Source organism: Idiotropiscis lumnitzeri, chromosome 2 (genome assembly GCF_059441095.1).
Source record: "Idiotropiscis lumnitzeri isolate Australia: NSW breed Sydney's pygmy pipehorse chromosome 2, RoL_Ilum_1.0, whole genome shotgun sequence".
NCBI lineage: Eukaryota > Metazoa > Chordata > Actinopteri > Syngnathiformes > Syngnathidae > Idiotropiscis > Idiotropiscis lumnitzeri.
Window position 1 is genome coordinate 13,655,350 of NC_142392.1, and position 72,089 is coordinate 13,727,438.

General features: G+C 43.0%; 1 protein-coding gene across 1 annotated transcript; it reads right to left on the minus strand.

Moving 5' to 3' along the window:
* Positions 1-24,421: 24,421 nt before the first annotated feature.
* Positions 24,422-43,273, minus strand: LOC148341748 (uncharacterized). The gene is made up of 6 exons (XM_088287942.1): positions 43,129-43,273; positions 40,187-40,393; positions 39,063-39,426; positions 28,170-28,440; positions 27,449-27,764; positions 24,422-24,507 (listed from the first exon to the last, which is right to left on the minus strand). Exons 1-6 carry the CDS (start codon positions 43,250-43,252, stop codon positions 24,422-24,424), a joined length of 1,368 nt encoding a protein of 455 aa, XP_088144068.1. The 5' UTR covers positions 43,253-43,273.
* Positions 43,274-72,089: the final 28,816 nt, after the last annotated feature.

Here is a 72,089-nt window from a genome sequence, read left to right on the forward strand (position 1 = left end):
AGACTAGAAATACTCTTTTGGGGAAGACCAGAGAGCAGGGCATTACAGTAATCTAGGCGGCAGGAAATAAAAGCATGCATCAGTACCTCCGTGTTAGCCTGAGAGAGAAACGGGCGGACTCTGGCTATATTCTTCAGGTGATAAAAACCAATCTTGGTTACATTTTAAATATGAGGAATAAAACTGAGCTCAGAGTCAAAAAAGACGCCCAGGTTCTTCACAAATTGTGATGAGTTTTTCTCTCTGACCTTCAGGACCAATAACTAAAACCTCTGTTTTGTCCTGATTGAGCTGTAGGAAATTCTCTGCCATCCATGACTTAATATCTAAAATGCAATTTAAAAGGGTATCGAGAGGCTTTGTGTCATCCGGAGACACAGCAATATACAGCCATGTGTCATCAGCGTAGCTGTGGAAGCTGATGCGTGTCGCCTCATGACATCCCCAAGAGGAAGCATGTACAGATTAAAAAGTATTGGGCCTAAAATTGAACCTTGGGGAACCCCACATTCAATTTCATGGGTTTTGGCGGAACAGGTATCCATACTTGCAAAGAAACGTCTGTCTGTGAGATAGGAATAAAACCAGTTAAAAGCAGTACCAGAGATGCCCAATAGGTTTTTAAGTCTATTTAATAAAATGTGATTTACTGTGTCAAACGCGGCACTTAAATCCAGTAGCACCAAAACTATGAGTTTTTTTGCATCTGCAAAACACCTGAAATCATTTAGAATCCTTAAAAGAGCTGTCTCTGTACTGTGGTTCATTCTAAAACCAGATTGAAATTTCTCTAAAACATTATTTGTATTTAAAAAAATAATATAACTGTAGAAAAACATTTTTTTCTAAAATCTTACTTCAAAACGGTAAGTTGGATACAGGGGTGTAATTATTTAAAACACTGGGCTCTGAATTGCTCTACTTCAGAAGGGGCTTCACCACCGCAGTTTTAAACGCAGTGGGGAAGACACCCGTCTGAAGAGAGCAATTGACTATATTTAAAATCTGTTCCTCAAAAAAATCCATAAAAAGCTTTTAAAAGTGATGTGGGAATTGGATCTAAAAGACAGGTTGTTTGATTTACCTGGGAGAAAACTCGACCAAGTGTCCTTGCATCAACCAGGGCAAAACTTTCCAGTGTTTCCTCTGGTAAAAATGACTGTCCAGCGTTAATAGAAGTTACATTTTAATGAGCTAAAAGACTGGATCTTATGCCATCGATTTTACTTCTGAAGTGTTTTGCAAAATTCCTCACAGAAAGCGTCTGTCGCTGTCTGTGAGGACTTTTTAAGATCAGATCTGGTTAAAAGATCGAAGGTGGAGAAGAGATACCTAGGGTTGTTTTTCCTAATTGTAATGAGATTTGAGAAGTAAGACATTCTTGCCAGTTTGACTGTTTTATTGTAGGATTTGAGTTGTTGACATAATATTTGGTCATGAACTGTAAGGTTGCTCTTTCTCCACCTCCATTCTGCACTCCTGCATTTTCTTTTTGATTTCTTCGTTAAATCATTTCTCCACGGGGGTATCGTCTTGATTTTTATGTTTTTTGTTAAAAGTGGAGCAACTGAGTCTAATGTTGATTTTAAAACCCTGTTAAAATTATCAACAATAAAATCACAAGGTGCAGGTAAAATGTCAGCAGGAGTGCTCTTTAAAATCTCAATAAAATTTGCAGCCACCTCAGAAGTTAGGTAGCGTTTTCTCACTATTCTCACCGGGGCTGCTTCTTGATTAAAACTGGCGATGTTAAAATATACACAGTAAATGTCTGACACAGCCAGGTCAACAACAGAGGACACACCAACGGACAGGCCGTATGTTATGACCAGGTCCAGGGTGTGTCCTCTATTGTGAGTTGGCTGTGCGACATGCTGTTTAAATTCAAAATAGTTAAAAAGGTTTAAAAATTCTCTGGACAGTGAGTCCGAGATATTGTCAACATGCACATTAAAATCGCCAGTTATTAAAATTCTGTTATAAGTGGAATGTAAAATCGATAAGAACTCTGAAAACTCACCCATAAAAGAAGTAGAGTGATGAGGAGGTAGATAAAGTGTGACACAGAGAATAGAAGGACTGCTAAAAACAAAGGCGTGGTGTTCAAAAGATAAATACCTGTTAAAAATAGTTTACTTTGAAATAAGAGTTTAAGTTTTTATAATTGACACAGTCCCGCCTCCTCTTTTACAGTCTCTGGTCGAAAATAAAAAATTAAAATTTGGTGGTGTTGGAATTTATCTTTAAATCAATGTTAGAATTTAATTTTAAACCAATGTAAACTCAAATTAATAATCTGACTCCAATTTGTGACTTTACCCAACTCTCACTCATCCAACAATATGCGCGCTCGTTCTGCAATAGAAAGGTATCAGGAAGCCGGCATTTTCACACACGAGTGGATTTATTCCTAACACACAAATCTACAACTTGAGCGTGTGTCCCTCTCAATACAGCTCTCTTTGTCTTCGCTGTTCAGCATTAATTTAAAGACACAATATGCAAATGACACAGAGACAAAGGCATCCTGGTATGATTCGATTGGCTATGTGTACGCTGCAGTTAACTTTAGCTTGCTTCTCTTGGTCTTTCTTCAAGTGGTGGCCCCTCCTGCTTGTGGCTGAAGGGTCCAGTTTCTTGTGCATCCCTTCCCCCTCGAGGTATCTGTCTGCGCCAGGCACCGACCTAAAACCTCCCAAACCTCACATTCTTTCACTTTCTTTTTCCAACTTCACCAGCCACACACTCAGCATTCCACAGAATAACAGTGACACAAGATGCAGGACATCGAATAAAACTAGCCAGGTTTAAACTCTTCCACTCCTTTATTCCCTCTCATGACCTCAGACAACTGAGGTCATCACTCGAACCCCTTATTTTATTGTTAAACACGAGCTAAAAATCAAACAACGAAAAATTAGTAACAACTATAAATCCATAGAAGGTGAGGTAAAGCTCAATAGAAAATTAGTAAAAATTAAAAATCAATAGAAAATTAGTAAAAATTAAAAATCAATAGAAAATTAGTAAAACTTAAAAATCAATAGAAAATGTCATTCTAGTAGAAAATCCGTAGAAAATTTCATTTCCTCCTCATGGCCTCAGGTCGCTGAGGCCACCTACACATACTCACATCCCGGACTCCCGTAGGGCCACAGCTGTCCCCCCCCCCCTCCTGGGGGTCCTTCTGAGGGATCATCATGTACTGGCCACCAGGAGGGAGTGGCCCCAACGTGCGTTCAATTGTCTTAACAGTTAATGATCTGATACATGGAATACAACAACATCCACATAACACCATAATAGCGGCAAACACAGCGATAGAAATCAGTACTTATGCAATCAAGCTTTTATATTTGCCAAAGATGTTTAACCAGTCAGAGTACCAACTGGTGTCCACACCTGAGTGCTCCTTCATTTTGTCACTTAACGTGCGCAGACCCTCCAATGCCTTGGTAAGGCGACCGTCAGGAGATGTATTGTTGGGAATCAGAGTACAACACTGATCCCCAAAAATACTACACACCCCTCCTCTTTCGGCTAACAACATATCTAAGCTTATTCTGTTCTGGAATGCCATAAGAGACGTGGCAGCCAATTGCTCATGCACTGCCTGGAGTGCTGAGGTGGTAAAATTCGCCAATCGTTGGACATTATAGTGGACATAATTAATCCGGTCCACATTTTTGTTTACTGTAACGAACAGGAAAAGGCTCTCCCATCCTGCCGCAATTTGATCCACCAATTTATACTCGTCAGGGATCCCTCTTGGAACTCCAATTGCATCTATATACGTGGGATCTCCTGCATTCAACCATTCTTGCATGTCCCTTCTCTTCCTGTTAAGGAAGGGGATTCTTCGTCATTGTCCAACACCTTCCCACTCCATTTTGGCCAGATCTAAGGCTGTCACACTAACTGGCATGATCAGCGTTACCAGGGCGCACTTACCTGAGGCATTGGTGGGAAGCCTATCGTACAGCACTTTCTCTCCACACCACAGCCAAACATCATCACGAGCGAGAGGGATTCCTACTGGCAAAGACACATTTTCATTACACCATGACTCCTGGATATTTCCAATCCCAGGACCCGTCCCATTTAACTTTTAGGCAGGTGAACTTTTGTTTTGCAACTTGGGTGTCAAAAATAGGCTCTTTCTTTTTTATTCCCACATCATTCCATGGGTGTGTCCAATTAAAATTGTCACCCAAGTGTTCACCTGTGTCGGTTGTTTACATTTCAGATTTAGCAGTAGTTGTTGTGTCTGTGTCAGCGTCTTACCATCATCTCGCTCTGCTCCATACCATACCATTCCATTACATGCTCCTTTCGCTCCATCACTTCTGTCATCCCGCATCCTATGTTCAAACGCCAACATCGTCCACACAAAGCACACGCCAGCAGGTAAAATAGTCAATAAGTTAAACATTTGCATCGTCATCGTCTTTGTTCAGACTCGAAAGTGTCTGACTTTGATCCAATTCATGCCATCTACACATTCCCTCTCTTGACCTGCCCGTCCGGGCGGTCAACCTCTAAGCTCAACCATGGCGGGCACAAATACTGGGGCCGGGCGCAACTGTGAGCTATGGTACCACTTTTGTCCTGTAGTTCCCAATTGGATGGCGTGTCAGGATCTAGCCAGAACTCTAAACTGTCCTTATCAGCGAGAATGAGTCCACCTCCGGGAAAGCACCCGGAGGTTGCTGTACGGAGCGATGTCCGACTCCAGTGATGCTGAGTTCACTGAGTTCAAATATCTAACTGTGTTCCGAGATTACAAATTAAGCCTCGAGCTAACGCTCCAATTTTGACTGTTAATTGACAAATTTTAAAGCAACACAAATGAAATAGTAACCATTTATGCTTAAAATAAAAAATCCCAAAACTATAATAACGCAGATACCGAATTAAACCTCTATTTTTTCTTTTTTTTTTTTTTTTTTTTTATGGGAAGAAAAGGTGCTCTACAAGACATAGACAGCTCCAAGACCGCTGCAGTCTTCACCTCCTATTGTCTCATGATTGGTTCAATCCACCTACAGGCTGTGCCCACACTGATTCTGTCAACTGGGGGAGGGGGTAGAGACAGTAAAAACATCGCGGAGCTGTGGAGCCGAGCCCCAAATCAGTCGGGCCCTGGGTCCACAACACCTCTAGCAGAGACACACACAGAACTACCACTTCTGAGCGACCCTTCTCTGGAAATTTCGACATTTAGAAATGTTCCCAAAACCAAAGAATTTGTAGTCGGTGCTGAAATATGATCTCCCGATTGTGACGCGGAGTATTCAACAACGATGGGGTCTAGATCTTTAGTATGATGACGCGCATCAATATACAATGTGATTTGTGGCTCGGCGAAAGTAAACAATTCATACCATTTCCGCTGTCCAGGGACAAGGCACGCGTGCGAGGCAACACCGGTAGACATAACAAATATATAATTCTAACGCAAGATGCACTCATGACTAAATTTGGATGAGTGCATTTTTGATAAACCAAATCATGTTTGCGATCACATGTACAATGTGATATGTCAATTGGTGAATTGAAAGGGTGGCGGTTGCTAAACCACTCAGACCAGAGCAAGAACAGGGCATACCCACCGCGGGAGGATGGGAACCAGGTTTCAGAGCTGCCCTCAAATGTTTCAGTTCAGTTTAGCCACTGGGAAGGAAAAGAGCACGACATATGCTCCCTCCGACGGATGTGCAGAGTCAAGTTCAGTCCCATCCGGGAATGCCACTCGAATTCCAGTGTCCGTTCAGTCAATGGCAGTGACTCAGGCACTCTTGAGAGTCCACATGGCTCAGTGGGGGTTGCGGAAGGAGCTCATAGCTCGCCCCAATATCCAGCACCATCGAAAACTTGTCCATCCACCGTCCCCGGAATGCTAGGACCTGCTAGTCCTCGAACGCTGACGCTCTGCGGCCCCCTGTCATGGAATGGGGTACGAGCGGGTTTGTGTCAAGTGCGTTGGGAGTGGGTAACGGTGGCGCCCCCTGCGCTGGTGGAGCTCTTTGTGACAGATATGGCACCGGAGGATGGCACATTCCAGAAAGTGGCTCGGCATGGACAGCTCATCACCCAGTGACCCCACACCCCGCAGCAAGTGCACACCCCACTCACAACCCCCGTCTGTAACCACCCGTACCTCTGTTACTGCAATCCCAACCTCGTTGACTGGCCTGCTATGGACAGCAGCCAGTCTGCTGTGGCGCTGCGTCACCCGAACCTTGCCCAGAAGCAGCAGAAGTGGAAGGAGCAGCTGCCTCCTTTTTTCTTATCTCTCTTGGCCTTCTAAACCTGCAAGTACAATAATTTTAGTCACGCTCCTTAATCCAATCCCATATTTTCCTTTTCTGATGTCGTGCAAAATTCTGTACAAAATGTGTTCTACTTAGCCCGAGTAGCATTTCTCATTGATGGACTATTTCGCCTGATTTCTGCCACTGGGAGGGGCACGCCCTTGTGGACGGCCAACTGGAACAGCTGTGTAATGTCGACATTATTGGATGGGTCACTGCCGGAAGTCTCACTCCATTCATGTCTCGCCCTGGCCACATAGACCAGGCCTGTCTCCCCCTTCCACACCTGAAAGACACAGCAACATCGACCCCAACGGGCCAGAAATATCTGATGCACGGCACGGCCAATCTCACCTGAGGTGTCCCCATTTAGCTGGTGACCATCATGCTGGTCAGCAGATCTGGCCTCGGCCTCAAGTGAGGATAGTTCCTCTGAAATAAATTTTGTCCCGCCTGTAACTCTGTATAAACCTCTTAGTCTGGTGTCTCCTTTGTAGGAGATCTCAACCAACGTGACCTCTTTACAACGTGTGACCTCTTTACAACATGTCGAATAAACCAATGTTGACCTTTCTGCTATCTTTACAGCTGTGAGAGCTGTTACTAACGCCTCCTTCCCCCTTGGGTAATTACGAATGTCTTATCTTCAAACTTCTTACAAGCACCCAGTATCCTGGCTTTACTAGATTACTGCCCCTGCTGGGAGACGGAAAGAGCTTTGTCACTCTAAATTTGCGCCTGTCTTTTGTTTTCTTAACACTTTTCACATATGGTCAGCTAAAGTTGCTTCAACATCTATTTCCCATTTGCTCTTAAATTTGAGGTATTCTATAAGTTCTTCCAAACAGTGTTTTACAATGTCTTAGTCCTAAATACAATGAACTACGATACAATGGAAAATATCAGAATAACATTCAGGGTCATTTGTGTCTGAAATATCTCCTCTACAACAACTTACCCTTGCGTTAAGTGAGTAATTTTCCATAAAAACAGTGCCACTAATTCGACATTAACTTCAAATATCACTGCTGTGGTGCTGTATTATATGAAAAAGTCTGAACACTCCAAGAAAAGTTTGCCCTATCCTTGACTGGGCGTGTGTTATCTAGTCGCGCATCCAATGTGAATAATCATCAAACCTGTGGGGCACATGAACAGGCTAAAGCAACAACTATATTTTAATCTGTACCGTGGACCCTAAATTAGAATATCTCATTTCTCCCTCCTTGTTGAGGAGAACCTCTGGGATGGTAGTGGTGAGGCGCTATTTGAAGCATTCTCTAGCCTTCTGGTCACACTGGTCACATGTCACCTCAAACCTGTGGAGATAACTGGAGGTGTGGCAATTGCCAGTGAGAAGAGACAAATTATCTTCCTTCCAAAACTTTCAGTTTTGCATAAATTTTGTGTAATAACGTCAATCAATCATTCACTTGATGCTTGAATTTAATTACTCCAATCTTTCTCCAAAAACAATTTGAAAATCAATACTCGGGAGTGCAATAGGGATTCAGGTTGATCAGGCCTGTCCACCCATCGCATCCTAAGTACTGTAAGGGCTTGCCGGTGACCTCAAACAATTTTCTGTCCTGAGGCCCGTCCCTTAAACATTCACTCAAACCACATATGCATACAAACACTTTTCTTTCACACTTTCATTCACCAAACAATACTTTCCAATTCCACACAGAGACCCCTCCCTTGGCGCGTCCGCCTTGATTTCACTGAGATTTGTGCTGGCAGATCCATAATTTTGCCTTAATTTAGCCCGCGTATGCCAAAATTTACAACTGTGGGTCTCTGGATTTTCCCATTCACTCCCCGTGAAGTTGTTTCTCCTCTCAAGGACGTAGCTGACGAAACTGCACCTGTGACATCAAACAGCTCATAGATGCGAATGTTAGCAGTCTGGTATTTATGGAATGATGTCATATCCTCTAAAATTGTCATGTCAGCGTTCGCGTCGTACAGTCAAAAAAAAAAAACATCTGTCTTCCACCTTTGTCACATTTAATACACATCAGTTAATAAATCATCTACAAAACTATTTAGTCCAACTTTATATTTGGTAAACCAATCTCCAATGGCTAGATATTCCCCATTTCCAAAGATTTTCTTTCAACATGTTCATAGAATACTTCACTTAAAACTTATCCCAAAACCATAATCCCTTTGCTTAAAAATTTAAATTTTAATAAGATTGTCGCCGCCCTGCTGTTCCTCAGGCATCCCCTGCATGTTTCAGTGTTTAACTTGTGTTCTAATTCCCTGCTAATTTGTATTTATTGTTAGGTTGAATACATATATTTTATCCCGTACCTTACTACACTAGCACTGTAAAAAAAACTGCTCCACACCTCAATGAGAGGCAGATGCCTGAAGATTAGATCAACGTCTGCAACATCGAGGGGGGGTGCCGAGACACACCTCTGAAACAAAAAGACTGTGACCTTCTTTCGAGAGCACCAAAAGGCATATCTTCCTTTTCAATCAGTTAACGACTGCCATTGATGCCTGTTTTTCCTCTTGTGTCTGAAATGTTTACATGTTCCTGCTGGTGCTTCCCCCCCCGGGGCCAGCACGGGCGTCTCCACACTCCCCTGCTGTTCTCCTTGCACCCTCTCTCTCATTATTCACAGCCTGTTCGATCAATTGTATGGTCGCTGGTGTCATCTGTGAATCGTTATCTTTTGCATCTCAAACCATTCTGCTCCCCCCCCATTAATGGCGCCGTCGGATCGGGCGGCGGCTCAAACACATACTGTTGCGAGTCTGGCAACTGTGGATGAATGCCTCTCAGACATTCCGTCTTTTCTTCCGCTTTTTCAATCACTTCATCCTCTTTCTCTGACTTCCTCCCCCTACTTGGGAACGAGCATCTAACTTCAAAGAGCTGTTAACTCTTGGTTAGAGCACACTCATGATTTTACGATTACACCTATACTCATTGCCTTCTGTAAAATCTTTCTCACTCTTATTTTTTTTCCTTTAATTTTCCAAATTCACTGTAGCCTTACCAAAGCCACTCAACCAATCAAGGTATCAAATCACAAACTACAAAGTCAGGAACCACCTATGCTCTTGCAAAGGTTTCTCATGCTCTCAAAGCTTCCTTCAATTAAGATTTCATAACACCAATCTTTTTCTTTTTCTTCATGTCATTTCCATCTGTGCATTTCATTCCAGTTACTAATTACAGTTACCTTAATAGAAAGACCATCAACTAAAGTATGAAACATAAAATATTTATTTCTTCAATTCCTCCTTACAGCAGACCCTAATTCTTATCCTTTTCATTTGTTCAAGTCACACCTTCTTCAATACTGCCTGTTTAATCATCCTCCTTTCAATGGAACATTAATTGTTCCTTTCTCTTTTCTTATTGAACTTCCAATCTCTACACTGATACAATTTCTTCTCTTTTCTCTAGCTTTCTTTCTTTCTCTTTTCTTATTTCATCCCTACTTCATGTTTTTCTTCTCTTTTTTATGTTTCATTTTTATGAATTTATCCTTAATCTCCGTGCCACACCCGAGACCACTATCACACTTACTCTCCTTCGCCATCTTGAAATCCACTCGTGTGTGTCCCAACCACTTCTTACGCAGAACAATTTTAGCCTTCACATTCACACAGCTTCCACACAGACACGTAAATCCCAGATTTTAAACCGTGTCCCGATACGTAAATCCCAGATTTTATACCGTATCTTAACCACGAATAGTTCCAAACTATTCTAGTAGGTAAATCCCAGATTTCAGACCCTACTAACGTCCACACTGAAACACTTTTTATTATTTTTTTTTAACTATACTACTTTACTTTTGCGCCATTAATTATGCTAGAAGGTAAATCCCAGATTTTACACCCTAATAGCGTCCAACACTTTTACGCTTACTACGTTCCGCTCCTCCTTCCTCTTATAATTTAGCGTTGCCAATGTGCAGAATTTGAAAGGGTTCTGCTTACCTTGTTTCACTGTGGGCCCAAGAGGAAAGATGGTCGGATGTGTGGCTCTTTTATACTTTATCCTTTCTCAGGTCGTCACCTGGTGTGGACGTGCGAGACCCAGTCTCATGTGGTTTTTCTCGAAGTTCCAAACTTCTTTTACCTCTCATGCATCACGTCGGGGTCACCATAATTGTTGGAATTTATCTTTAAATCAATGTTAGAATTTAATTTTAAACCAATGTAAACTCAAATTAATAATCTGACTCCAATTTGTGACTTTACCCAACTCTCATTCATCCAACAATATGCGCGCTCGTTCTGCAATAGAAAGGTATCAGGAAGCCGGCATTTTCACACACGAGTGGATTTATTCCTAACACACAAATCTACAACTTGAGTTTGGGTCCCTCTCAATACAGCTCTCTCTGTCTTCGCTGTTCAGCATTAATTTATAGACACAATATGCAAATGACACAGAGACAAAGGCATCCTGGCATGATCCTATTGGCTATGTGTATGCTGCAGTTAACTTTAGCTTGCTTCTCTTGGTCTTTCTTCAAGTGGTGGCCCCTCCTGCTTGTGGCTGAAGGGTCCAGTTTCTTGTGCATCCCTTCCCCCTCGAGGTATCTGTCTGCGCCAGGCACCGACCTAAAACCTCCCAAACCTCACATTCTTTCACTTTCTTTTTCCAACTTCACCAGCCACACACTCAGCATTCCACAGAATAACAGTGACACAAGATGCAGGACATCGAATAAAACTAGCCAGGTTTAAACTCTTCCACTCCTTTATTGGGCAAGCCTCGGTGAGAGCAACTGGAGCATCTGTACCGAGCCATGTCTCAGATAAAAGAATACCTTCAAGGTTGTTGTCTAAAATCAGGTCGTTTATGATAAAAGTTTTGTTTAAAAGGGGGCGCACGTTCAGCACAGCCAGGTTAATGTTTGTGCTGGACGTGCGCTCATGGTCACATGGATTTGAAATGTTAACATATAAAAGATTGTCGCCCTGTCGCTCGTTGTCCCGGAGGTGATTTCTTTCCGCTACTTAAATGCCCTGCGCTATGCTATCTTGCGCCGCAGCAAAACGGACTTTGTCTGAACTATATGTAAGTCCATACACAGCAGCAGCAACAAGCTACGTGATGGAAAATAAACGACTCCACTAACAAGTACCGTGCTAAACGAGGAGGTGAGCAAGGAGGTGCTAAGCGCGCTAATTGCTAAAATTAATTGTTTCGATGTACGCTTGACGTTTAACAGAAGTCTCACTTGAACTGCGTTTGGGTGGAGAGCCAGCAGCTATGAACTGAAATGTTGAATTGCAACCATTAAGTATCTAAACATAAAATGAAAGGAACACGGAAATGTCTGACGTCATCACGACGAAGTGGTTTGATGTCAAACGTATAGTAACTGTAATGATAGCAGTTATATCATTAGTCACTAGTTGGCAGTATTGCCTGATGTGTGTTTTGGTTACCAGACGAACAAGTGTGTCTGCACATAGACGAGAATGCAAGTCAGTAAATAAAGACACACAAGCTTGAAGCATCACATTACCTGCGTGACTTCTTAGAAGACAGAACATTACATGGTACCAGGTCGCGGGTCAAGAAAAGGACTGACGCGAGATGGGCTCCGTAAGGCCACCAGAAGCGCTGAAAAAGATGGGAAATGTGGACGAGAGTTGGCGGGCTTTCAAGCAACAATTCCTGCTCTACCTTGCTGCCGTGGGAGTCGGTAACAGAGCAGACGAAAGAAAAATAGCCCTTTTGAGAACCAATGCCGGAGGCTATCGAGGTATTCAACACCTTTGTTTATGATGAACCCGAAGATAAAGACAAGTTTGAAAAGGTCTTACAAACATTTGATGAACACTGTCTTGCTAAGAAAAACGAAACTTATGGGAGATACGTGTTTCATTCAAGACTCTAACAGCCCGGTGAGTCCTTTGACAATTTCCTCACCGATCTCAAAATTAAAGCTAAGTCTAACTTTGGTGATCTGAAAAACTCAATGATAAGGGATCAGACTAACGAAAAGAAACTAAGAGAGAGGCTGTTGAGGGAAGCCGACCCAACATTGGAAAGTGCAATAAAGACTTGCCAAGCTAACGAGCTAGCAAAGCAGCACGTGCTAACTTTCCAAGCAGCGCCATCTTATGAAAAAAAACAGAGTCCGTGAAGGCAGTGACGAGGAAAGGTAAACTGCGATTCAAGAAAAAGACCAAAAACAATGAAAATGATCAAGCTCCATTCAGCTGGAAAAAAGTGCGGAGAAATGCACGAGCCAAAACGATGTCCTGCATTTGGGAGAACATGTGCTAAGTGTAAAAAGCAAAATCACTATGCTAAGATGTGCTACACCAGGAAGAAAGTGCACACCGTGCAGGAAGACACAGATGATAGTGATGACCTAAGTGACACTTTTTTCATCAAAATCGTGTCATATGACGAAAGCGATGTGCAACAACAAACTAGAGGAGACCCAGAGCAAGCAGTAAAAGAAGATAAATGGATTGCACCACTGCTTGTCAATGGGACACTAGTTACTTTTAAAATTGACACAGGAGCAAAAGCAAACATAATTAACGAAAAAGACTTGAAATCACTTGAAGAGAAACCGGAAAGAGTCACAGACAAGGCCGTGAAATTGAAAACCGACAACAATCAGCCAATAAAAACAAAGGGATGTTGGAGGCTAAAAGTGACAGCAAAGGGAAGACAACACAAATTAACGTTCAAAATTGTGCCAAGTGGACTGGAGTCAATCCTTGGAGACTAGACATCTGAAGAGCTTGGACTGGTAAAAGGAATTTACCAAATCAACAGCAAGGATGTCAATAAGAACAACAAAGTGTTGCAGAGTGAAGGTAGTAAGAGTATAGTGAACAAATACTTTTCTGTCTTCAAAGGACAAGGGACGCTACCTTACACTTACAAAATACAGCTCAAGGAAGATGCTGAACTTGTAGTACATGCCCCGAGAAGAGTCCCAGCCCCTCTCAAAGAGAGATTAAAAAAGGAACTGAGCAGAATGACACGGATCGGAGTCATAGAGAAAGTGGAAGAACCCACCGACTGGGTAAATTCCATCACGTGTGTTAAAAAGAGGAACTTCCCAGAGTTACGTGTTTGCCTCGACCCCAAAGATCTGAATGAGAACATTAAAAACGAACATTATCAGATTCCCAAGCGTGAAGAAATCCTGAGTGACATGGCAGGTGCTAAGTACTTTAGCAAATTAGATGTATCGCATGGATTTTGGCAGGTGAAGCTGGACACCGAAAGCAGCAGGTACACCACCTTCAACACACCATTTGGGCGTTTCTGTTTTCTGAGACTGCCATTTGGCATAAAGTCTGCGCCTGAGTTCTTTCACAGAGCTATGGAGTCAATCATAGAAGGTCTGGAAGGAACCCGTGTGTACATTGATGATTTGGTTGTTTGGGGAAACACGGAACAAGAACACAATGAGAGATTCGAGGAACTGCTACAATGAGTTAAAATGAATGGACTTAAACTAAAACGAGAGAAATCTCTAATCTCGTTGCACACTTGAGTACAATGTCAATAAAGGGATTTCTGATTTCTGAAATGTCTGTTTGGAGTTACAGAATTGACACAGCAGATGGAGTAGTGCCAGACAGAACCAAAGTGCAAGCAATGCTGGACATGCCAGCTCCAACTGAGAAAAAAGGACTTCTGCGAGCAATGGGGATGATAAACTTCCGGGGCAAGTTCATTCCAAACCTCTCTTCAAGGACAAAGTCCCTAAGTTTGCTGCTGCATCACAACGTAGTCTTTGAGTGGACAACAAAACATGACGAAGAATGGCAAGATCTAAAGAGAACTGTGACAACTGAGCCAGTCCTTGCCTTCTTTGATCCATCAAAACCAACCAAAATTTCCACGGATGCGTCGAAAGATGGACGAGGTGCCGTACTGCTGCAAAAGGCGAGAAACACATGTCAACCTGTAGCCTATGCATCCAGGTCAATGTCAGAGACTGAAAAACGCTCTGCTCAGATCGAAAAGGAGTCACTGGGTCTAGTGTTTGGATGTGGCAAATTTCACACGTATGTTTATGGACTGCCCACGTTCATAGCAGAGACTGATCATAAGCCACTGATTTCAATTAGAAAGAAAAATCTCAATGACATGACGCCCAGAATTCAACGCATGATGACATTGCAGCGCTATGATTTTGAGCTAATATACACGCCTGGAAAATACATAGTGCTTGCTGATGCGTTATCCCGAGCGCCGCACCCTAACAGTGACATCAAGGACTGTGTTACGGCGGAGGAGGCTGAGGCTCACATCAACATGGTCACAGCCGCACTTCCTGCTACTGACGCTATGCTGTCAGTCTTGAACAAAGTGTCACAATGTATGAACAATGGATGGTCAAAAGGGAACTGCCCTCAGTTTTACCCGATGAGAGCGGAGTTGTGCATGGCGGACGGCCTCCTGCTGAGGTTGGACAGGATTGTAGTTCCACAAGCTATGCACAAGGACATGCTTCAGCGTCTTCACAAAGGACACCTGGGAGTGGAGAAATGTAAGAGAAGAGCACGAGAAGCCATCTACTGGCCGGGCATTAACAAAGACATAGAAGAAATGATTTAAAAATGCCAAGTTTGCAAAAAACATCAACACAAACAAGTCAAAGAGCCAATACTGGTAGCTGACCTTCCCACAACTCCCTGGCAGAAGGTAGGCACTGATTTGTTTCATATAAGAGAACATTATCAGATTCCCAAGCGTGAAAAAATCCTGAGTGACATGACAGGTGCTAAGTACTTCAAATTAGATGCATCGCATGGATTTTGGTATTCATAAATGTGTTTGGTTTGCTTTTGTGAATAAAGATTTTACAAAAAACGTATGAGTAAATATTTATCATCTCATCAATATTTGCACAACAGAGTACTGAGTTTCGAGATCCTCACAATAATAATTCTCAAAATTATATTTCTTATCAATTTAGCTTAGTTAAGGGATATTTTATTGACAATCTAACATCACTATACAAAGACAGAAAAAAAATTGGTGGTGGGGGGGGGCGAATCTTTTTCTTCTTGGTAGAGGCCGGCGTGAAATAATTGAGAAGCACTGCTAGTATATGCAGACATTATATTCATACAATCTTGCAGCCCGAGTGAACCGCAGAATCGGTCAGAGAATCGAAAACGTCCCACTGCTGGAGCAGCAGAGGCTTCTCGGGGCATAGGCGGAAGTGACGCGAGAGATGACTCACCAATGTGGCGTGAATTAGTTATCTTGTTACATTTTTTTTCAACCGAATTAAAATATTACATAGAATATATATTAAAATAGAACAGCCAGGGGATAATGGATAATGACATGACATGACAAATATTTGTCATCTCATCAATATTTGCACAACAGAGTACTGAGTTTCGAGATCCTCACTATAATAGTTCTCAAAACTATATTTCTTATCAATTTAGCTTAGTTTATGGATATTTTATTGACAATCTAACATCAATATACAAAGACAGAAAAACAATTGGTGGTGGGGGGGGCGCGAATCTTTTTCTTCTTGGTAGGGGCGGGCGTGAAATAATTGAGAAGCACTGCTAGTATATGCAGACATTATATCCATACAATCTTGCAGCCCGATTGAACCACAGCATTGTTGCAAGTTCGGTAGGAGAAACGTAAACGTCCCAGTGCTGTTCCAGCAGCGGCTTCTCGGGGCATAGGCGGAAGTGACGTCGGAGCTGACTCGCTTTTGTGGCGTTATTTTAATTATTTTGTTACATTTTTTTTATCAACCGAATTAAAATATTACATAGAATATATATTAAAAGAGAACAGCCAGGTGTAAAAACAAACACAGAGGCAAAGAAAGATATTTGAAAAATACGTGCTTTAGCATGACGTCATTAACAAGCGCGCAGCTTCCGAAGGACCTCGACCACATCCGCCGACCCGTCCACGCCGGAACAAAAAATCCCACCGCTAAATTCTTCTGGTTTAGTGTGGAACTGACTGTAATTTTCTCACAGGATGTCCGTTGATATTCTAAAGGACTACGACATAATTAATTAAGTCTTTATGTCCCGAAAACCTCATCTTCGCGCGTTGATGCTTTTCGGCGTAGTTAGCTTAGCTTGTTAGCTAGCTAGCCGCTAACGAAAAGAGGCACTTGACTCATCGCCAAGCAGAGATCAAGTGCGGATTTTTTGGAATTATCATTTGAAAATGTGTGCAAGAACGACACCCAAGTACAAAGAGGAACTTTGTGGAATAAAAGAAGAAGAGAACGAGCAACATCTTCTACTGCTGGGCGAAGGTTGCAAGCAGCCTCGTGTTGAGCCACTCAAAGCAGGTTCGTACCCGTCTTACTCTCATTTGCTTTGTAAAGAACGACTTTCTATCGTTAAAAATATGCATCACAACATTAAGTTGTTTGGGGAAATCGTTCAAGGTTATTGGCGTTTTATTTTTAAATATTGCCTTTTATTTGCATGTCTGCTGAACATTTATTTTTGCCAAATGAAATAAGTGCAGAAAATAAATGCCAAAGAATAACCAATAGTGGGGGGTGAATTCCATGTTTTCCCAGTATAAAATTTGAACTGATTATTTAACATTTTACATTTTCTGTTTTTTATATCTTGTTCAACCAATTCCTTACGGAATGAATTCTGCTTGAATCTAAAATATGTGCACACTGCGGCAAAAACATTAATGGCGGTTGATCAATTTTAGTGGATAAAACACAAAATATTAACTTTTTTAAAAAAAATCAAGTACGTATTGGTTTTATTTATTTATTTATTTATTAACTTTGTACTGGCTTCGTCGGGTGAGAGTCAATGAACCTCCGGTGGCTCTGCACTGTTTTGTGCACATGTGCGTAGTTTCACCCCATCCAATCATTTAAAATACATTTAATGCATTCATCCAGGGTTGCACGGATCTCATCAGTGAACAAGCGCATGCTGCAAGGAATGCATCTGCATCTTTGGCTTACTATGGGCTTAAAAAGGGAGAACGTCACAACCCCCTTTTCTACCAACAAGGCCAGGAACATTTAGTTCCTGGTAATAAAGTTCCTGTGGCCCAGGTGGTTTGCATCTCGTCTGCAACTCATAGTTCTTGATAATGTATGCAAAAGACAATGATGACGTAACAGTGGGAGGTGTTGTGTTACTTTGTTACTCTTTACTGACACCCTGTGGCTGTTAAGCATCATTGCAGTTACAAAATAATTCAGGGAACTCTTATCATATTATGGTGTATCTTAGTCTAATTTGAATATGTATTGGATAACTTTAATATAAACAGTCATTATTCAAATATGTCAACATGAAAGTCAGAGTGAAAGTGTTGTTGCTTAATGCTTATGTGTAGGGGTTTTGACTCTTTGAACGTTAATTTTGTTTTTAAGTTTATTTAGAAAAAGAAATTTTCTAAAAACGTAAAAAGGGTAATGTCGGAACTTATCGCTGGATAAATGTCATTTTGGGTAAAAAAAAAACCCAAACGTAAATCATACAATAAATAGCGACTCTGATTCCAGGGCCCCTTTAATTTTTTTAGGTATCCAGATTATCATGAAAGCAAAAAGTACCCACGATGAAATTATCTATAAATGCAAAATGAAATACTTGAAAACATATTTCACTTGAAGGATTCCTATTTTATCGATGTCATTATGTTGCGATGGCCCCCAGTGGCCCCCATTAATAAGTTAGGGTCGCACAACAGGTGTTCCATCAGGCGCACACGATAGCCTGTGTGTGCTAACTTCAGCTCGCTTCCAGAAACGTCTGTGACTAATTCAGGAATGAAATCGGGCATCAGCCGCAACGTGCTTCCTTTTTAAATGCTCTTTTATCACAGTTGTGCTACTAAAGCAGGGATGTCCAGACTTTTTGCAAAGGGGGCCGGATTTGATGTTGTAAAATGTGGGAGGGCCGACCTCGGCTGACATTAACTACATAAAGAACAATATATTCAAACACATTTCAGCAAGTGATTCTGTGTTTCACATTTGCTTTTTTATTTTCATTTAAACCATCAAACATGTATTTTGGTTCATTTGAAGCATGAACATCACATGCAATTGAATATTTGCTTAACTTTTTTTCTTAAACAGAAGTAATTATAGTCTTGAGTGCAAATAATATTTGAACATGAATTATATCATCATGGGAGTTCAATGTTCACAGAATTTTTGAATTACAGAAATGATTATCCACAAGTGCAAGGACTAATTTGATATACATGACATATCATCAAATATAAATGTTGAATGAACATTATATTCTGGAATGAAAACCGACAACTTGTCTAAATTTGTGACTGAACAAAACAAAATTAAGTCAGTTATTTAAATGACAAATGACTTGCCTGCATTAATGTGACGGGTGATACTGAGATCTGGACTGCAGCACAAAGGCCAGGTCTGGCTCAAAGGCAGTGGTATTGATGCGCGAGGTGAGAGTCTGTGAGCCGTGTCCTCATGCGACTCTGATTTAAGTTCATAACCGAGAATGTCTTTTCACACAAATACGTCGACCCAAACAAGCTCAGCATTTTCCTAGCAAACTCTCGAATCTCTCGAAGCCTGCCTTTATCCATCTGTCGGTAAAAGTTGTCGAGAGAAAGTTGCCGACTGCGGCTCTCGGCGTCACACTGCAGCTCAATGAGGTCCAGCTGGGCTGGAACATTGTCTGTGTCCACGGAGAAAGGTGATGAAAAAAGAGAGATTTCCTTCTCAATAGCTGCAAAATCCCGAAAGCGTCGTGTGAACTCTTCAGCCAAAGACTTCAGATCTAATGCGTACTTTGTTTGCGCACTGATATTGCTCTCAGTCAACTTTCCTTTTTTTGTTTATTTTCGCCATTTTAGAAATTGGGGGTAAAGGTCACCCGGGGTGATGTCGCAGAGTGGTACTGCCTCTAGTGGGTAAATTAGGAACAGCAATTAAGAAGAGAGCGAACTAAGCACTGTATATGTGCGGGCCAGAATGTATTAATTTTATTACAGAGACTGCGGGCCAGATGAAGTTTGACCCCGGGCCGCATTTGGCCCCCGGGCCGGACTTTGGACATGTCTGTGCTAAAGGGAGGTTTACATCGTAGGACGAAATTTTGTGAAATGGTCCGGTCCAAATCGGGGTCGCACGCATTGCTCCGTGTGCGGCAGGCACAAGTCAAGGTAGCAGGGTAGAAACAATATAAGACAAAGTCGCCGCCTGAGGTTTGACTTGGCCAAACCAAATTTGTCTTTTTGTGTCCTGCAGACGTCAGTGAAAACGATCTCCTTTCTGTGATAGAGGAGCCAGACTGGACTCACATCAAAAAGGAGGAGGAGGAGGAGGAGATCAACAAGTCACCACTGAACGTTGTCCCTATAAAGACTGAAGATAAAAAAAAGGATGAGAATGAGGACAACAGAGGGGCGGAGCCTACAAGCAGCAGCTCAAGTCATCACGTGACAACAGAAGGTGATGAAGACCACTGGGGACCATCACAAGTACAAAATGAGGACACATTATCAGACACTCATGACAATGATGATGATACTAATGATGATGATGATGATGATGGGCAAGCCAAAGGTGAAAGGGCATGCCACACTGACTCATTCACTTCAAAGCTGTCTTTAAAAGGGCACAGAAAAACACACAGTGGTGAAAAACCTTTTTCTTGCTCAGTTTGTGGCAAAGGATTCTCTCATAAGGCAAATTTAACAAGCCACACAAGAACACACACTGGAGAAAAAACTTTTTCTTGCTCAGTTTGTGGCAAGAGTTTCTCTCAAAAGTTTCATTTAACAATCCACACAAGAACACACACTGGAGAAAAACCTTTTTCATGCTCAGTTTGTGGAAAAAGCTTCTCTCAAAAGACACATTTAACAAGCCACGCAAGAACACACAGTGGAGAAAAACCTTTTTCCTGCTCAGTTTGTGGCAAGAGTTTCTCTCGAAGGTCTCATTTAATAATTCACTCAAGAACACACACTGGAGAAAACCCTTTTTCTTGCTCAGTTTGTGGCAAAAGCTTTTCTTTAAAGTCAAATTTAAAAACACATAAACGATTACACACTGGAGAAAACCCTTTTTCATGCTCAGTTTGTGGCAAGAGTTGCTCTAGAAAGTCTGATTTAATAAATCACACAAGAACACACACTGGAGAAAAACCATTTTCCTGTTTGGTTTGTGGTAAAAGCTTTTCTCTCAAATCATATTTAACAAGTCACACAAGAACACACAGTGGAGACAAGCCATTCAGTTGCAGCGTTTGTGCTAAAAAATTCTTTTCTAAAACGGGTGCTGAGAGACACAATTGTGCTGGCGAGAATTGCAGCAATCCTTGGAGCTTAAAAAAAGGACAAAAAAAACTGAAGGAACTGACTCTTTGTGGTAAGATGTAAATGTGATTTTGAAAAATGTAATTTTGCAAAGCTCTTATATTGACATTCAGCCAATGGGATGAGTGCCAGAATAACCATTGTGTCTGAGTGATGATTTTTTTTGTGTTTACATCAAACATGGAAATAAAATTAATTGCCTTTGCCTGGAATAACATTTTTTAACGTTATGCTTTTCAGTTGTCTTTTTAATCGTATTTAATGGAAAAGGTGTGAGAAGAAACTGTGCTTATGAAATCGGTGCCTTCTACAGTCATCAATAAAATGACTTGTTCCACTTGCTCAACTGGCCTTCATTACGCTGTGTGAAAAGGTGAAAAACTGAACAAGAAGTTGAACTATAAAAAGAACAAGAAAGAGAAACGCAAATAGTCTCAGTTTCTCTCAAAGGTCTTGGAATGTCAGGAGTTGGCAACTTGATGGCGACTGGAGTCAGCGCTGGTTTTCTCGTTGTGTTTGGCTTGCTCGTATATGTATGGTCCATTGAACATAACTCAAACTCTTCAAATATCCCCTCACATACATTTAATATTACGCTTTCTGAATAAATTTCTGACTTGCTAAATACACTTTCTAGGTTGAGCTCTATCAAGCGTTTGGCGTTTGTTGCTAAGCAAAATCTCACTTTGGAAAAACTATAATTTTGTCAAATATACCAAATATTTTTTTTCATGCTGTATTATATTTTTTATACATTGCATTATTTATATATTGAAATAGGAAAATATTAAAATTGGAAACCACATACAGACTTAATTCAATTAATAATAAATATAGAAACATTTTATAAATATTGAACTCATTTAGAAGAGTCCTGATCTTGAAATAAATATTGAATGATAAAAAATACTTAAAAAATTAATTCAATAACCCGACCCCGGATTAGCGGCAGAAAATGGCTGGATGGATGTAATAATTTAAATTGCATCCAAATTCAAAAGAACAAATATGTTAAGAAATATTCAAGTGTGAAATAAAAAGGTTTAAATTGTTGAGAATTTTACATACTAAAATAATTGAATAAATATTGTATTATTACATAAGCAAGCTTAAATATACATTGAAATATCCTCCTGACGACCAGTAGTTCAAATTTGTCCTCTGTAGAGGACATTTTTAAACCTAAATATCTCCCACCCAGTGCATCCAATTGCATTAACTCTTTTTGTGCTCTATAGAGGACATTCAGAGCTTTCCAATGATACCAAATTTGTAGGGGTGGGTGGTTTGTTACCTTGACATCACCGTAGATGAAAATGGCTTCCCTCAGTGCAAGCACTTTTTATGGGAAGAGGAAAAGTAAGTGTTTAATACTTTTTATCAAAGACATTTTGCCTTGAAATGCTGTTGGCATTTTATTTATAAGACTCTTATGAACATGTTAAAGTGTTGTTTGAGTTATTTTAAGTCTATTTGAGCCTAGTATTCAAGTGTTTAAAACATGTCCTTTGTAGTGGACGTTTGAAGTTATTTCATCCATTTTGCTCTTTTTTTCCCAAATGACAAGAAAGGGTCATTCCCAGAAGCAGAGGAAATTTTACTGCAGATTTTTGGGAAATTCTATTGACATGGGCTGTCTAGGATAGCCAAACATTCAAATGTATTGCGCTTCAAGTACGAGAGTGAAAATTGTGGCGGAAACCATGACCAGAAATCGGTTTTACAAATCGAGAAACTCCATCAAGCTCGTCAACGACTTTGATGTTTTAGATGAAGAAAAAACAAGTGATCTCTTGTGGAGAATCAGGTCCCTCTTGAGCAAAGTAAGGCAAGGATGTCTGAGTCTGCCAAGAACAGGAAAATTGCGCATTGACGAGCAAATAGTTCCTTTGACTGGTCGATAACCAGTGCACCAGTATGTACCGGGCAAACCAAACCCAACTGGACCGAAGGCATTTGTCTTGGCGGCTGCACCAACTGGTCTAGTTTTGGATTTTGTGGTCTACCAAGGCAAGACAACTTTCACAGCTACAGGAGGGTCGGGCTTCAGGGAACAAACTGTTCTTCAATTGACAGAGTCTGATCCCCAAGGTACACACCTGTTCTTTGACTGGTACTTTCCGACAATCAGCCTCCTTGAAACCCTGATGACAAAAGGACTGACAGCAACTGGAACCCTCATGAATAACAGGGTTCCAAACAACTGCAAGATCATAGGTGATAAGCTCTTCAAATGGAAAGAAAGAGGGTCATCAGAGATGGTGGTGAGACGACGCACACCTGAACTTGCTGTCATAAAATGGTTGGAAAACTAGACAAGTGACAGTGCGTGCAGTTTTTCACTTTTTTGACCTGGCAATCACCAACTCATGGCTTCAGTATAAGCGTGACTGCCAGTGTCTGGGGAAGAAACCCCAGAAGATCCTTGATGATCCTCAATTTGCTCCTTGGTGCAGAGTTGATTGCTCGAGCCCAAGTAGGACGTGCAGCAAGTGATAGCGAAGATGACTTCACTTCCCCACGTCAAAAATGGAAACCACAGTCAAATGCAGCTCTGAGACACTATGATGAAGTCACTGATGGTGTAGTGGTACACTCGCCCGAGTTGTGTGCGGGCAGCGTGGGTTTAGTTCCCACTCAGTGATGGTGTCCATGTCTGCCCTGTGACTGGCCGGCGACCAGTTCAGGGTGTAGTGCGCCTTTCGCCCGTGGTCAGCTGGGATAGGCTCCAGCACCCTCCCGCGACCCTGTACAGGATAAGCGGTGTGGATAATGACATGACATGATGAGACTATGATGCTGTGCATCTTCCAGAAATGGTGGATGAAACACATGCATCAGGGTGTCGCCAATCTGGCTGCAACAGTGAAACATTTATGTGCTCCAAGTGCAAAATTTTCCTTTGTATTTCCAAGAAAGGGAATTGCTATTTGAAGTATCATATCAAATAAGCATAATAGAAGCAAAAGTGAAATAAAAGAAAAGAGATGATGAACTGTAATATTTATGTTGAACACTTTGTCAAATAGACTTTTTGATGTTTTTGTTGGACTAACTGTTTCACAATGAAGTTCCGTTTTCCCCTGTATTGAGTTCCGATGTGCATTGTAGAAGACACATCATAGCTTCAAAACAAAAATAACAATTTCAAAAATTTCTTTTGCAATATTCTAATTACTTCACGTAGATTGGGGAATTTCAAAATAAATGTGATTGGAGAACATTTTTTTCCCTGGTAGTCAGGAGGATAAATGAAAAAAAAAGTCGTGTATTTTTAAATGGCCTAATATATGTTGGGGTCGCTGTCCGGCCGAGGCCGGAAGCGAAGAGTGAACTCCACAAACGCTGACAACAAGAGGAGTTTCAGACCAGATGTTTATTGGGGCCGACAGAGAACAATCAATCCATACTTTCACTAGGGCATGGACTAGGGAACAATATAGATTTAGATATATATTTATAATTACAAACGCCGCGAGCGACGAGAACAGAAAACGCTGGCGGACCGAGTCGCGCCAGGAAATCAAAACGAGGTTAAACTTAAAGCGCTTGCCAAGCAAGGATAAACTACAAAACGAGAATGGTCTTACCACAGAAGGGAAGGAAGAGTCCAAATAACGAAACCGAGAACCAAGGGCGAGCCGAAAAGTAGCTGAACAGAAAAGTACTATGAGCGAGCAAAACAAGACACGGAACAACATGGAGCAAACGTGAGCAGTAACTATGATCATGAGCATTGCAGGAAAATTATCCGACGCCGAGCGATCCTCGGCGACGGCTTAAGTAGTCCCATTAATCAGCAGGGGATGAGCATCAGCTGCGTGGCTGGGCGCGTCTGCCCGGTGACGCGCGGCGAGGAGCACGCGGAGGGTACGCCCTCTGCTGGACAAAGAACAGACGGATCATGACAATATAGATATGGGAAGTAATTCTCTTTATGAAACTATGAAGGGACTGGAGCTCACAGAAGTGACCAGTCTTGGTTCTGAAGTTCCGATGTAACCAGATACTGCCCTGAGAGAAAATAGGCCTGAGCATTGTTTATGGTGGGGGCAATTCTCTCGCCAGGTCAGTGACCTTCCAGGGTATGGAAGTAATTTAAGGTGCCTTCAGTGAAGTCCTACTTGAATGAATCCACATCAAAATACCATCATTTATGACACCACGGCTGGACAAATAATATCCAGAAACACACTTACGCACCACTGAGTGAGTGTTGGACGATATAGCTTCTCTTGAAAGGTCCGACTTGAAAATGTCCTTGCAAGTGGATCTGAAATTAAATCCACACTTTTCCCTCCTTCGACCATTGTGGTTTAAAAAAAAGCAAGAATATATTTTAGATTTTCGAACGGTCGCCAGTTACGACTTTTTGGTGTGTTGATTCGGCATCGCGCCGCCCCCTCACAAGTGAGTATCCAATCACAAAACGCGTTCATCACTCTCAGCGTAAGGCCAGCGAAAAGGCTCACTGTAACCAAATCGTGATCTGATTGGCTTTCGCAACCGTCGAACAAATATGAAAGCTCATTGACTTTGACAGAAGAGATGCTCGCACAATTGCATCTTAAGGCCTCGGAATGCATAATGCGCGCTCCCCGTATTGTGAAACCTGCCTGGCAACACGAGCTAGCAGAATTCCGATTGGATTCAAAACCCTCACCTAAAAATACAACGCTCAGCATTGAAGGCCCAACACTGAGTTACTTAATAGCCTAAATTAAACTTTACTTTCATCAATAGAGTTAAAGTTATGCTTTATTGTAGGTGTTATGTAATTAATAGTGAAGGATTGTATTACGATTGCTGGCATTATTTTAAACACTTACGGGACAAAAGGTCAGGTTCATATTTACTGAATATGTTCAACATTGATTGAACAAAAAGCATTTATCAAATTAAAGTAGAAGTACAGTGCATCGATAAGATTGACTGGTATTGTAGTCATGGTGTTTACTGATGCATTCGTATGCTAAATTTTTATGACTTAGTTTAAATGTAAGACCTCAAACTTGCACACATAGAATTTTATGACCCACACTCTCATTCAGAACAAACAGATTCAGTCTGCTCAGCTCAAACTGATGACAAACCAGATAGCACTTCATGGAAAATACGACAAAACACATTCTCCACATAGGCCATCGAAGATTCAAACATATCAAGTTGGGCCGGGAGGACGTCACAGGGACGCGATCAGGAACACCAAAAACATAATTTGATCTGGGAAAACATACACCACACAATCTGTACACTGACGAGATTACAGGGGAATGTGAGCAGGAGAGACGGAGAGACTGCCGCCTGCCTGAGAAGGTGAGCCTTGGACGTGGACCGGGGGAAGGAGGAAGGACGACCGATTCAACCTACATGACCCTTGACAAAGAAAACCTCCTATAAAATGTGAGGCTGGGCTGAGATCAGCGCGACATTTTTCGATTGTGCTCGTCCGAGAACAGTTTCTCGTTAGATTAAGAAAAAGCCGCCCAGATATCTGTATTTGTACTATTTCCTGAACTCAAGAAATCGAAGAAACTAAAATATCGCAACCCTAATCAGCTGTTGTTGAGTCTTTTTTTGACCCTTTTCTTCTTGAGTACAAAAAACGAACACGCATTGGAGTAAGTTTGGCTTTTCAGGTTCATTTACGAAATATTTCTCGTTTTCTCGGTGGCTCAACGCCAACATTTTTGGTGACCCCGACGTGATTTTCTCAAAAAGGGAGTCCTTGCGGCTTGTACTTCACACTCTACAATATTCCAGGCCTGGACAATCAGAACAACGGTAGGGGAGAGCCTGTTTATTCAAAGTCTCCTGATTTGTTATATTGTAGAGTGGAAAGACGTGGCCGATTATTAGACCGTTAAATTTTGTCAGTGGTTCTGGATATATTGTTTCTGGACTTCAGGAATGCTTTGTATAGAATGTAGATTGCGCATGGATTACTAGTAATATTGGAAGCGTACGCAGGTGAAATAAGTAGGGGGCTACTGTTGTCGGCCGGCAACAGAAATTAGCACCCGGAGTCAAAAAGGGGGACTCCTGCTCTGGCAGTCGAAGAAGGGGATGCACAGCTGACTAGCAGAACGTGTGCACGGCGATCCCAATAAAGTGACGCTCAGTATAGTTAGTATAGTATAGTATATAAGTGGCCTGAGGCTGGGAAAGATTGGATCTTTCGGACCGCCATTATTTGTCGCTGCAGAGGCATACACGGTGGAGGGAAGTGCACAGCTGACGAGCTGATGGTCGCACTGCAACCTCAAAAAAGAGTGCGCAGTCACGGTAAAAGAGCGGGCAGTCACGGTATACGTGGTTGACCGAGGTGCGGAGCGTTCCGGTTGCTGGAATATAGAATAGATTTTAAGGTGTTCCGATATTGTTGACAGTTTCTTGATTTCAGGGTGTTCCAATGTGGTTCACTTGCTCTGTTGTGTGTTTGTGCTGTTGTCTGAATGTTAATTGTGACATGTATTTGTTGTGCAATTGTCTATACGTTGTGTGTGTCCCGTGGCAATTTGTGGCCCTTGCTGTAATGCGTTCTACTGGGTTGTTGTGTCCCATGTTTATAATTCCCGGGTCTATGTCTTATGATGCTCAATTGGTTTAATGTTAGGGTGTGTAGGAGAAAGTAGAGTGTTAATGTCTGGTGAGTGATGATAAAAAGGAGAGAGTGGGGTTTGCGTCCCACACTCACAACAAAACATGCTTAAAGTAACGTGTGGTGCATACAATATATCGTGTGAAAGTTCAAGCGATCGTGTGAGTGAATGCAACCCTGAAGCAGAACAGAACACTTTGTAGACCGGGGCGGGACGCCGACGGCGGTCAGCGATCCGCCGATTGCGCTCGGCGGTGCAGGACAGGGCCGCCCTGGCCTCCCTCCAGACGCAATGCGCCCGCTTAAGATGGAACTGGATGGACGGAACCTCCACCACCCCCTCCTGGGATGGAAACAGCGGAGGCTGGTAGCCATAGGCGGTCATGAAGGGGGAGCGCTCCGTGGCAGACGAGACCAACGTGTTGTGCGCATACTCCACCCATGGCAGATGGTCGGCCCACAAGGATGGCCGATCGAGACACATCCACCGCAGAGCAGCTTCCAGGTCCTGATTTGTCCTTTCAGACTGTCCATTGGACTAAGGGTGGTACCCGGATGACAGGCTTGACGTAGCCCCCAGGGACCGGCAGAATCGCTTCCACACCCGGGACACGAATTGTGGGCCTCGGTCGGACACCAAATCCGTCGGGATTCCGTGAAGCCTAAAAACATGAAGCACAAGCAGGTTGGCCGTCTCTAGGGCAGACGGAAGCTTAGGCAAGGCGACGAAGTGAGCAGACTTGGAGAAGCGATCCACAATGGTGAGTATGACGGAGTTGCCCCGAGAGGCAGGCAGACCCGTGACAAAGTCCAGGGCTATGTGTGACCAAGGTCGTGGAGGTATTGGCAAGGGGTGCAGAAGCCCCGCTGGAGGCTCATGCGATGCTTTACTCGATGCACAGATGAGCCCGAGGGTACGACGAACCCCGGGATGGCATGCCACCTTGGAGGATTGGCCCCACTTTTGTACTTCTGTGCGAAGTTGGGCCGGCACAAATAACCGGCCCACTGGGCACCCGGACGGGTTGTTGGCATCGTCCTGTGCCCCTTGGATTTGTTGCTCTATCTCCCCCTGCAAGGATCCCACCAAGCAATGGTCTGGCACCACGCTGTCAGGTCCCGGCCTTTCCTCCACTGGATCATGGATGCGTGACAGGGCGTCCGGCTTGGTGTTTTTGGACCCAGGGAGATATGTTAAGGTGTAATTGTATCGGCTGAGGAGCAAGGACCAACGTGCTAGGCGAGGATTAAGTCTTTTTACAGTCCGGATGTATGAGAGATTCTTATGGTCAGTGTACACGGTGAACGGTTCTATGGAGCCTTCTAGCCAGTGTCTCCATTCTTGAAGCGCGAGGACCACCGCCAACAGTTCCCGATTCTCCACATCGTAGTGGCCTCACTGAGCCGGCGGGATAAGAAGGCGCAGGGATGGAGTCTCTGGTCGACTGGAGAACGCTGAGATAGCACCGCCCCCACTCCTGAATTAGAAGCGTCCACCTCTACAACAAAAGGAAACTCAGGGTTAGGGTGACGCAATATAGGCGGGTTGGTGAAGGCTCGTTTGAGGCCACGGAACGCGGTTTCAGCCCTTTGATCCCAGATAAAGATTGTCTTGACGGATGTGAGACGAGTGAGGGGTAATGCTTGGTGACTGTAATTCTAAATAAAGCGGCGGTAAAAATTCGCGAAACCCAGGAAACGCTGCAGCTGTTTAGGGTTAGTGGGTGTCGGCCAATCTACCACAGCGCGGGTCTTGGCCGGATCGGCCTAATTCTTGTGTAACTCACACTTCTCCACCTTGACGTACAACTTGTTTTCAAGTAAACGTTGCAAGATGGCCCGGACGTGTCGTTGGCGTTCTCCACGGAATTCAAGAAGATTAAAATGTCATCAAGAGAAACAAAACAACAGACGTTCAACATATCTCTTAAGACGTCATTGATTAGGCTCTGAAAAACTGCGGGGGCATTGGTCAATCCGAAAGGCATTACCAAATATTCAAAATGCCTAAAGGACGTCTTGAAGGCTGTCTTCCATTTATCCCCCTCGCGTATTCTCACCAAATGGTAAGCACTTTGTAAATCTAATTTGGAAAACACTGTTGCTGATTGCAACGGAGCAAAAGCAGAGTCCAGCACCGCAAGTGGATAGCGATTTTTAACCGCAATGTGATATCGTTCAGACTCTTGTAGTCCACACAAGGGCGTAATGTCTTATCCTTCGTTTCTACAAAGAAAAATCCATATCCCACCGGGGATTTTGAAGGCTGAATCAATCCCACCGCAAGGGAGTTGGTGATATATTCTTTCATTGCTGTTTGCTCGGGCTGGGATACTTATACAGGCGAGCAGAAGGAAGGGTCGAGTTCGGAAGGAGCTCGACGGCGCAATCATATGGAAGGTGCGGGGGTTAGGATTGAGCCCTATCTTTGCTGAAAAGGGAGCGGAGGTCATGATAAACTTCAGGAACATTATCTAAGCAAATAATTTCAAGTGGCGTGGCACGGGTACTTAGTCCTTCTTCCACTGAGCGTAAACAATGGGCATAACAATAAGGGCTCCAATTTTCAAAAGACAGCCTACCCCAATCTATTACCGGTTTGTGAGACCTCAACCAGGGTAACCCAAGAACAATCGGGGCTGCTCTGGAGGGCATGACAAAAAAAGGACCATTTCTCTACGTGGTTACTTGATAATTTTAAGGTTAACGTTTGCGTTACCCGTTTAATATCCGCCAGGAGTCGCCCGTCGAGATCGCAAACTCTCTCGGGTTTTCCTAATTCTCTGACCGAGCAACCTAATTTAGCGACCAACCCGGGGTCAATGAAACAATCATCCGCTCCCGAATCAACGAGGGCACGAATGTGGATACTAGTACTTAGTCCAATAATTTCCCCGTCCATCTCAAGTCTTTTAGTGTCCCCAGGTCGTAAGTCCATTTGTCCTCTGACCTCGAGGCTTGAGTTCTCTTCCCCGGAGTCGGGGTGCTCGAGGTGGCGGATAGCCGACTTACAGAATTATCCTTGCTTCTGTGGTGGTGCCCGGCGTGAGGGTCGTGTCGGACATGAAGACACCCGGTGGCCCAGTAAGCCGCAGTAGAAGCAAGACCCCGACCTGAGCCATCGCTGTCGTTCCACCGCATCCAGCCGACCTCCTCCCAGCTGCATAGGTTCATCAGAAGGAAGAGGCACTAGGACCCGGGGGTGCGCTGGCTCAGTGTGAAGCTGCTCTGCTCCTCTCTCTCGGGTTCTCTCTCTCAGGCGTTTGTCCAGACGGATCGCCAGGCTGATGAGCTCCTCCAGTGATGCCGTAACCTCGCGGACGGCGAGCTCATCCTTTAAAGCCGAGTTTATTCCTCGGCGGAACACGGTTCGTAAGGCACAGTCATCAAAACCACTTTCCGCCGTGCAAATGCGTAAAGAAATGGAATAGTCGGCCACCGATCAGCTGCCCTGAGTGCAATCTAACAGTTCACCTCCAGCCTCCTTTCCCTCAACTGTGTGATGGAATGCCCGCTGAAACTCAGGAAAGCAGGGAAAGAAGACCGGAGGTCTGGTCGGGCATTGCTCACAGCCATGGCCCAAGCACTAGCTTGGCCAGTCAATAGACTCATCATAAATGCTACCTTGGTGCTGTCATGAACATTCGTGAGGGGCTCTTGATCGAAATTTAACCTACATTAATGAATAAACTCCCCACAAAGGCCAGGTTCCCCCCCATAATGGGAGGGGTGAGGTAAATTTGGCTCGCGACTGTGGTAGCCGGGCGGGAGAGCTCCGGTCGCAAAGGCAATCGGGTCGGAACCCGAGACAGTGCGTGATAGCAGGCTACCTATGAGGGCATCGAAATTCTCAAAACGGTGGGCCAGCTGGCCAACTGCGTTGCGGGAGTCCGCAAGCTCAGTCTCCTGCTGTCCCACCAATCGTCCTTGGCTGGCCAGAGCCTTGTAAATCTTCTCTGTGTCCGCAGAGTCCATGGTCGGAATATTTTGTGATGGTATTTTCCATCACAGCTGGAAAATAGGATCAGGACTCTTCAAGCGCAGACACAGAGAAATTAATTTTAACAAAGATATTTATTTTTACAAAAACAGGAACATTATATATATATAAAATCATACGCAATACCGACAAAGTGCAACTAAAGACACGAGTGGAAAAACTGACACCAGGGGAATAACGACGGGAACGAAAAAGGCTTGCAAAAGGCAAGGAACAAAATGAACAAAAATCGCTTACCACAGAAGGGCAAGGAAAACCAATTGATGAGCGAGCTCAACCGAGAAAATCAATAAAAGAAAACGGAAACACTAACAATGAACGGGAACAAGTTACACGGAATGCAATAACAAGGTGTCTAGAATTCACAACTTGGGACATGAGCAAGATGACTATTCCGACGCTGAGTAGTCAGCGTGGAGTGTTTAAATAGTGCAGTAATCAATGACTTGACGAGTGACAGGTGCGTGGCTGGTGGGCGAGTCTCTCCAGCCATGACGACATGAACAGGAACAAGCGCTGGAAGGAAACGCCCCCACTCCAGCTGGGCAAACACAAAACAAAAACATGACAGGATAAGACGGACCATGACACAAAAGGATTAGGTTTTTGGGAAAGGTTTTACTTGAAACATTTTCTGATCATGTTTAAAGAAAGTCTTTAGAACAGGAGATGTTTCGCAATTGATGAGAGGTTTGCCAAGTATAAAGTTGGATTAAATAGTTTGGCAGCTGATTTATGAACTGATGTGTATCAAATGTAACAAAGGTGGACGACAGATGTTTTATGACTATGCGACCAGCCCTGACATGACAACTTTTAAGGGACAAGACAGCATTCCATAAATACCAGACTAACATCCGCATTTATGAGCTGTTTGACGTCACAGGTGCAGGATCGTCAGCTACGTCCAGGAGGAACAGGAGAAACGATTTCACGGGGACTGAATGGGAAAATCCACAAACGCACAGTGGGATTTAACATTTTTGGACATAAAGAACATACAACTTAATTGATATAGCGCATTCCACTTTCAATATTAGGTAATAAAGTAATTAATAGAAGATTAATAAAATTTGCAGGAAATTAGAAATAAACAAACACTAAAACATACAAGAGACACCGAAAGAACAGCAGAACGGCGACAATCTTATTAAAATGTAAATTTTTAAGCAAAGGGAGTATGATTTTGGGATAGGTTTTAAGTGAAATATTCTCTGAACATGTTGAAAGAAAATCCTTTGAACAGGAAATACCTAGCAATTGGAGATTGGTTTACCAAATATAAAGTTGGATTAAATAGTTCTGAAGATGATTTATTAACTGATGTGTATTAAATGTGACAAAGGTAGACGACAGACGTTTTATGACTGTACGACGCGAACTCTGACATGACAAATTTTAAGGGACATGACAGCATTCCATAAATGCCAGACTGCTAACATCCACATCTATGAGGTGTTTGACGTCACAGGTGCAGTATCATCAGCTACGTCCTGGAGATACAGGAGAAGCGACCTCACGGGGACTGAATGGGAAAATCCACAAACACACAGTTGTAAATTTTGGCATACGCTGGCTAAATTGAGGCAAAATTAAGGTTCTGCCAGCACAAATCTCAGTGTAATCAAGGCGGACGCGCCGAGGGAAAGGTTTCTGTGTGGAATTGGAAAGTATCTTTTTGGTGAATGAAAGTGTGACAGAAAAAGTGTTTGTATGTCTAAGTGGTTTGAGTGAATGTTTAAGGGACGGGCCTCAGGAAAGAAACCTGATTGAGGGCACCGGTAAGCCCAAACACCACGTAGGATGCAATGGACGGACAGGCCTGATCAACCTGAATCCCTATTGCACTCCCAAGTACTGATTTTCAAATTGTTATTGGAGACAGATTGGACTAATCAAATTCAAGCATCAAGTGAATGATTGATTGACATTATTACACAAAATTTATGCAAAACTGAAATTTTCAGAAGGGAGGTAATTTACCCCTTCTCACTGGCAAGTGCCACTCCTCCAGTTCTCTCCACAGGTTTGAGGTGACATATGACGTGTGTGACCAGAAGGTCGGAGAACGCTTCAAATAGCACCGCATCACGCCCATCCCGGAGTTTCTCCTCAACAAGGAGGGAGATATAAGATATTCTAAGTTAGGTTCCATGAAAACAGATTAAGATATAGTTGTTGCTTTAGCCTGCTCATGTGCTCCGCAGTTTTAATATTCACATTGGGTGCACGAATAGATAACACACACCTAGTCCAGGATAGAGCAGAATTTTGTTGTATTGTTAAGACTTTTCCATAATATACGGCACCACAGCGGTGATACTTGAGGTTAATTTCAGTTAAGTTGGCGGTGGCGCTGTTTTTATGAAAATTACTCACTTAACGCAAGGGTAGGTTCTTCGTAGAGGGGATTACAGAGTTACATGCGGGACAAAATTTACTTGTCAGGAACTGTCCTCACTTGAGGCCGAGGCCAGACCTACAGACCAGCATGACGGTCACCGGCTGAATGGGGACACCTCAGGTGAGATCGGCCGTGCCGTGCATCAGATATTTCTGGCCCCGTTGGGGCCGATGTTGCTGTATCTTTTAGGTGGGGAGCAGAGGAGACAGGCCTGGTCTATGTGGCCAGGGCGAGACGTGAATGGAGTGAGACTTCCGGCAGTGACCCGTCCAATAATGTCGTCATTCCGCAGCTGTTCCAGTTGGCCGTCCTCACGGCGTGTCCTTCCGGTTCCGGACATCATGTGAAACAGTCCATCAATGAAAAAATGCTAATCAGTCTCAGGAGAACACATTTTTTTTTACATCATTTTGCACGACATCAGAAAAGGAAAATGTGGGATTGGATTAAGGAGTGTTACTAAAAATTGTTGTACTTGCATGTTTAGGAGGCCAAGAGAGATAAAAAAAAGGGGGGGGGGCAGCTAATGCATGCAGCTCCCATTGCACCTGCGCCTTCCGCTTCTGCTGCTCCTAGGCAATGTTCGGGTGACGCGGCACCACAGCAGACTGGCTGTCCGTACCCGGCCAGTCAACGAGGTCGGGATTGCAGTAACAGAGGTAGGGGTGGTTATAGACGGGGGTTGTGAGTGGGGTGTGCTCTTGCTGCGGGGTCACTGGGTGATGAGCTGTCCATACCGAGCCACTTTCTGGAATGTGCCATCCTCTGGTCCGGTGCCATTCCTGTCGCCCAGAGCTCAACCAGCGCAGGGGGCGCCACCGTTACCCACTCCCAACGCACTCTTGACACCAACCCGCTGGTACCCCATTCCATGACAGGGGGCCGCGGAGCATATGTGGTGCTCTCCTCCATTCCACTGGCTGAACTGAAACATCTGAGGGCAGCTCTGAAACCTGGTTCTCCATCCTCCCGCGGTGGGTATGCCCTGTTCCTGATCCAACCTCCACCCATTCACCAATTGACCCAGTACATTGTACACTGCACACATGATTTGGTTTATCAAAATGCATTCATCCAAATTTAGTCAGGAGTTCATCTTGCATTAGGATTATATATGTGTTATGTCTACCGGCGTTGCCTCGCATGCGTGCCTTGTCCCTGAGCAGCAGAAATGGTATGAATTGTTTACTTTCGCTGAGCCACAAATCACATTGACTATTGATGCGCGTCTTCATACTAAAGATCTAGGCCCCATGGTAAAGCGGTGTGTCGAGGCGGTTGGCTGGGTTCAGACGTCTATTACGAATGTTGAATACTCTGCGTCACTAACAGGGTATCATACTTCAGCACCCACTACAAATTCTTCGGTTTTGGGAACGTGACTAAATTTCAAAATTTCACGAAGCGGGTCACTCGGGAGAGGTAGCTTTGTGTGCGTCTCTGCCGGAGGGGTTGTGGACACGAGGCCCGACTGATTTTGGGCTCTGCTCCACAGCTCCCTCAATTGTTTTTCTGTCTCTACACCCTCCCCCAGTTGACAGAATCAGAGTTGGCACAGCCTGGAGGTGGAGGGAGGCATTCGGGAGACAATAGGAGGTGAAGACTGCAGCGGTTCTTGGAGCTGTCTACGTCTTGGAGAGCACCTATTCTTCCCGTAAAAAATGGTTTAATTTGGTATCTGCGTAATTCTAGTTTGGGATTTTTATTTATTTATTTATCATAAATGGTTACTATTTCATTTGGTTTGCTTTAAAGATTTGCCAAAAAACTGTAAAAATTGGAGCGTTAGCTCAGGGCTTAATTTATAATCTCGAGACAGTTAGATATTTGAACTCAGTGAACTAAATTTTCTTTAATTCATGTCGGGGGGCTCGCCTTACAGCGAGGAGGAGGTGGACCCAAAAGGCGAGGAGGCCAAGAGGTGGGTAACGTGAAGGGAATTTATTAAATGAAACAAACAACGTGGCAGGGTGCTAGGTATCAAGGGCAACCAAAACGTGACTAACAGAAAAGGAGGACGAGGAACAGAAGCCGGGGCAAAACGCTGAGGGACGTAACGGGAACGAGGACGTGAACAAGAGCATGAGCTTGACAGGAACAAACGTGGTCGTGGAAGTCCGGAAAGTGTGGCAATGACCCGACGCTCAGTAGTTGGTCTGGGAAGCTTAAATAGTCCGAGTAATCAGGGGAGCAGATGGGAATCAGGTGCGTGATGGTTGACAGGGAACAGGTGCGTGGCTGGTGAGGATGAGACGGCTGAGAGGGAAACGCCCCTACACAGCTGACAAAACAATAACAGAAAAGCACATGGCACGAAGGAGGGAAGAAAATAACAACAAACACACTGACATGCCCGACACGGGTCATGACAATTCAGGAATAATTTGCCCATCTTGCAAAGCCAAATTCTAACATTGTGCCATATTAGCTGGATATCATTAGGACATTATTGCGAACCAACACTTCTGGATTGTGGTGATTATCGGCACAACTAAATGTATACGTTGTAAAATTGTTTCTGGGGGCAATGCCTGTGAGGATGCCACTGTCTAGATTATATACAAAGAAAGCTTTTACAACAGTCTGGGAATTGAAATAGATATAGATATAAAATTTGGTGGGTCTACGTTAATTACAATATCTTATTCAAGTGCCTGATACAAGCTTCACAAACAAGTTTAAAAAGGTGATTGAGTGCAATTAATGGTTACCAGACGAACAAGTGTGACTGCACATAGACGAGAATGCAAGTCAGTAAATAAAGACACACAAGCTTGCAGCATCACGTTGCCAGCGTGACTTCTTAAGATAGAAGACAGAACATTACATGGTACCAGGTCGCGGGTCAAGAAAAGGACTGACGCGAGATGGACTCCGTAAGGCCACCAGAAGCGCTAAAAATGAAGGGAAATCTGGACGCGAGTTGGCGGGCTTTCAAGCAACAATTCCTGCTCTACCTTGCCGACGTGGGAGTCGGAAACAGAGCGGACGAAAGAAAAATAGCCCTTTTGCGAACCAATGCCGGAGGCCATCGAGGTATTCAATGAACCCGAAGATAAAGACAAGTTTGAAAAGGTCCTGTGGATTTAATTAATAATAATAATAATATTCCCTTTATTAGTCCCACAATGGGGAAATTCGAACCCAGGCCTCCTGGGGAGACTGGGTCCTGAACGCGGCGCCTTGTAGATACACTTGCAAAGACATTTTCAAGTCGGACCTTTCAAGAGAAGCTATATCGTCCAACACTCACTCAGTGGTGCGTAAGTGTGTTTCTGGATATTATTTGTCCAGCCGTGGTGTCATAAATGATGGTATTTTGATGTGGATTCATTCAAGTAGGACTTCACTGAAGGCACCTTAAATTACTTCCATACCCTGGAAGGTCACTGACCTGGCGAGAGAATTGCCCCCACCATAAACAATGCTCAGGCCTATTTTCTTTCAGGGCAGTATCTGGTTACATCGGAACTTCAGAACCAAGACTTGTCACTTCTGTGAGCTTCAGTCCCTTCATAGTTTCATAAAGAGAATTACTTCCCATATCTATATAAGGCCATTTAAAAATACACAACTTTTTTTTTTATTTATTTCAATGTATATTTAAGCTTGCTTATGTAATAATACAATATTTATTCAATTGTTTTAGTATGTAAAATTATCAACAATTTGAACCTTTTTATTTCACACTTGAATATTTCTGAACATATTTGTTCTTTTGAAAATGTGTGCAATTTAAATTATTCCATCCATCCAGCCATTTTCTGCCGCTCATCCAGGGTCGGGTTATTGAATTATTTTTTTAGTATTTTTTATAATTCAATATTTATTTCAAGATCAGGACTCTTCTCAATTAGTTCATTATTTATAAAATGTTTCTATATTTCTTATTAATTGAATTAAGTCTGTAGGTGGTTTCCAATTTTACATTTTAAGATTTTCCTATTTCACTATATAAATAATCCAATGTATAAAAAATATAAAACAGCATGAAAAAAAATATTTGGTATATTTGACAAAATGATAGTTTTTTCCAAAGTGAGATTCTGCTTAGCAACAAACCCCAAACACTTGATAGAGCTCAACCCATTAAGTGTATTTTGCAGAAATTTATTCAGAAAGCATAATATTAAATGTGAGGGGATATTTGAAGAGTTTGAGTTATGTTCAATGGACCATACATACCCGAGCCACCCAAACACAGCAAGAAAACCAGCGCTGACTCCAGTCGCCATCAAGTTGCCAACTCCTGACATACCAAAACCTTTGAGAGAAACTGAGACTATTTGCGTTTCTCTTTCTGGTTCTTTTTAGAGTTCAACTTCTAGTTCGGTTTTTCACCTTTTCACAGTGTAATGAAGGCCAGTTGAGCAAGTGGAACAAGTGATTTTATTGATGACTGTGGAAGGCACCGATTTCATAAGCACCGTTTCTTCTCACACCTTTTCCATTAAGTACGATTAAAAAGACAACTGAAAAGCATAACGTTAACAAATGTTGTTCTAGGCAAAGGCAATTAATTTCATTTATAATGTTTGATATGAAAACAAAAAAAAACGATCATCATCACTCAGACACAATGGTTCTTCTGGCACTGATCACATTGGCATTAAGTCAATAAAAGAGCTTTGAAAAATTCAATTTTTCATATTTTATTCAAAATCAAAATTTACATCTTACCACAAAGAGTCAGTTCCTTCAGTTTTTTTTGTCTTTTTTTAAGCTTCAAGGATCGCAGCAATTCTCCCCAGCACAATCGTGTCTCTCAGCTTCCGGTTTCGTGGCAAATTTTTTAGAACAAACGCTGCAACTGAATGGCTTGTCTCCATTGTGTGTTCTTGTGTGGCTTCGTAAACTTGACCTCACAGAGAAGCCTTTGCCACAAACTGAGCAGGAAAAGGTTTTCTCCAGTGTGTGTTGTTAAATGTGAATTTTGGGAGAAACTCTTGCCACAAACTGAGCAAGAAAAAGGTTTTTCTCCAGTGTGTGTTCTTGTGTGACAAGTTAAATTTGACTTTACAGAGAAGCGTCTTCCACAAACTGAGCAGGAAAAAGGTTTTTCTCCACTGTGCGTTCTTGTGTGGATTGTTAAACTTGAATTTTTAGAGAAGCTTTTACCACAAACTGAGCAAGAAAAAGGGTTTTCTCCAGTGTGTGTTCTTGTGTGACAAGTTAAATTTGACTTTTCAGAGAAGCGTCTACCACAAACTGAGCAGGAAAAAGGTTTTTCTCCACTGTGCGTTCTTGTGTGGATTGTTAAACTTGAATTTTGAGAGAAGCTTTTACCACAAACTGAGCAAGTAAAAGGTTTTGCTCCAGTGTGTGTTCTTGCGTGCTCTGTTAAATTTGCCTTTTGAGAGAAGCATTTTCCACAAACTGAGCAAGAAAAAGGTTTTTCACCACTGTGTGTTTTTCTGTGCCCTTTTAAAGACAGCTTTGAAGTGAATGAGTCAGTGTGACATGCCCTTTCACCTTTGGCTTGCCCATCATCATCATCATCATCATCATCATTAGTATCATCATCGTCATGAGCGTCTGATAATGTGTCCTCATTATGTGCTTGTGATGGCCCCCAGTGGTCTTCATCACCTTCTGTTGTCACGTGATGACTTGAGCTGCTGCTTGTAGGCTCCGGCCCTCTGTTGTCCTCACTCTCATTCTTGTTTTCATCTTCAGTCTTTATAGGGAGAACGTTCACTGGTGACTTGTTGATCTCCTCCTCCTCCTCCTCCTCCTTTTTGATGTGAGTCAAGTCTGGCTCCTCTTTCACAGAACGGAGACCGTTTTCACTGACGTCTGGAGAAAGACAAATTTGGTTTGGTCAAGTCAAACCTCAGGCGGCGACTTTGTCTTATTTTCTACCGTGCTATCTTGACTTGTGCCTGCCGCATACGGAGCAATGCGTGCGACCTCAACTTGGACCCGACCATGGGGGCATTTCACAAAATTACGTCCTACAATGTAAACCTCCCTTTAGCAGCACAACAGTGATAAACGAGCATTTAAAAAGGAAGCACGTTGCGGCTGATGCCCGATTTCATTCCTGACATAGTCACAGACGTTTCTGGAATATGTATTCTAATTCAACTAATATACACCAAAATATTTTTTTAGAGTTCACTGAATTATTTTGGAACTGCAATGATGCTTAACAGCCATAGGGTGTCAGTAATGAGTAACAAAGTAACACAAGACCTCCCACTGATACATCATCATTCTCATTTGGATAAATTACCAGGAACTATGAGTTGTGGGGGAGATGCAAACCACCTGGGCCACAGGAACTTTATTACCAGGAACTAAATGTTCCTGGACTTGTTGGTAGAAAAGGGGGTTGTGGCGTACTCCCTTTTTAAGCCCATAGTAAGCCAAAGATGCAGATGCATTCCAATGTGCATTCTTGTGTGGATTGTTAAACTTGAATTTTGAGAGAAGCTTTTACCACAAACTGAGCAAGAAAAGGGGTTTTCTTGCCCATTATCATCATCATTGTCATGAGCGTCTGATAATGTGTCCTCACTGTGTGCTTGTGATGGCCCCCAGTGGTCTTCATCACCTTCTGTTGTCACGTGATGACTTGAGCTGCTGCTTGTAGGCTGCGCCCCTCTGTTGTCCTCACTCACATCCTTGTTTTCAACTTCAGTCTTAAAAGGGACAATGTTCACTGGTGACTTGTTGATCTCCTCCTCCTCCTCCTCCTCCTTTTTGATGTGACTCAAGTCTGGCTCCTCTTTCACAAAACGGAGATCGTTTTCACTGACCTCTGTCGGGCACAATAAGACACACACATTTAATTTGGTCAAGTCAAAGGTCAGGCGGCGACTTTGTCTTATATTGTTTCTACCGTGCTACCTTGACTTGTGCCTGCCGCACACGGATTAATGCGTGCGACCCCGATTTGGACCGGACCATGGGTGCATTTCACAAAATTACATTCTACGATGTCAACCTTCCTTTCTTAGCAGCACAGCTGTGATAAACGAGCAATTAAAAAGGAAGCACGTTGCGGCTGATGCCGATTTAATTCCTGACATACTCACAGACGTTTCTGGAAGCGAGCTGAAGTTAGCACACACAGGCTATTGTGTGCGTCTGATGGAAGACCTGTTGTGGGACCCCAACATATTGATGGGGGCCACTGGGGGCCATCACAACATAATGTCATTGATAGAATAGAAATCCTTTAAGTGAAATATGTTTACAAGTTTTTCATTTTGCATTTAGAGATAGTTTCATCGTGGGTACTTTTTGCTTCCATTCTAATCTGTATGCCTAAAAGAATTAAAGGGGCTCTGGTAGGGCTGGGCGATGTGACCTCAAAACCATATCGCGATTAATTGAGGAATTTTACCTCGATAACGATAAATGCACGATAAATTCCCCGTGGACTAAAATCAAAATAAATGCAGGAAATGCGTACTGACTGTTTTTTTTATTGACCAACTGGTACACATTACTTTCAATGAAAAATAAATGTCCAAAAATCCTTTGTATAAACATTCGAAATAGCTTGCTTTGCATGACTTGAACAATGTCACAAAGAAAAAGGGTACCTCTTGCAAAATCTTTTTCTGCAATTAGCTTGCGCCAAGATGCTGTCATGGTGCAAATAATGCCAAACAAAAAAATGGTAAATAAAATGAAAGAAAATGTCAATGCAAGACAAATAAACAAGTGTGCATCATCGGGGAAAATGTGCCGTCTCGAGTACTCTGGTGCGCAGTCGCCACTTGTCGTCTATGTAATGCACAGTTAGGCCCAATCAGGGATCCATGTTGCGACCCGACCACAAGTCGGATGTAGATGCAAAATGCTTGACATGTCTAAGCTTCCGGCCCGATGTTGTCCATATCGAGAAATATGGCTTCCATGGAGCGTTTAAATCCTGTGCGCGCCACTGGAACTAGAGGAGCTTTATCTTTAGCTATGTGCTAGGCTATTGCGTCCTCCTCTGAGACGTTCTCTTGTATGGTGTCGCCTCCGTTAATGGGCTGTTGTCACTTGTCGAACCTTGCTTCTCACTTTGAACTTTCAGCACAGCATGGTTGTGTTGTGGGTGGTGAAAAAGCTTCTGGATGTGATTCGCCAGCTTCGACAGCGACGTCTGTTTTCTTTCTCGATCAGGCGGGTGGAGTCACGTGACTAGAGGCGCTGTAGCGGTTTTAAAGGGGCATGAACATTGCCGCAGACAGAAAAGGCTTTTCTTTTTTTTTTTAAACACTGAATTTACCGACATGGGCAAAATGATTTCGGTCATAGTAATAAATTCCGGTAACGGTAAATTTTCGGTTTATCGCCCAGCCCTAGGCCCTGGCATCATAGTCGCTATTTATTGCATGATTTATGTTTGTGTTTTGTTTGTTTTTTTTTCCCAAACTGACATTTCGCCTGCTAGTACGTTCCAACATTCCCCCTTTTTTTTTTTAATAAAATTTTTGTTTCTAAATAAATTTTAAAACAAAATTACGTGTGAAGAATCAAAATCCCTACACATAAATTAAGCAACAATACTTTCGCTCTGACTTTCATGTTGACATATTTGAATAATGAATGTATATTTTAAAGTTATCCAATATGTATTAAAATTAGACTAAGATACGCCATAATATTATAAGAGTTCCCTGAATTATTTTGTAACTGCAATGATGCTTAACAGCCAAAGGGTGTCAGTAATGAGTAACAAAGTAACAAAAGACCTCCCACTGTTAAGTCATCATTGTCATTTGGATAAATTACCAGGAACTATGAGTTGCGGGGGAGATGCAAACCACCTGGGCCACAGGAACTTTATTACCAGGAACTAAATGTTCCTGGACTTGTTGGTAGAAAAGGGGGTTGTGACATTCTCCCTTTTTCAGCCCATAGTAAGCCAAAGATGCAGATGCATTCCTTGCAGCATGCGCTTGATCACTGATGAGATCCGTGCAACTCTGGATGGATGCATTCAATGTATTTTAAATGTTTTGATGGGGTGAAACTACGCACACGTGCACAAAACAGTGCAGGGCCACCCGAGGTTCATTGACTCTCATACGACCAAGCCAGTACAAAGTTCATAAATAAAAAAAGACCGATACGTACTTGACTTTAAAAAAAAAAAAAACGTAATATTTTGTGTTGTATCCACTAAAATTGATCAACCGCCATTGATGTTTTCGCCGCAGTGTGCACATTTTGTAGAGTCAGGCAGAATTCCTTCCGGAAGGAATTGCTTGAACAAGATATAAAAACCAGAAATTTGAAAATGTAAAATAATCAGTTCAAATTTTATACTGGGAAAACATGGAGTTCACCCCCCACTATTGGTTATTCTTTGGCATTTATTTTCTGCACTGATTTTATTTGGCATAAACAAATGTTTAGAAAACCGACAAGTAAAAGGCAATATTTAAAAATAAAACGGCAATAACCTTGAACGCATTTCCCCAAACAACTTAATGTTGTGATGCATGCAATGTCGTTCTTTACAACGCAAATGAGAGTAAGACGTGTACAAACCTGCTTTGAGTGGCACAACACGAGGCTGGTTGCAAACTTCGTCCAGCAGTTGAAGATGTTGCTCGTTCTCTTCTTTTATTCCAGAAAGTTCATCTTTGTACTTGGGTGTCGTTCTTTCACTCATTTTCAAATGATAACTACAAAAAATCCGCACTTGATCTCTGCTTGGCGATGAGTCATGTGCCTCTTTTTGTTAGCGGCTAGCTAGCTAACAAGCTAAGCAAACTACGCCGAAAAGCATCAACGCGCGAAGATGAGGTTATCGGGACACAAAGACGTAATGAATTATGTCGTAGTCCTTTAGAGTAGCACTGGACATCCTTTGATAAAATTACAGTCAGTTCCACACTAAATCAGAAGAATTTAGCGGTGGTTGTTTTTATTTCGGTGTGGACGGGTCAGTGGATGTGGTCGAGGCCCTTCGGAAGCTGCGCGCTTTCTGATGACGTCATGGTTTAAGCGCGTATTTTTCAAATATATTTCTTTGCCTCTGTGTTTGTTTTTACCCCTGGCTGTTCTATTTTAATATATATTTTATATAATGTTTTAAATCGGTTGATAAAAAAATTAACAAAATAACTAAATTAACGCCACATTGGCGAGTCAGCTTCTACGTCACTTCCGCCTATGCCCCGAGAAGCCGCTGCTGGAACAGCACTGGGACGTTTACGTTTCTCCTACCGAACTTGCAACAATGCTGTGGTTCTCTCGGGCTGCAAGATTGTATGAATATAATGTCTGCATATACTAGCAGTGCTTCTCAATTATTTCACGCCCGCCCCTACCAAGAAGAAAAAGATTTGCTCCCCCCCACCACCAATTTGTTTCTGTCTTTGTGTAGTGATGTTAGATTGTCAATAAAATATCCCTTAACTTACCTAAATTGAAAATAAATATATTTTGAGAACTATTATTGTGAGGATCTCGAAACTCAGTACTCTGTTGTGCAAATATTGATGAGATGCTAAATATATACTCATACGGTTTTTGTAAAAAACGTTATTAACATCAGCAAACCAAACACAGTTATTAATGCCAAAATCCATGCGATGCATCTCATTTGCTTAAGTACTTAGCACCTGCCATGTCACTCAGGATTTCTTCACGCTTGGAAATCTGATAATGTTCTCTTATCATGTTTTCATTCAGATCTTTGGGGTCGAGGCAAACACGTAACTCTGGGAAGTTCCTCTTTTCAACACACGTGATGGAATTTTCTTCCACTTTCTCTATGACTCCGATTGGTGTCATTCTGTTCAGTTCCTTTTTTAATCTATCTTTGAGAGGGGCTGGAACTCTTCTCGGGGCATGTACTACAGGTTTAGCATCTTCCTTGAGCTGTATTTTGTAAGTGTAAGGTAGCGTCCCTTGTCCTTTGAAGACAGAAAAGTATTTGTTCACTATACTCTTACGACCTTCACTCTGCAACACTTTGTTGTTCTTATTGACATCCTTGCTGTTGATTTGGTAAATTATTTTTACCAATCCAAGATCTTCAGATGTCCTGTCTCCAAGGATTGACTCCAGTCCACTTGGCACAATTTTGAACGTTAACTTGTGTTGCCTTCCCTTTGCTGTCACTTTTAGCCTATTGGCTGATTGTTGTAAGTTTTCAATTTCACTGCCTTTTCTGTGACTTTCCGGTTTCTCTTCAAGTGATTTCAAGTCTTTTTCATTAATTATGTTTGCTTTTGCTCCTGTGTCAATTTTAAAAGCAAATAGTGTGCCATTGACAAGCAGTGGTGCAATCCATTTATCTTCTTTTACTGCATTAACAGCATCCTCTGGGTCTCCTATAGTTTGTTGTTGCACATCGCTTTTGTCATATGACACGATTTTGATGAAAAAAGTGTCACTTAGGTAAGGAACATGCTCCAGAAAGACGTTACAACATTACCCTATGTTATTCCACACTGGAATATGTTTGTTAATGATATACCGTGGAAAAAAGTCTGGCTCCAATCAAGCAAATATCTAATCACAAACAAAATTAAAGAAATATCTTTTAAATTGATACATAAATTCTACCCATCCAAAATGTATATAAACAAACTATTTAAGATCGGTATTAACACGGACTGTAGTTTTTGTAACAAATGCCCTGAATCTGTTACTCACTTATTTTGGTATTGCCCTTATGTTCATTTGTTATGGCAGAAATTATGTGATTTTATACATAATAATATTGAAAGTGATATAAGAATTGCTTGGAAAAATGTATTGTTTGGTTTCTTTGAAGATAACATGGACGAAAGAGATGTATATTATTTGATAAATCTTTTGAATATAATGGTAAAATACCATATTCACTCCTGTAAATTTCGTGGAAAGAAACCATGCTTTATTGTTTTTTACAACGATTTTCAACAGTACATCCATTCCATCAAATATTCTTTTAAACAAAAGGCTCATAAAACAATAGAGATCTGCAAAAACTTGAAGGTGTTTATATAGTCCTATTTTTTCTGCCCCAAGCAAGTTGTTCCCTAATATCTTTATTTATTCTTTATTTATTTTATTTGTTTCTATTTCTCCGTTAATCTATCTGTATTTTTACTTAATAGTTATATTATTCTTTTCCACTATATTCATGATCGTTTTCTTGTTCAATTGTTCGATTTACTATAATGACTTTTACATTTGTCTAATTGTTGTATTTTCTGCAGTTTGCAATAAAGAAAAAAAATAAAAAAATAACGAATGCAGGGAGAGAGCCAAGATGGCTGCGACGTAAGAGAACGTATGTTGTTCAGATAGTCAAGGGGTTTTGTGATTAACACCAAGTTATGTAAGTACAAGTTGATTTTTTTTCAGCTTTCACGCATCCAACCTTGTATTTTGAAGTGAGACACGTTTTCTTTGGATGGGAAAGGGAGTTAAAGGGAAGAAAAGGAAGAAAAGCAATAACTTGTCGACAGCGGAGTCCTCAGTCATGCCCAGCGACGACACAACTGCCGCGGTAACAATGGAAGAAGTTGATGGAAATATGGAACTTTCAAGCTTTAAAATGCCCCAGAACGGTACTCCAAAAAAACCGGCACCGAAAAGAGCAAAGTGAAGATGAAGGTGGTATACTAGCGGCAATTAAAGCTCTATCTGCTAAACACGATGAGACCTTTCAGAAAATTTCAACCATTGAGAAAACAACGGAGGCCACTTCACAAGAGGTTGCAAAACTAACTGCGACAGTCCAAAAAGAAAAAGGAGTACAAATGGAGAAGGAAATTAAGAAACTCCAGGCTGAAAATAAACTCCTGAAAGCAAGTATTGCAGAGAGCCATCGCTACAGCCGTCGCTGGTCATTGAAGATTCACGGAATAAAGGAAGAAGACAACGAGAATATCAGGTCCAAAGTTATCACCATCCTGGAGGGAACTGCACCATCCACCCGAGGTTGCTTGAAGGAGGGGATTGACATCGTTCACCGCATTGGACAGAGACGTCCAGACGGTTCGACTCGCTCAACTATAGTCCTGTTTGCTTTGCGACGACACCGGGATGCTGTTTGGAAGGAGGCGAGAGGTTCCAAGTTTCTTCTTGACAACAAGCTGAGGATCACCGAAGCTTTGTCCCCAGAGGATAAAGCTTTGGCCTTTGGTTCAGAAAGCAAGAAAAAGAGGGGAAAAAGCTGTTTTCCGTGGTCCTTTCGTCTTCATAAATGGGAAGAAGATGGACTTTCCACAGGTAACTTAAAATAAATTGGTCTTTTGGACTAAAGTGGGCTAATCCGGAACAAAACTGTAGAATGTTTGAGACTGTGCAGACTTTCATTGGACCCCTTTTGGAGACAATTATTATTTAATGTGAACTTGATTTTAAATAATTTGTTATTTTAATTATTTGGTTGTTTAATAGTTTATTTATAATTTATTTAATTTCTACACTAGTATATTTCGAATACAAGGTTGTTTTGAATTTTTTAGAAAAGATTCGTTTTGATTACAAAAGGTTCCTTATATTTATGTGTGTGGGTGTGCGTATGTGTGTGTGTTTGTTTGTTTTTTTATTTTATTATTTAATTTATTTTTTTATATATCTTCTGTCTTACTTATTTATATATATTAATATACACATTTTATTTAATTATTATTCATTTATTTATTTATTATTTATTTATTTTCTTTTTTATATATTTATTTATTATTACTAAACTCTTCTTTTTTCTTTTTTTTCTTCAAACCATTCCTATACTTTGTTGCACTAATCACTCGTCCTACAACTGTCTGACATCTTCAATCACTAAATAGTCTACACATACTTTAGATCCTTTATTCTTCAAATTTGTTTAACTCACGATTGTGCTGTGAGAGCAACATGTTCTTTTACTAAATGCTTAGATAATTTAAATGGTTGTTAATCGCCACCTCTTAAGATCTTTATTTTCTAAAAGCGCATTTCTTGTCTGGTATTTCAAAATTTCAAGTGTTCTACTCTGTTTTCATGGATCATTTGTTTAAGTCTCTTAATGTTGTGTCCTTAAATGTTAAAGGTCTGAGGGATATTACTAAGCGTAAGGCAATTTTTTTGTTTTGTAAAAAATCAGAAGCTGACTTAATTTTACTTCAGGAAACACATTCTGGCGAGTCAGACGTTAATTTTTGGAAAACACAATGGGGAAATCTATCTTATTTTAGCCACGGCACTAATCATTCTGCAGGGGTCTTGATTTTCTTGCATAAATTCAAGGAAGAAGTTCTTGAGACAATATCTGCTAGTGATGGTAGATGGATTCTGTTGATAGTTAAACAAGACAATGCTAAATTTATCATTTGCAACATATACGGATTTAACTCTCACAGTCTTAATAAAATATTATTTGAATTAATAAATTTAAAATTAAAGGACCTCAACAAAAAATACCAAGGAGCTGTCACCATTATTTGTGGAGATTTTAACGAGTGCCCAGACGACACAAAGGATCGATATCCTCCTAGATTATCCCAGAGATCAACAAATAACCTTCTGTCATTACTTTGCTCTAATCTCTCCCTGACTGATGCTTGGCGATTTTTTTAACCCCAATGTGGTGGAATTCACTTGGTGTAATAGAAATGCAACACTGAAATCTAGAATAGATTTATTTTTAATATCATCTATTCTTCAATTTGTAAAAGAAGTTCATCATCAATATGCCCCATTAACAGATCACATGCAAATAATTTTAAAATTGGGTAAAACCCAAGAAAACTGTTAGGTTGAAGATATATTTTATCCCATATTTTACTCTATTAGTATTGCAAAAGAATTGTTCCACAGCGTGACCTATGTTTGACCATATGGATGAGAAGACTTCACAGAGAAGCGGATGCCTGAGGACTGGATCAACGTCTGCAACATCAAAAGAGGTGTGCCGAGACACACCTCTGAAACAAAAGGACTGAGACATTTAGTACCAGAGCACTAAAAGGCATATCTGCCTTTTCAATCAGTGGATGACTGCCATTGATGTCTGTCTTTCCTCTTGTGTCTGAGATGTTTACATATTCCTGCTGGTGCTCCCCCCTTCACCCCTTAGTGCAAATACGTTGTATTGTTAGGGACTTCCCTAATAAAATAGAGGGCTCGGCGGAGTGTGCTCCAGAACGAAGTTGGAGATGTAACTGAGCACACCTCCGTTCGTTCTCCTCGCGAGTAAAAGATCAACTCTTGTCTTCCTTCCATTCATTTAGCCTATGTTCAGTGAATGCTTAGGTGATTAAACCTGACAGTATTCAACATTCGTAATAGACGTCTGAACCCAGCCAACCGCCTCTACACACCGCTTTACCATGGGGCCTAGATCTTTAGTATGAAGACGCGCATCAATAGTCAATGTGATTTGTGGCTCAGCGAAAGTAAACAATTCATACCATTTCTGCTGCTCAGGGACAAGGCACGCATGCGAGGCAACGCCGGTAGACATAACACATATATAATCCTAATGCAAGATGAACTCCTGACTAAATTTGGATGAATGCATTTTGAGAAACCAAATCATGTGTGCGATCATATGTACAGTGTACAATGTACTGGGTCAATTGGTGAATGGGTGGAGGTTGGATCAGGAACAGGGCATACCCACCGCGGGAGGATGGAGAACCAGGTTTCAGAGCTGCCCTCAGATGTTTCAGTTCAGCCACTGGAATGGAGGAGAGCACCACATATGCTCCCCCCAACGGATGTGCACAGTCAAGTTCAGTCCCATCCGGAAATGCCACTCGAATTCCAGTGTTCGTTCAGTCAATGGCAGTGACTCATGCAATCTCGAGAGTCCACAAGGAGGATCGTGTTGTTACTCACTGGGAGATGCGGAAAGAGCTCACAGCGCGTGGAATATTTCACCCCAGTATCAAGCACCATCGAAAACTTGTCCATCCACCGTCCCCTGAATGCAGGGACCTGCCAGTCCTCGAACGCTAAAGCTCCGCGGCCCCCTGTCATGGAATGGGGTACCAGCGGGTTGGTGTCAAGAGTGCGTTGGGAGTGGGTAACGGTGGCGCCCCCTGCGCTGGTTGAGCTCTGGGCGACAGGAATGGCACCGGACCAGAGGATGGCACATTCCAGAAAGTGGCTCGGTATGGACTGCTCATCACCCAGTGACCCCGCAGCAAGAGCACACCCCACTCACAACCCCCGTCTATAACCACCCCTACCTCTGTTACCGCAATCCCGACCTCGTTGACCGGCCGGGTACGGACAGCCAATCTGCTGTGGTGCCGCGTCACCCGAACCTTGCCTAGGAGCAGCAGAAGCGGAAGGCGCAGGTGCAATGGGAGCTGCATGCATTAGCTGCCCCACCCCTTTTTTTTCATTTTTTTTATTTTATCATTATTAGCCCTCTTGGCCACCTGAACCTGCAAGTACAACAATTTTTAGTAACGCTCCTTAATCCAATCCCACATTTTCCTTTTCTGATGTCGTGCAAAATGATGTAAAAAAATGTGTTCTCCTGAGACTGATTAGCATTTTTTCATTGATGGACTGTTTCACATGATGTCCGTAACCGGAAGGACACGCCCTAAGGACGGCCAACTGGAACAGCTGCGGAATGACGACATTATTGGATGGGTCACTGTCGGAAGTCTCACTCCATTCGCGTCTCGCCCTGGCCACAAAGACCAGGCCTGTCTCCTCCGCTCCCCACCTGAAAGATACAGCAACATCGGCCCCAACGGGGCCAGAAATATCTGATGCACGGCACGACCAATCTCACCTGAGGTGTCCCCATTCAGCCGGTGACCGTCATGCTGGTCTGTAGGTCTGGCCTCGGCCTCAAGTAAGGACAGTTTCTGACAAGTAAATTTTGTCCCGCATGTAACTCTGTAATCCCCTCTACGAAGAACCTACCCTTGCGTTAAGTGAGTAATTTTCATAAAAACAGCGCCACCGCCCACTTAACTGAAATTAACCTCAAGTATCACCGCTGTGGTGCCGTATATTATGGAAAAGTTTTAACAATACAACAAAATTCTGCTCTATCCTGGACTGGGTGTGTGTTATCTATTCGTGCACCCAATGTGAATATTAAAACTGCGGAGCACATGAGCAGGCTAAAGCAACAACTATATCTTAATCTTCTCCGGCCTTCTGGTCACACAGGTCACATGTCACCTCAAACCTGTGGAGAGAACTGGATTAGTGGCACTTGCCAGTGAGAAGGGGTAAATTACCTCCATTCTGAAACTTTCAGTTTTGCATAAATTTTGTGTAATAACGTCAATCAATCATTCACTTGATGCTTGCATTTGATTAGTCCAATCTGTCTCCAATAACAATTTGAAAATCAGTACTTGGGAGTGCAATAGGGATCCAGGTTGATCAGACCTGTCCGCCCATTGCATCCTACGTGCTGTAAGGGCTTGCCGGTGCCCTCAATCAGGTTTCTTTCCTGAGGCCCGTCCCTTAAACATTCACTCAAACCACTTAGACATACAAACACTTTTTCTGTCACACTTTCATTTACCAAAAAGATACTTTCCAATTCCACACAGAGACCCCTCCCTCGGCGCTAATTTAGCCTCAATTTGGCCAGCATATGCCAAAGTTTACCACTGTGCGTTTGTGGATTTTCCCATTCAGTCTCCGTGAAATCGTTTCTCCTGTTCCTCAGCTGACGATCCTGCACCTGTGACGTCAAACAGCTCATAGATGCGGATGTTTGTCTGGTATTTCTGGAATGCTGTCTTGTCCCTTAAAAGTCGTCATGTCAGGGCTGGTGTCGCATAGTCATAAAACATCTGTCGTCCACCTTTGTTACATTTGATACACATCAGTTAATAAATCAGCTGCCGAACTATTTAATCCAACTTTATTCTTGGCAAACCTCTCATCAATTGCTAGACATCTCCTGTTCTAAAGATTTTCTTTAAACATGATCATAAAATGTTTCAATTAAAACCTATCCCCAAAACCTGATCCTTTTGTGTCATGGTCCGTCTTATCCTGTCATGTTTTTGTTTTGTGTTTGCCCAGCTGGAGTGGGGGCGTTTCCTTCCAGCACTTGTTCCTGTTCATGTCGTCATGGCTGGAGAGACACGCCCACCAGCCACACACCTGTCACTCGACAAGTCATTGATTACTGCACTATTTAAACACTCAACGCTGACTACTCAGCGTCGGAATATTCCTCTTACTCATGCTCATGTCCCAAGTTGTGAATTCTAGACACCTTGTTATTGCATTCCGTGTACCTTGTTCCCGTTCATTGTTTGTGTTTCTGTTTTCATTTATTGATCTCGGTTGAGCTCAATTGTTTTCCCTTGCCCTTCTGTGGTAAGCGATTTTTGTTCATTTTGTTCCTTGCCTTTTGCAAGCCTTTTTCGTTCCCGTCGTTATTCCCCTGGTGTCAGTTTTTCCACCAGCGTCTTTCGTGGCACTTTGTCGGTATTGCGTATGATTATATATCTTATATATATTGTCCGCACCCCAGCCACGCCTCCCCATCTCCAACCCTCACAAACAGCTACCGTCCATCGGCCACTCGACCCCCATCTTTCCAACCTCATATCTGCAACTCCCCCTGCTCATCCAACTGCTCCCACCACTTTCCCCACACTCTTCACCCTGCTTGCTTTGACTTTTTTCTTTCAATTTCCTAATCAACTCAGAGTTCCCGATGGTCACATTTCGTATGTTCGCGAGACACATGCTCAATAAAGCCTTTGTGTTTCGGTTTCATATACTTTTTATCTCAAGTAATTTCATCACCAATCCTCTCCTTAATTGCTAATCATCCCCTGAAATTTTTATACCAATCATAATTTTACACTCCCACCATTTCCCCATTTTTAATCAACTACGACTCAAGCAGTGTGGAACTCTCACCGGAGCAAGGTCCATCCTATCACAGATTTTTCCGTGTTTTGGATTCTCCTCTCTGTACTACCAAAATATCCTCAACTTCATTATTTATTCACTCCAACCAATCAGGCAGTTTTATCTTATCACCGTTAGGTTTCCCCCTGTTCTGCTTCAGGGTTGCATTCACTCACACGATCGCTTGAACTTTCACACGATATATTGTATGCACCACACGTTACTTTAAGCATGTTTTGTTGTGAGTGTGGGACGCAAACCCCACTCTCTCCTTTTTATCATCACTCACCAGACATTAACACTCTAGCCCTTCTGAACACCTACCCCGTGGTTCAGACCTACCAAGGAAACATTGGGTCGCGCTCAATCGAGCGCGCTCTCAGGTTGCCAAGACGGGAGACAACCTGCACCGATGGGGATTCGCCGACTCAGCAAGATGCGAGTGTGGCGAAGCCATCCAAACCCTCGACCATCTGCTTCGACACTGCCCAGCAGGCCCAAGGTGCTCAGAAGAAGACCTACGAGATGCCACCGATACTGCCATTCGCTGGGTGGAAAGATGGGCTGATAAGCTATGAATGAATGAATGAACACTCTACTTTCTCTTACACCCCCTAACATTAAACCAATTGAGCATCATAAGACATAGACCCGGAATTATAAACATGAGACACAACAACCCAGTAGAACTCAGCACAGCAAGGGCCACAAATTGCCACGGGACACACACAACGTATAGGCAATTAGACAATTACACAACAACGTCACAATTAACACACAGACAACAGCAAAAACACAGAACAGAGCAAGTGAACCACATTGGAACACCCCGAAAGCAAGAAACTGCCAACAATATTGGAAAACCTTAAAATCTATTCTATATTCGAGCAACCGGAACGCTCCACGCCTCGGTCAACCACGTATACCGTGACTGCGGTTGCAGTGCGACCATCAGCTCGTCAGCTGTGCACTTCCCTCCACCGTGTATGCCTCTGCAGCGACAGATAATGGCGGTCCGAAAGATCCAATCTTTTCCAGCCTCAGTCCACTTATATACTATACTATACTATACTAACTATACTGAGCGTCACTTTATTGGGATCGCCGTGCACACGTTCTGCTAGTCAGCTGTGCATCCCCTTCTTCGACTGCCGGAGCAGGAGTCCCCCTTTTTGACTCCGGGTGCTAATTTCTGTTGCCGGCCGACATCAGTAGCCCCCTACTTATTTCACCTGCGTACGCTTCCAATATTACGAGTAATCAATGCGCAATCTACATTCTATACAAAGCATGCAACCATTCCTGAAGTCCAGAAACAATATATCCAGAAACACTGACAAAATTTAACGGTCTAATAATCGGCCACATTTTTCCACTCTACAATACAGTGGAACCTCGGTTCTCGACCATAATCCGTTCCTGAACCCTGTTCGAAAAGCGAATTGTTCGAACACCGAAACCATTCCTTTGCTGCCTGCACTGACTTTCTTTGGAGGCATGATTAGGGGCTAAAACACTTCGTACACCTATATAAAACGCGCGAGCAAAACGCAGCACGTCCGCATGCGACAACAGTTGGTCACGAAGAGAGCAAGAGGGTGATCTACACCCGTACGCCGCTCAGCATCCCACCCTCGCGTACGCACTCACGCGTCATACCGGCGTTCGAACTCCGATGTTTGTTCGAACTGCGAAGCAAGAATTTCTCTATTTTTTTGTTCGAACTCCGATTTGTTCGACCTCAGAGTCGTTCGAGAACCGAGGTTCCACTGTATAACAAATCAGGAGACTTTGAATAAACAGGCTCTCCCCTACCTTTGTTCTGATTGTCCATGCCTGGAATATTGTAGAATGTGAAGAACAAGCCGCAAGGACTCCCTCCTTGAGAAAATCACGTCGGGGTCACCAAAACTGTTGGAGTCGAGCCACCGAGAAAACGAGAAATATTTCGTAAATGAACCCGAAAAGCCAAACTTACTCCAATGCGTGTTCGTTTTTTGTACTCAAGAAGAAAAGGGTCAAATCAAGACTCAACAACAGCTGATTAGGGTTGCGATATTTTAGTTTCTTCGATTTCTGGAGTTCAGGAAATAGTATCTGGGCGGCTTTTTCTTAATCTGACGAGAAACTGTACTCGGACGGGCCCAATCGAAAAATGTTGCGCTGATCTCAGCCCAGCCTCACATATTATAGGAGGTTTTCTTTGTCAAGGTTCATGTAGGTTGAATCGGTCGTCCTTGCTCCCTCCCACGTCCACGTTCCACGTCCAAGGCTGACCTTCTCAGGCAGGCGGCAGTCTCTCCGTCTCTCCTGCTCACATTCCCCTGTAATCTCGTTGGTGTACAGATTGTGTGGTCTATGTTTTCACAGATCAAATTGTTATACGTTTTTGGGTGTTCCTGATCGCGTCCCTGTGACGTCCTCCCCGGATATGTTTGTATCTTCTATGGCCTATGTGGAGAATGTGTTTCGTCGTATTTGTCCATGAAGTGCTATCTGGTTTGTAATCAGTTTAACCTGAGCAGACTGAATCTGTTTCTTCTGAATGAGAGTGTGGGTCATGAAAATACTATGTGTGCAATTTTGAGGTCTTACATTTAAACTAAGTCATGTAAATTTAGCATATGAATGCATCAGTAAACACCATGACTACAATCCCAGTCAATCTTATCGATGCACTGTACTTCTACTCTCATTTGATAAATGCTTTTTGTTTAATCAATGTTGAACATATTCAGTAAATATGAACCTGCTAAATTAAATAATTTACCTTTTGTCCCGTGAGTGTTTAAAATAATGCCAGCAATCGTAATACAATCCTTCACTATTAATTACATCACGCCTAAAATAAAGCATAACTTTAACTCTATTGATGAAAGTAAAGTTTAATTTAGGCTATTAAGTAACTCAGTGGTGGGCCTTCAAGGCCTTCTCTGCTGGCCAAACATAATCAATAAAAAAAAAAAAATCATTATCGTCGCATTTATGTCATATTATAGCTGAGCGTTGTATTTTTAGGTGAGGGTTTTGAATCCTATCGGAATTCCGCTCGCTCGTGTCGCCAGGCAGGTTTCACAATACCAGGAGCGTGCATTATGCATTCCGAGGCCTGAAGATGCAATTGTGCGAGCATCTCTTCTGTCAAAGTCAATGAGCTTTCATATTTGTTAGATGGTTGCGATAGTGTCAGGGTCGCCGGTTGGCGAGGAGGAGGGTGGACCCAAGAATGCGGGGAAGCCAGGCATAAGGGTAACTTAAAGGGGAATTTATTAAATTAATCAAGACGAGGACAAACAACGTGGCGTGGACAAACAAACGTGGCAGGGTGCAAAATAACAAAGACAAGCTAAACGTGACAAAACTGGGTCAGGACGAGAACAAAAACTGGGACGAAGTACAAAGGGACGTGAGCGAGAGCGAGAGCAAAAACAAGTACATGAACGAGATCAAGTCATAAAGTCCGTAAGGCAGCAACAGGGAGCAAGCGGGATAATGATCCGACACTGGGTTGATGGCATGGGAAGCTTAAATAGTCCGGTAATCAGGGGAGCAGATGGGGATCAGGTGTGTGATGGGTAACGATGAGCAGGTGCGTGACTGGTGAGGACGAGTGCTGAGGGGAAACGCCCCACTCAGCTGACAAAACCAAAACAAAGTGCACATGGCAGGGAGGTGACGAAAACAATAACAAAACCGCATGCACACGAAAACAACAAAACCCCTGTCATGCCCGACGCGGATCATGACAGTACCCCCCCCTCAAGGGACGGATTCCAGACGTCCCACAAAAACACATCAACAAAACGAACCCCATGTCCATAAACGAGGGTGGGCGGAAGGGGTCGGGAGGTGGGACCACCACCCCGATACGAGGCCGGTCTGGCGGATTTCCGGGAGGCCAGACCAGCAAGTCCCTTCGTGGCTCTTCGGGCGGCCGTCCGGGTGGCCAGCCCAGCGAGTCCAGTTGTGCCCATTCGGGCGGACGTCCGGGAGGCCAACCCAGGGAGTCCGACTGTGGCCATTCAGGCGGACGTCCGGGAGGCCCAGATCGCCACATAGAATGCGCCGCCGAGGCTGAGATGAGAAGCGGCGGCGGGTCGAGGGGCGCAACCGAGGCAGGGGATTGGAGCGACGGCTGGTCGTCGAGCCCCGCCGAGTCAGGAACGTGGAGCGGCGGATGGTGGTCGAGCCCCGCCGAGGCAGGAACGTGGCGCGGCGGCTGGTCGTCGAACCCCGCCAAGTCAGGGACGTGGGGCGGCGGTTGGTCGTCGAACCCTGCCGAGACAGGAACGTGGAACGGGTGCAGGAAAAGCGCCGTCGGATCAAGGGCTTGGGACGGACGCCCTACTGGCTCCGCCGGAACATGGACTTGGGGCGGGCGCAGGACGTGCACCGCCGGGACCTGGACTTGGGACGAACGCACGACGTGCTCCGCCGCAACATGGACTTGGGGCGGGCGCAGGACGTGCACCGCCGGGACCTGGACTTGGGACGAACGCACGACGTGCACCGCCGGAACATAGACTTGGGGCGGACGCCGGACGGGCTCCGCCGAAACGTGAGCTTGGGGCGGACGTCGGACGGGCTCCGCCGAAACGTGAGCTTGGGACGGACGCACAACGTGCTCCGCCTGAACGTGAGCTTGGGACGGACGCACAACGTGCTCCGCCTGAACGTGAGCTTGGGACGGACGCACAACGTGCTCCGCCTGAACGTGAACTGGGGACGGACGCACAACGTGCTCCGCCTGAACGTGAACTTGGGGCGCTGGCAGGGCGCCGGAACGGGGCTCCGCAGCTGGCGAGGAGCCGGGACTGGGCTCAGCAGCTGGCGAGGAGCCGGGACTGGGCTCAGCAGCTGGCGAGGAGCCGGGACTGGGCTCAGCAGCTGGCGAGGAGCCGGGACTGGGCTCAGCAGCTGGCGAGGAGCCGGGACTGGGCTCAGCAGCTGGCGAGGAGCCGGGACTGGGCTCAGCAGCTGGCGAGGAGCCGGGACTGGGCTCAGCAGCCGGCGAGGAGCCGGGACTGGAGGCTGCAGCCGACGAGGAGCCGGGACTGGAGGCTGCAGCCGACGAGGAGCCGGCACTGGAGGCTGCAGCCGACGAGGAGCCGGCACTGGAGGCTGCAGCCGACGAGGAGCCGGCACTGGAGGCTGCAGCCGACGAGGAGCCGGCACTGGAGGCTGCAGCCGACGAGGAGCCGGCACTGGCGGCTGCAGCCGACGAGGAGCCGGCACTGGAGGCTGCAGCCGACGAGGAGCCGGCACTGGAGGCTGCAGCCGACGAGGAGCCGGCACTGGAGGCTGCAGCCGACGAGGAGCCGGCACTGGAGGCTTCAGCTGGCATGGAGGCGGCATGGTCTGTGCAGCTGACGTGGAGGCTGCATGGGTTGCTGCAGCTGACGTGGAGGCGACGTGGGTTTCTGCAGCTGGCGTGGAGGCGACGTGGGTTGCTGCAGCTGGCATGGAGGCGACGTGGGTTGCTGCAGCTGGCCTGGAGGCGACGTGGGTTGCTGCAGCTGGCCTGGAGGCGACGTGGGTTGCTGCAGCTGGCGTGGAGGCGGCTGCGGGCCGAGCGCAGCAGTCGAGCCGGGCGCACCCGAGACGGGGGGCCTGACCCCTATCAGCCTGCCGCCATAGGGAGTCAGGGGAACGGGAGACATGAGGGACCGTGACTACTGGTGCTGGTGAACGTGAGCTATGAAAAGCAAGGGGAATGTGACTAGGTGCGGAAACTGACGGTGGACGAGGTGAACGACGTGGCCGTGATCTACGTGACTTGGGGCGAGGTGAATGACGCGAGGTAAGGTGGGAGGTGGTCTCAAAACGGTCAAAAGAAAAAGGTGACGGAAATTGTTCGGGGGGAGGAAAGTGACTGGTACTAACTGCATCTGTGTCGTGCTGAGCATACAACAGGTCGTAAATGTATTCAAAATCATCCTCATGATCCGAGTCTACAACAATGCGAGGGGGTGAAATGGCAAGGCGCTCAAATTCCTCTTCGTAATCGGAGTCTATAATAAGATGGGGAGGTATGACAGGTGGGTAATCCTTAACATTATCATGAAACGCAGGGGAGGAAACAAACGGGGAACGAAATATTGAACCTATGTGAAGGACACGGGATTGGTCGGCAGGCTGATGAGGGCGGTAGCTGGAGCGGCGACGTCGATGACGCCGCCGTGAGTTTCCCGCTGGGTCCGGATGTGGTCGGATCATTCTGTCAGGGTCGCCGGTTGGCGAGGAGGAGGGTGGACCCAAGAATGCGGGGAAGCCAGGCATAAGGGTAACTTAAAGGGGAATTTATTAAATTAATCAAGATGAGGACAAACAACGTGGCGTGGACAAACAAACGTGGCAGGGTGCAAAATAACAAAGACAAGCTAAACGTGACAAAACTGGGTCAGGACGAGAACAAAAACTGGGACGAAGTACAAAGGGACGTGAGCGAGGGCGAGAGCAAAAACAAGTACATGAACGAGATCAAGTCATAAAGTCCGTAAGGCAGCAACAGGGAGCAAGCGGGATAATGATCCGACACTGGGTTGATGGCATGGGAAGCTTAAATAGTCCGGTAATCAGGGGAGCAGATGGGGATCAGGTGTGTGATGGGTAACGATGAGCAGGTGCGTGACTGGTGAGGACGAGTGCTGAGGGGAAACGCCCCACTCAGCTGACAAAACCAAAACAAAGTGCACATGGCAGGGAGGTGACGAAAACAATAACAAAACCGCATGCACACGAAAACAACAAAACCCCTGTCATGCCCGACGCGGATCATGACAGATAGCCAATCAGATCACGAGTTGGTTACAGTGAGCCTTTTCGCTGGCCTTATGCTGAGGGTGATGAACGCGTTTTGTGATTGGATACTCACTCGTGAGGGGGCAGCGCGACGCCGAATCAACACACCCAAAAGTCGTTATTGGCGACCGTTCGAAAATCTGAAATATATTCTTGCTTTTTTTAAACCACAATGGCCGAAGGAAGGAAAAGTGTGGATTTAATTGCAGATACACTTGCAAGGACATTTTCAAGTCGGACGTTTCAAGAGAAGCTATATCGTCCAACACTCACTCAGTGGTGCGTAAGTGTGTTTCTGGATATTATTTGTCCAGCCGTCGTGTCATAAATGATGGTATTTTGATGGGGATTTATTCAAGTAGGACAAAGTAGGACTTCACTGAAGGCTCAGGTGTGAAATGCACTGAAGTAACTTAAAAATTAAAAGTAAAAAAATTACGATTAAGAATGTGCAAGCAAGAACTCAATCTAATCGAAATGTTGTGCTTTGAGAAATGTTGATAAATAAGGATATTTTCCAGGAGGTATTTATTTCTTTGTTGTTTATTCATTCAATTCTATACTTATTTCAATATTTGAGTATTGTTTTTCTTTCAATATGTCGTATAATTTGTCTTTGAAGTGTGGGTCCTTGCTGCCTTCCGGAGAGGCAGCCGAGCAAGGCTGGATTGGTGATGGAAAAGAACAAAAGAAAGAAGAAAGATTTTATCCTCGTCACATGCTGATGTCAAAAGAAGTCTCCCCAAAAACTTGAGCCCCCTCTCAGACATTCCCTTCTTCTACGGAATGCCCAAATAGGACATGAATATCTAATTTTCCCTTGTTGCATATGCATTCCCATCCCGCTAGTCTTCGGGATTTCCCTCCAAAAGTCCCCCAGAGGGAGAGCAGGTGCGTCTCCCCGTTGATACGACCAGTCTACTCGTGACCACCTTAAATTACTATCATACCCTGGAAGGTCACTGACCTGGCGAGAGAATTGCCCCCACCATAAACAATGCTCAGGCCTATTTTCTCTCAGGGCAGTATCTGGTTACATCAGAACTTCAGAACCAAGACTGGTCACTTCTGTGAGCTCCAGTCCCTTCATAGTTTCATAAAGAGAATTACTTCCCATATCTATATTAGGCCATTTAATAATACACGACTTTTAAAAAATGTATTTCAATGTATATTTAAGCTTGCTGATGTAATACTACAATATTTATTCAATTATTATAATATGCAACATTATATCAATATTAATTTAAACTTTTTCATTTCACTCTTGAATATTTCTTAACATATTTGTTCATTTGAATATGTATGCAATTTAAATTATTCCATCCATCCAGCCATTTTCTGCCGCTCATCCGGGGTCGGGTTATTGAATTAATTTAATACATAAGTATTTTTTATATTTCAATATTTATTTCAATACTGGGACTCTTCTCAATGAGTTCAATATTTATAAAATGTTTCGATATTTCTTATTAATTGAATTAAGTCTGTATGTGGTTTCCAATTTTAATATTTCCCTATTTAATTATATAACTAATCCAATGTATAAAAAGCATAATATAGCATGAACAAAAATATTTGGTATATTTGACAAAATGATAGTTTTTTTCCAAAGTGAGATTCTGCTTAGCAACAAACGCCAAACGCTTGATAGAGCTCAATCTAGAAAGTGGTTTTAGCAAGTCAGAAATTTATTCAGAAAGTGAAATATTAAATGTATGAGAGGGGATATTTGAAGAGTTTGAGTTTTGTTCAATGAACCATACATATACGAGCCAGCCAAACACAGCGAAAAAACCAGCGCTGACTCCAGTCGCCATCAAGTTGCCAACTCCTGACATACCAAAACCTTTGAGAGAAACTGAGACTATTAGCGTTTCTCTTTCTGGTTCTTTTTAGAGTTCAACTTCTAGTTCAGTTTTTCACCTTTTCACAGCGTAATGAAGGCCAGTTGAGCAAGTGGAACAAGTGATTTTATTGATGATTGTGGAAGGCACCGATTTCATAAGCACCGTTTCTTCTCACACCTTTTCCATTAAGTACGTTTAAAAAGAAAACTGAAAAGCATAATGTTCACAAATGTTGTTCCAGGCAAAGGCAATTAATTTTATTTACATGTTTGATGTAAACACAAAAAAATCATCACACAAACACATTGATAATTCTGGCTCTGATCCCATTGGCTTAGTGCCAATAAAAGAGCTTTGCAAAATTAAATTTTTCAGATTTTATTCAAAATCAAAATTTACATCTTACCACAAAGAGTCAGTTCCTTCAGTTTTTTGTTGTCTTTTTTTAAGCTTCAAGGATTGCTGCAATTCTCACCAGCACAATCGTGTCTCTCAGCACTACGTTGAGTGAAGAATTTTTTTGCACAAACGCTGCAACTGAATGGCTTGTCTCCACTGTGTGCTCTTGTGTGGCGTCGTAAATGCGACTTTTGAGAGAAACTCTTGCCACAAATTGAGCAGAAAAAAGCTTTTTCACCAGTGTGTGTTCTTGTGTGTTTTGTGAAACTTGCCTTATGAGAGAAGCTTTTGCCACATACTGAGCAAGAAAAAGGTTTTTCTCCAGTGTGTGTTCTTGTGTGACAAGTTAAATTTGACTTTACAGAGAAGCGTCTACCACAAACTGAGCAGGAAAAAGGGTTTTCTCCAGTGTGCTTTCTTGTGTGGCTTGTTAAACTTGACTTTTGTGAGAAGCATTTTCCACAAACTGAGCAAGAAAAAGGTTTTTCTCCACTGTGTGTTCTTGTGTGTTCTGTTAAACTTGACTTTTGAGAGAAGCATTTTCCACAAACTGAGCAAGAAAAAGGTTTTTCTCCACTGTGCTTTCTTGTGTGATATGTTAAATGTCCCTTTTCAGAGAATCCTTTGCCACAAACTGAGCAAGAAAAGGGTTTTTCTCCACTGTGCGTTCTTGTGTGCCTTACTAAATGAGACTTCCGAGAGAAGCTTTTGCCGCAAACTGAGCAAGAAAAAGGTTTTTCTCCACTGTGCATTCTTGTGTGGATTGTTAAATCAAACTTTTGATAGAAGCTTTTGCCACAAACTGAGCAAGAAAAAGGTTTTTCTCCACTGTGCGTTCTTGTGTGCCTTACTAAATGAGACTTTTGAGAGAAGCTTTTGCCACATACTGAGCAGGTAAAAGATGTTTCTCCACTGTGTGTTCTTGTGTGGATTGTTAAATGAAACTTTCGAGAGAAGCTTTTGCCACAAACCGAGCAAGGAAAAGGTTTTTCACCACTGTGAGTTTTTCCGTGCCCTTTTAAAGACAGCTTTGAAGTGAATGAGTCAGTGTGACATGCCCTTTCACCTTTGGCTTGCCCATCATCATCATCATCATCATCGTCATGAGCGTCTGATAATGTGTCCTTATTATGTACTTGTGATGGCCCGCAGTGGTCTTCATCACCTTCTGTTATCACGTGATGACTTGAGCTGCTGCTTGGAGGCTCCGCCCCTCTGTTGTCCTCACTCTCATCCTTGTTTTCATCTTCAGTCTTTATAGGGACAACGTTCACTGGTGACTTGTTGATCTCCTCCTCCTCCTTCTCCTTTTTGATGTGAGTCAAGTCTGGCTCCTCTTTCACAGAACGAAGATCGTTTTGTCTGACGTCTGTAGGACACAGAAAGACAAACACACATTTGGTTTGGTCAAGTCAAACCTCAGGCGGCGACTTTGTCTTATTTTCTACCGCGCTACCTTGACTTGCGCCTGCCGCACATGGAGCAATGCGTGCGACCCCAACTTTGACCGGACCATGGGGGCATTTCACAAAATTACGTCCTACGATGTAAACGTCCCTTTAGCAGCACAACTGTGATAAACGAGCATCTAAAAAGGAAGCACGTTGCGGCTGATGCCCGATTTCATTCCTGACATAGTCACAGACGTTTCTGGAAGCGAGCTGAAGTTAGCACACACAGGCTATTGTGTGCGTCTGATGGAACACCTGTTGTGGGACCCTAACATCTTGATGCAGACCACTGGGGGCCATCGCAACATAATGTCATTGATAAAATAGGAATCCTACAAGTGAAATATGTTTACAAGTATTTCTTTTTGCATTTAGAGATAGTTTCATCGTGGGTACTTTTTGCTTCCATTATAATCTGGATCCCTAAAAGAATTAAAGGGGCCCTGGAATCAGAGTGGCTATTTATTGCATGATTTACGTTTGTTTTTGGTTTTTTTTACCCAAAATGACATTTATCCTGCTAGTACATTCCGACATTCCCCTTTTTCCTTTTTTAAAATAAAATTTCTGTTTCTAAATCAAATTTAAAACAAAATTATGTTTGAAGAGACAAAATCCCTTCACATAAGCATTAAGCAACAACACTTTCACTCTGACTTTCGTATTGACATATTTGAATAACGTATATTTTAAAGTTATCCAATATGTATTCAAATTTGACGAAGATACACCAAAATATTATGAGTTCACTGAATTATTTTGTAACCGCAATGATGCTTAACAGCCAAAGGGTGTCAGTAATGAGTAACAAAGGAACACAAGACCTCCCACTGATACATCATCATTGACATTTGCATAAATTATCAAGTCAAGTCAAGTCAAGTCAATTTTATTTGTATAGCCCTTAATCACAGACAGTCTCAAAGGGCTTTACATAGCCACAATCGACATCCCCGATCTTAACCCCAAGGAGGGCAAGGAAAAACTCACAAAACCTCATTAGGGGAAAAGTGAGAAACCTTGAGAAGGGACCACAGATGGGGGAATCCCCCTTCCAGGATGACCAGGCTGCAATGGATGCCAACTGGGCAACATTTGGCACATACAATGATGCTATGCAATAATAGATGAGATAATATAAGAGTCAATTGAATGAAGTGCTGCAGGAAGATGACTTCAGTGGAGTGGGTCCTCATCCAGGGCCGTAATATCCATGGCAGCATATCCGAAGATGAGCCTTCGATCTTGTACCGGTCAGTTGGTGTAAATTCAGTACAGCCACTTCCAAGTGAATCGCCATCACCTAATTCGGGGAATTGGGAACAGAAAAGAAAGAACAGAAATAGCAAACAGGCCAACAAGTAGTTCAATGAAGTGCTGAAATATAAGGAAATCAGAAAAGGCGCTGCATGAAGACGACTTCGGCAGAGCAGGTCCCTTCCCGGTTCGTCAGTGCCGTAATCTTCAAAGCATGTCCCCATCACCTAATTCCCAAGCAGGGGAAGGAGGGGGCAGAAAAGAGAAGAAGCGGCAGTAAACAGGCCAACAAATAATTAAATTAGATGCTAAAGTATATAAATAAATTGATCAAATGTCGCGCTGCAGGAAGACGACATCACTGGAACAGGTGCATGCCCAGTTGGTCAATGCCTTAAACTTCCTAGTGGGTCACCGTCACCTAATCCCCCAGCCGGGGGAAAAGGGGGCAGAAAAGAAAACAAAAGAAAAAAAAAAAAAAAAAGAAAAAAAAAAAAGAAAAAAAAGAAGAAAAAAAAAAAAAAAAAAAAAAAAAAAAGCGGCAGTAAACAGGCCAACAAATATTTCAGCTAAATGCACAAGAGTATAAATGCGTCTTTAATAGTGTTTTGAACATTTCTACTGAGGTGGCGCCTCTAATATCTGAGGGAAGTGCATTCCAAAGCATTGGTGCCCGAATAGAGAACGCTCGAGAACCTGCGGACTTCTTTTTGGCTCGCGGCATCACTAAAAGACCAGCATTTTGTGAGCGAAGGTTTCGGGACGGAACATATGGTACCACGAGGTCAACGAGATAAGAAGGTGCTAAGCCGTGCAATATTTTAAAAGTAAGTAGCAGAACTTTAAAATCACATCTCAAGTGGACCGGAAGCCAATGCAAATTGGCTAATATCGGGGTAATATGATCAAACTTTCTCGTCTTAGTTAAGAGTCTAGCTGCTGCATTTTGAACTAACTGCAGACTTTTAATACTCGACATGGGGAGACCCGAGAGCAAAGCGTTACAATAGTCAAGGCGAGATGTAACAAACGCATGGATTAAGATTTCCGCGTCACACGTTGATAGAATTGGGCGAATTTTAGCAATGTTACGCAGATGAAAAAACGCAGTTCGAGTAATATTTTTAATGTGCATTTGAAAAGACATAGTTGCGTCAAATATAACACCGAGATTTTTTGTTGAATCCTTTTGGATAATATTACATTTATCGATATTCAGAGTGGTGTCTTTGAAAAGGTACCGATGACGCGCTGGTCCAATGATGAGCATCTCGGTTTTATCTGAGTTAAGACGCAAAAAATTGAAAGACATCCATTGTTTAATTTCGGCAAGAACTTTGACTTGTGGGGGAGATGCAAACCACCTGGGCCACAGGAACTGTATTACCAGGAAATAAATGTTCCTGGCCTTGTTGGTAGAAAAGGGGGTTGTGGCATACTCCCTTTTTAAGCCCATAGTAAGACAAAGATGCAGATGGATTCCTTGCAGCATGCGCTTGTTCACTGATAAGATCCGTGCAACCTTGGATGGATGCATTCAATGTATTTTAATTGTTTGGATGAGGTGAAACTATGCACACGTGCACAGAACAGTGCAGGGCCACCCGAGGTTCATTGACCGAGCCAGTAAAAAGTTAATAAATAAATAATACCAATACGTACTTGATTTTTTTTTTAAAAACTTAATATTTTGTGTTTTATTCACTAAAATTGATCAACCGCCATTTACCTTTTCGCGGCAGTGTGCACATTTTTAGTAAGAAATTGCTTGAACAAAATATAAAAACCAGAAAATGTAAAATGTTAAATAATCAGTTCAAATTTTATACTGGGAAAAACATGGAGTTCACCCTCCACTATTGGTTATTCTTTGGCAAACGTTTTCCGCACTGATTTCATTTGGCATCAACAAATGTTCAGCAACCCGGCAAGTAAAAGGCAATATTTAAAAAAAAAACGGCAATAACCTTGAACGATTTCCCCAAACAACTTAATGTTGTGATGCATATTTTTAACGATAGAAAGTCGTTCTTTACAAAGCAAATGAGAGTAAAACGTGTACAAACCTGCTTCGTTTTCTTCTTTTATTCCACAAAGTTCCTCTTTGTCCTTGGGTGTCGTTCTTTCGCACATTTTCAAATAATAATTCCAAAAAATCCGCACTTGATCTCTGCTTGGCGATGAGTCATGTGCCTCTTTTCGTTAGCGGCTAGCTAGCTAACAAGATAAGCTAAGAAGCTAAGCTAACTACGCCGAAAAGCATCAACGCGCGAAGATGAGGTTATCGGGACACAAAGACTTAATGAATTATATCGTAGTCCTTTAGAGTAGCACTGGACATTCTGTGAGAAATTTACAGTCAGTTCTACACTAAATCAGAAGAATTTAGCGGTGGGTGTTTTTGTTTCGGTGTGGACGGGTCGGTGGATGTGGTCGAGGCCCTTTTTTTTTTTTTTTGAACAAACTTTATTGAACATTTTGAATAGACAGTACAACAGTATCACAAGTTCACTTCAGGTATTAAACTAACATATACATTTTCATCCTTAAATAGAATTCACAACGAAGGGTAATGAATGTAGAAAAAAATGTATAATATAAAATAAAATAAAATAAAAATACACAGTAAAACGGGAACAATGTCTCTGGATATATGTCATTCATTCATAGCTTATCAGCCCATCTTTCCACCCAGCGAATGGCAGTATCGGTGGCATCTCGTAGGTCTTCTTCTGAGCACCTTGGTCCTGCTGGGCAGTGTCGAAGCAGATGGTCGAGGGTTTGGATGGCTTCGCCACACTCGGATATATGTAATTAAGGCTTTTAAAGGAAAAAGGCATTCAAAAATGTCAATATCTTGTTGCTTTTCTTGTTGTTAATTAATTTTGTGGTCGAGGCCCTTCGGAAGCTGCGCGCTTGCTAATGACGTCATGCTTCAAGTGCGTATTTTTCAAATATCTTTCTTTGCCTCTGTGTTTGGTTTTACCCATGGATGTTCTATTTTAATATATATTTTATATAATATTTAAATTCGGTTGATACAAAAAATAACAAAATAATTAAATTAACGCCACATTGGCAAGTCAGCTCTGACGTCACTTCCGCCTATGCCCGAGAAGCCGCTGCTGCTCCAGCAGGGGGACGTTTCCGTTTCTCCGACCGAATTTGCAACAATGCTGTGGTTCACTCGGGCTGCGAGATTGTATGAATATAATGTCTGCATATACTCGCAGTGCTTCTCAATTATTTCACGCCCGCCCCTACCAAGAGGAAAAAGATTCGCGCCCCCCACCACCAATTTTTTTTCTGCCTTTGTAGATTGAGATTAGATTGTCAATAAAATATCCCTTAACTAAGATAAATTGATAAGAAATATAATTTTGAGAACTATTATAGTGAGGATCTCGAAACTCAGTACTCTGTTGTGCAAATATTGATGACAGTATGGCAGTTGAAATGAGTACACACGACTGACTACGAACACGTCTTTTTTCCAAGACTGCCAACAACAACTGAAGGACAATCAGAAATTGGCGCCCACAACATTCACATGAATACGCCCCCACCCGGGATGCCTACTGGGTTAGAGGCATGGTCGTAATGTCCGCCACAATAGGACAAATATTTTTCATGTCATGTCATTATCCACACTGCTTATCCTGTACAGGGTCGCGGGAGGGTGTGTTCGTTTTTTGTACTCAAGAAGAAAAGGGTCAAATAAAGACTCAACAACTGATTAGAGTTCCGATATTTAGTTTCTTCAATTTCTGGAGTTCAGGAAATAGTACAAAGACAGATATCTGGGCGGCTTTTTCTTAATCTCACGAGAAAACTGCACTCGGGCGAGCACAGTCGAAAAATGCGCGCCATCTTTCAGCCCAGCTTCAGTTTTTATAGGAGTTTTTTTATGTCAAGGGTCATGTAGGTTGAATCAGTCGGCCTCGCTCGGGTCCACGTCCAAGGGAAGGTCCTCCCCAGGTTAGTCTGGATAGTTGATTCCCGTCTGGTCCCCAAGACTGGCACGCCAAGGCTGGCCTTCTCCGGCGGGCAGTCTCTCCGTCTCTCTGGCATTCCTCTGGAATCTTGTCGGTGTGCATGTGCACGTGTATATGCAGGTGTATGTAAGTGTCTGTGTGTGTCCATGCATATGTGCATGTGCTCTGATCTCCAATTCTTTTTTTCGGAATGTGTTTTTCTTTTGATAGCGTCTATGTGAGTCCTCCAGTGCCCAATTTGGTATGTTTGCATCTCTACAGCCAATGTGGAGAATGTGCTTCGTCGTATTTGTCCATGAAGTGCTGTGAATGCAAGTCATGGAAATGCTATGTGTGCAAATTTGTTCTCACGACCCAAAATTTCAAAAAAGTTCACACATTTAAACTAAGTACTCTAAATTTAGCATGAGAAAAATATAATAAATCAGAAAACAGGACTACAATCCCAGTTATTCTTGTGACCCGTGCTTCTACTTTCATCTGATAAATGCTTTTTGTTTCATCAATGTTTAACATATTCCGTAAATATGAACCTGCTAAATTAAAAAATTGACCTTCTGTCCCGTAAGTGGGCGCGGACAAGGGCATGAACGAGCTCAGAGAGCGGTCTTGACAGTCCGTAACGGAGCAATGCACCGCCAATGAGTTGTCGGAGTGAGGTGTTCATATAGTCCAGTAATTAGGGGAGCAGATGGGCATCAGGTGTGTGAGGGTAACGGGGAACAGGTGCGTGGCTGGTGGGGAACGAGTGCTGGAGGGAACGCCCCACTCAGCTGACTAAATAAACAGAATGAGCACTTGGCAGGAAGGTGAAGACAATAAGAACAAAAACACTGACATGACCGACACGGGTTATGACAGCAGTATTTTTTATCATTGCAGCATTTTATTAATTTTCCCTCTGTACCATAGACAGACATTCGGAGTGTTTCCTTACACTTGTAAATGTTGCGGGATGTAAGTGTGTATATACACATGGGGATTTGTGTATTTACGTATGTTAGAATAATATTTGGAGGTTATTATACATTTGCCATGACGCAACTTTATTTCAATACATGGTGCACATATCATGTTGAAAAGAAGGGCGGTGGCACTTCTTCAGAAATGAGGATGAAGTAAACAACATCGTGATGAGTCCTGATAAAGAAGTTGGCCTCAAAGTCTGAAGCAAGCAACATCGTGCTAGGTCCTGATAAGAGATGCTGACGTCAAAGTCAGCTGCGACCCACGACGACACACCAATGATAAACCGGACCAAACCAGCTTTTGAGAAGACGAACTGTACCACCCTTTAATGTAATCTGATTTCTCGAAGTGTAATCTGATTCCTCGATGTTATAAAAGGGAATGTATGAAAAACATCGAGGAACAGAAGGGAGATGAAGTTGCCAAATAAACTTTGTTAACCTTTCTGTCTCCACAAGAGCTGTTTGTCCTCTCTTTTCAGCTATGGACCCTATATGTCAAATTGGCGAACCTGACATAAAATTGGTCCTTCAGAGCCGTGAACCCAACATACTGGAGGCGTCCAGGGGCGAAGCCGACGACCGGGGACAATCGTGGCCACGACAAGATGAGGATTCTTTCTTTTTTTTGGACCTGGTCCTCGACTTTGCTACTGGATGCTGAAAGTTGAAGGGAGGCTGCGGAGAGAGACGTTCAGCTCATCTTGGGTGAGTGTGTGAAGTCCGAATGTGATGAATGAGTGTGATAAATGTGGGCATTTGAAGGGGTACGTAGTTAAATTCTGCATTAACAGGAGGGCGGACTCCTCTGCAAGTAAGTAGTTAAATTCCGTGGGGATATTGTGGGGACTAGACAGAGTAAGTCTTTAAAACTGTGTAAAACCGTAAGAATACTAGTCAATGTTACGTGAAGAGACAGAGATAGTCTATAAAACTGAGAGAGGATAACAGGGGTGTATCCTCCACGCGCGTTTGAAAGGGAAAAAAAAGAGGGAAAAAAAGGGAAGAGAAATAAGGGAAAGAGAAAACGGGAAAAAAGTAAGAAGGGGGAAAAACCAGTGTGAATGAATAAGTGTGCATGGAGGCTTGCAACCTCATTTTGGAACAGGAAATTTAACCGACAACTGTCTGGGAAGCAGAAGCTTGGGAATTACCTAAAACAGAGTAATTGTCAGCCTGTTCAGGGATTGGAGAACAGTTTAGGAAAACATGGGGAAATCAAACAGTAAAAAAGCTAGCAAAAAGGATCCGAAACAACAATTGACGTGTAAGGACTGGAAATTTATAGAAAGCCAATGTCCGGAAAAAGTAAAACATTTAAACTCATGGATAACAAAATATAAATTCGCTGGTCAGCTTAGTACACAAAAAATAGTCGACTTACAAAATAAAACGAAGAGAGGAGAAAAAAAAAAAAAAAAAAAAAAGAGGTGAAGAAGCAGCTACCAAGCCATTCATAGGTGTGGCTGTGTGTGCGCTGATAGATAACGTTCTGCGAGGCAACATCCTTGCAGACATGTAACAACAAAGTCTTATGCAAGAGAAAATCTATGGCTAGAAAAAGGAGCTACTTTGACTAATGGCATATATGTCAGTTCAGAAAAAAAAACAAAAAAAAACAATTCTTCCAAAAAATATTTTTCGCAATATTGACACATGTTGACACACATGTCAAACAGGAGGGATGGTATGGTAAGACAAACCAAACCAATTTTATACAACATATGGGTTTTAATTTTTTCTCAAAAGATTTTTTGAAGAGCCTGTATGATCTGTGCTCGACACAATTGTCAGGGAAACATAAGCCCAAAACGAGGACAGTTTCCCCAAGCAACATACACCTTGTGCATTGTAAAAAGTCATCTCAACCCTACCCTATTAGGGGTCTCTCGGTTGACATGATTTTCGCGTGGATAAAAAATTGAGATTTTGTGTTGTGTAGTTTTGGTTGCACTAAAAGCTGTGTTTCATGCATGTGTCCGAGACCATTACTATGAGTAATTCCAACAGCTCTTCCATCAACATGCCTTTTAGAAGTAATGATGAAATTAACACCTAATGCAGACTGCATTGCTTGGAATGATGTGTACGCTGCGATTAAGGCAACGAAAGATAAGCCTATCTTTTCTACCGATGTGGCAGTGGCTAACTTTACTTGTGTTAATCTCACAGGAACACAAGTGGTGTAAGACAACTGTACTCCAAGCAGGTACACTACTGCCACGCAGCGATGTGTGGTGGTGGTGCGGGGTACTAAACTATTTGATTCATTAAAGGACGCAGTTGGAACTTGTGCATTGGTGTCACTTCTCTTACCAGTGTCTATTTTTCCATCCACAGCAGGGGACATTCAAAGAGCAGTTGAAGCCGACGAATACCCCTATTATTACGCCAGGAAAAGACGAAGTGCTTCCTGGAGGGATGGTGATATGACCTATTTGGATGCATTTGGCCAACCAAGGGGCGTACCAGATGAGTATAAGTTGGTAAATCAAATCGCAGCGGGGTTCGAGTCCATTCTCCTTTGGATTACACCGAATAAGAATGTGGATCGAATAAACTACATACACTATAACGTGCAAAGATTGGGGAACTTCACTGAAGAAGGATTTATAGCTATTAAAGAACAATTGGCAGCAACATCACTCATGGCATTTCAAAACCGCATCGCGGTGGACATGTTGTTGGCAGAGAGAGGAGGGGTTTGCGCCGTGATTGGTGATCAGTGTTGTACTTTCATTCCTAACAACACTTCTCCGGAAGGGTCCCTCACAAGAGCCATTACAGGCTTGCGCGCCCTGAACCGAAAGCTGAAGGAACACTCAGGTGTGAGTACCTCTGCATGGGATGAGTGGTGGAACAAAACGTTTGGTAAATATAAAAATTTGGTATTTTCGGTAATGATTTCTATAACAATGTTCACCTCAATCCTTGTACTGTGTGGAT

What these genes read in the sequence shown, in the direction of transcription:
- LOC148341748 (XM_088287942.1), bottom strand. Translation starts at nt 43,252, where the DNA reads ATGAGTGAAAGAACGACACCCAAGTACAAAGATGAACTTTCTGGAATA. An exon ending in TGTTGTGCCACTCAAAGCAG is followed by an intron (nt 40,394 to 43,128) that starts GTTTGTACACGT and finishes TGTGCCCGACAG; the next exon opens with AGGTCAGTGAAAACGATCTC. An exon ending in TCATCACGTGACAACAGAAG is followed by an intron (nt 39,427 to 40,186) that starts GTGATGAAGACC and finishes GTCTTTCTCCAG; the next exon opens with ACGTCAGTGAAAACGGTCTC.